Source organism: Oncorhynchus kisutch, linkage group LG8 (genome assembly GCF_002021735.2).
Source record: "Oncorhynchus kisutch isolate 150728-3 linkage group LG8, Okis_V2, whole genome shotgun sequence".
Lineage (NCBI taxonomy): Eukaryota > Metazoa > Chordata > Actinopteri > Salmoniformes > Salmonidae > Oncorhynchus > Oncorhynchus kisutch.
Window position 1 is genome coordinate 67,202,743 of NC_034181.2, and position 72,089 is coordinate 67,274,831.

The 72,089-nt window shown below is 43.6% G+C and overlaps 3 protein-coding genes across 8 annotated transcripts in view; all 3 read right to left on the reverse strand.

Moving 5' to 3' along the window:
- Positions 1-1,398: 1,398 nt before the first annotated feature.
- On the reverse strand, positions 1,399-5,179 carry polr2m (RNA polymerase II subunit M). Its single transcript, XM_031830935.1, is given in 5 exon segments — positions 1,399-2,101; positions 2,444-2,675; positions 2,801-2,964; positions 2,966-3,410; positions 4,845-5,179. Coding segments are annotated over 5 exon segments (1,107 nt in total). The 5' UTR covers positions 4,967-5,179; the 3' UTR covers positions 1,399-1,957.
- Positions 5,180-7,916: 2,737 nt separating this feature from the next.
- On the reverse strand, positions 7,917-36,886 carry LOC109894996 (myocardial zonula adherens protein-like). Of its 5 annotated transcripts, XM_031830936.1 has the most exons (15): positions 36,635-36,881; positions 36,327-36,509; positions 35,207-35,287; positions 19,840-19,926; positions 18,711-18,878; positions 18,409-18,501; positions 18,165-18,278; positions 17,450-17,602; positions 10,652-10,777; positions 10,022-10,150; positions 9,804-9,898; positions 9,607-9,712; positions 9,390-9,473; positions 8,998-9,104; positions 7,917-8,899 (listed from the first exon to the last, which is right to left on the reverse strand). In XM_031830936.1, exons 2-15 carry the CDS (start codon positions 36,390-36,392, stop codon positions 8,485-8,487), a joined length of 1,824 nt encoding a protein of 607 aa, XP_031686796.1. In that variant the 5' UTR covers positions 36,393-36,509; positions 36,635-36,881; the 3' UTR covers positions 7,917-8,484. The 5 variants fall into 5 exon arrangements, with proteins under 5 accessions (XP_031686796.1, XP_031686797.1, XP_020344242.1 ...); XM_031830937.1 differs by having other exon boundaries at positions 8,998-9,059; positions 36,327-36,886; XM_020488653.2 differs by having other exon boundaries at positions 18,711-18,875; positions 36,327-36,881.
- An 8,914-nt stretch (positions 36,887-45,800) lies between these two features.
- The window catches only part of LOC109895241 (cingulin-like protein 1), a 38,879-nt gene continuing 12,590 nt past the window's right edge, over positions 45,801-72,089 (reverse strand). The window contains exons 9-19 of one of the 2 annotated variants that reach the window (XM_031830940.1): positions 62,026-62,232; positions 59,451-59,555; positions 59,003-59,155; positions 58,694-58,864; positions 57,062-57,223; positions 51,320-51,409; positions 49,023-49,106; positions 48,640-48,764; positions 48,190-48,298; positions 47,941-48,104; positions 45,801-47,544 (exon numbers count right to left, since the gene is read on the reverse strand). In XM_031830940.1, the coding sequence (XP_031686800.1) occupies positions 47,403-47,544; positions 47,941-48,104; positions 48,190-48,298; positions 48,640-48,764; positions 49,023-49,106; positions 51,320-51,409; positions 57,062-57,223; positions 58,694-58,864; positions 59,003-59,155; positions 59,451-59,555; positions 62,026-62,232 (1,512 nt within the window). In that variant the 3' untranslated portion in view covers positions 45,801-47,402. Of the gene's footprint in view, positions 47,545-47,940; positions 48,105-48,189; positions 48,299-48,639; positions 48,765-49,022; positions 49,107-51,319; positions 51,410-57,061; positions 57,227-58,693; positions 58,865-59,002; positions 59,156-59,450; positions 59,556-62,025; positions 62,233-72,089 lie in introns of both variants that reach the window. The other variant, XM_031830939.1, reaches the window with a different exon arrangement.

The window sequence follows — 72,089 nt, forward strand, 5'->3', positions numbered from 1 at the left end:
CCCAGTAAGAGGAGGCAGAGCTGGTTGTAATTGGGAAGGGGAAGATAAACTACCATTACAAAGCTGCTGACTGCTGCATTATTTCATATCCTTTGTGCTTTGAGAAAAAAAAAAAAAACATAGAGGGGAGAGAATTGAACAAAATTGTATGACCTCAGACTTTGTAACATGGCAAACGTAAGATAATGCAATCATTTAACTGAGATTGAGCTTAATGCCAGTCTATACATCACTGTTCACTGTACGGCCGAGCTGGCTCTTTGAACAGGCAGTTTTAAAATCATATGCCATTTCCCCTTCCCAAGTCCAAATTATTCCAGCTCCCTAGAGATGTGTGATTTCGGACACACAGTTAGAGCAAATCACTTGCAGACTAGCTGAGCAGTTTATTAATCTGAGGTAAGAAGTGTGGGATTCACCACAACTATAAGCAACCTCCCAAACGAACAACTTAAAGGCTCTGGACATAGAACGCATGCTTGGTTCCAGCTCAGACATATCAATGTACTTGTGAGTGATAGTGCAGGCCAGAAACCATGGAGCAAAGCTGTAGGAAAAATGCAACCCCGTAATTGGTAACAGTCTCCACATTTATGTAAGCAAGGTAGGCTTAATTAATACCAGTACGAGGAAGATCCTCTCCTGAGCTCGCTGACATATTTATTATTGGACGTCGGAGCAGAGCTTTCTGGAGTCCATCAGACCTGTGTCTAAACACACAGCAGCCAGATGGTGCTTTTTTCTATAGCAGCTCCCACCAATGGCTCAGCAGCAATTACCAGGGGTTATCAAGGGGCATCAACCATGGAGCTCAGACAGACCAACATGAATTCTCCCTCATTTCCCCTGAGCTCGCCTCAATCACTTCTCTTTCTCCTCATTAAAATTCCTGAATCATAATAAAGTTAAAATGGTTCTGTATAACTACTAGGGAGGATTGGACTGTAGGTGATGGGAATGGATGTTTGGGAAGAGTTTTTAATGTTGCTGGCACTCCTTATCAGCATTAGTAAGAAAAAAGCTGAAAAATGGTATGTCAGTCTGCTGCCATCCCATCATACCCTGCCACTCCGGGAAGTAACATGAGCCAAATTCAAGCCAGATGCATTTCAGCCATTGGGCCAGATTCCATCAAGCTGCAATATTTCACTAGACCATATATTAATCTTCTAAAGCATGTCACAGATTTCTCCACTGATAACATCACAGGGTTTAAATGACAGCGGAGTCATAGCTCTCATCAAACTGTGGCAGGGTTAAGAAAACATTCTGCTGGAAAATGTCAGCACGCTGCTCCGTCTTAGACCGCAATTAACCACTACCATCTTTATTTTCAGAGCTCACAGAACTTAGGGCTATGATGATTTGTTCCCATTTCAAGAATATGATCAACCAAAATATGGTAAGAACAGATTTTTATTTTCAATCAGAAACACTTTAGAAAAAGATCATACAAAAAATATTTTCTTTATATTTCTCACATGCATACAGTCAATACTTTTGTCTTTTGGAAATGCAACCACCATGGGAGTCAACAATACCAGACAATACTGTAGCAGCCTCATCACACAACTGATCTTTTACTCTCTGACAACATGGTGAGATAGCATACCTAATGCTCCCTGCAAGAGGCTAACACATCACCCAACGGGAGGCCTAAGGTTCTGTGGCAGCTCTGATAAACTGGACAGGATGCTGACTGGGTGACAACTCAGTGAATTACTGATGGTGAACCAAGACCCACACAATTCACCTCCCTGGATAAACAAGACAGGGACACCCACTGTGCCTTCAAAACCACCCGATGCCCATGACCCTTTCCATCTCCTCAGGCAGGCCTCTCGTCTTTGAATTGCCAATCCCCTTCCTTCCATAGGCCCTGATGCAGGGCACAGAGACTGTTGTCTCAGAGGTCAGGGGTCACCTGAGTTTCCTTGCTGCGGCCCCCCCCCCCGGATTAGTCTTCCTCTGAGGAAAGCTGGGCTACGTCGTCATGAACCTCCCTGTAGGCGCCCAGTGGGCCCCCTTCCACAACATAGCTCCCAGTGCTGAACCTCAGCCCCTCAGACAGCTTCTGGGCTGCCAGCTTGGCCTGCAAATCCTGAGGGAAACACACAATACAGGAGAGATGCTGACATTGATAGGGTAATTAACCTGAAAAATGAGCAAGTGCTTAGCAGTAAGTATTAGGCTGCTATACTATACCATGAATGGAAGTAGCATAAGGAGTGTTCATCATTAGATGAGCACAGTGTTTTTGTGGTGATAATGGAATAGGAAGGTAGACGTTGCCTCAACACTTATAACACATTTAATTCCCTCATGTAATCTGATCGTACACCTGATCAGGAGTAACTGTTACCTTGAGCAGTGAGCATTTTGGTGTTGTTGGACAGACCTTAATGTTCCTCTGTTGTGTCAGACATTCCCAGGGGCCACTCACCTGGTGTTTCCTGGTCTGCTCGAGTAGCAGGTTAGCTGACTGCTCCAGTGTCAGCAGCTGGGCAGAGCTGTAGTGGAGCAGTGCCAGCCTGGCCGCAGTGATGTCGTCAATGTGCTTCCTGTCTTGCTCCCTCCTGGCCTCAACGGAGAGCACTGGTGATGGTAATAAGCCTCCAGGGGATTGGCTGGGTGACAGAGACCCTGACGGGCAGCCATCTGTGTTGTGGGCAAACCTGCAAACATTACAAGAGTTAATATAAGAGTTAGTTGGTGAGAATACAAGTGCATTGCCATAACTAAAGGCAGCATCACTGAACTATACAGTATTCTTAAATACTTTCATACAAAGTGGACATACAGATTAGGCTTATACTTCTGTCTCCTCATAGCCGGGTCCTTCTCAGTCCTCGCCAGGACTTCTATGTACTGTGGTATCTTCTGTGGCTGCCTTCCAAGGAAGGGGTTGCTAGTAGCAGGTCTGTTGAATGTGTCTTTAGGGGATCCACTCGAGCCAGTTGAGTGATCAGACAGTGACCCTCTGCAAGGCCTCCGCTAGGTCGCTCTCTTTTGTCCTGTCAGAGTCTAGAGAGGCCCCTGCATCAACACCAGCCTGGGCCACCTCCAAGGTTTCAGCAGCAGATACTTTGGACACACTGTCTTCTTGCAACGTGTCAACTATTTTGCTCTCCTGAACATTAGGTGACAGAGGTGAGACGTCCAATCCTTGGACATTTCCAGGAGCTGTGTCCCCAGCTTGTCTCCTATGTTTGGAAGTTTCTGGTTTATTCTGGCTACCACGTTGTCTTTGTATCAAAGTCTGCTGGTATTTAGACTGCAGCTCTGTCCTGACAGATGACAGCATATATTGCTTCATCTCCTCTTCTTCATTGTGGGCAAGAGCAAGGCATAATCTCTCTGCAAAGTCTGAGATCTTCTTCCCTTTGTCTGGAAGGGTCTGTATGAACCCCCTGTTGATAACAACATATCAAATCAGTCTGTCAACAAATCAAATCAAATCAAATGTATTTATATAGCCCTTCGTACATCAGCTGATATCTCAAAGTGCTGTACAGAAACCCAGCCTAAAACCCCAAACAGCAAGCAATGCAGGTGTAGAAGCACGAGAAATAACGAATAACTAACCACTGCTTTCAGCTCAACTTTAAGAAAATGTAGTTGGCAGTGATAGTAAAAACAAAGGAATGCCAGGTTCAGGGTAAAACGCATTTCCCTAGTTGAAGTAACATCAGCTAGCCTACATTGAGGCGGATAGCACAACCCCCCTTGGGTTGTGCCATGGCGGAGATCTTTGTGGGCTATACTCGGCCCTGTCTCAGGATGGTAAGTTGGTGGTTGAAGATATCCCTCTAGTGGTGTGGGGGCTGTGCTTTGGCAAAGTGGGTGGGGTTATATCCTTCCTGTTTGGCCCTGTCCGGGTGTCCTGTCCGGACAGTCCGGGGCCCTGTCCAGGTGTCCTCGGATGGGTCCACAGTGTCTCCTGACCCCTCCTGTCTCAGCCTCCAGTATTTATGCTGCAGTAGTTTATGTGTCGGGGGGCTAGGGTCAGTTTGTTATATCTGGAGTACTTCTCCTGTCCTATTCGGTGTCCTGTGTGAATCTAAGTGTGCGTTCTCTAATTCTCCCCTCTCTCTCGGAGGACCTGAGCCCTAGGACCATGCCCCAGGATTACCTGACATGATGACTCCTTGCTGTCCCCAGTCCACCTGGCCGTGCTGCTGCTCCAGTTTCAACTGTTCTGCCTTCTTATTATTCGAACATGCTGATCATTTATGAACATCTTGGCCATGTTCTGTTATAATCTCCACCCGGCACAGCCAGAAGAGGACTGGCCACCCCACATAAGCTCTCTCTAATTCTGTCTTTTTTTCTCTCTCTCGGAGGACCATGCCCCAGGACTACCTGACATGATGACTCCTTGCTGTCCCCAGTCCATCTGACCGTGCTGCTGCTCCAGTTTCAACTGTTCTGCCTTATTATTATACGACCATTTATGAACATTTGAACATCTTGGCCATGTTCTGTTATAATTTCCACCCGGCACAGCCAGAAGAGGACTGGCCACCCCACATAGCCTGGTTCCTCTCTAGGTTTCTTCCTAGGTTTTGGCCTTTCTAGGGAGTTTTTCCTAGCCACCGTGCTTCTACACCTGCATTGCTTGCTGTTTGGGGTTTTAGGCTGGGTTTCTGTACAGCACTTTGAGATATCAGCTGATGTACGAAGGGCTATAAAAATACATTTGATTTGATATACACACATGCGCCAAAACTGGCACCACTGTCTAGCCAACAGCTGGAAGTTTCTAGAAGAATGTAATGTTGTTGTAGCAGCTAATGAATCATTTGAGTTAGCTTCTGTCAGATGAATGATATGAAGTTACATACTTGTTAGATAATAATTTATCTTGGCGTGACAGTAATTCACCAAGTTCTTCTTTGCTCTTGGTTTTGAGAACCCCCACTTGCCCCTGGCGTTCTGATGGAGCTGCCCACGATGACGAGAACATTGTTAGCTAGCTAGTAGCTACTAGTCTAAAACCCGCCCAAATAAGTTTACCGAATAGCTCAAATTACCCTATAAAAACCTGACTTTGTTAGTCCATTAGCGTTACACTTAACGGGATTATGTTGTTCAATAAAATATACTTTCATCTTCAGCTGTCTGTTAGATTGAATTTGTATTTTGGTAGCTACGTAGCCGGCGCGCTTTCATTGTAACCGGAAGTAGTACGGAAGTACGTTACCTTCAATATTCTTCTTCTTTTCCTTTAGGATTTGGTTGGCGGATCGCGTCCAACTTTTAGGTGCATACCCCGCCACCTATTGTACTGGTGTGTGAGGCCATTCACGGCCTACCTACAATAAATTATTTATACGGTCATTCAAAATTGGGGAAAATTAAAATTGTCCTGTCAACTATTTGCCCTCTATAAAAATAGAAAAAACACACCACCCCATTCCACTTTTTAAACCTATCTAATCATATTACACTTCCTAACTTGACATTGTTGGGAAAAGACTACATCAAAACTCAGCAAGACAGACAAGTACCGACAATTATTATTATTTTTTTTTCACCTTTATTTAGCCAGGTAGGCAAGTTTAGAACAAGTTCTCATTTACAACTGCGACCTGGCCAAGAATAAAGCAAAGCAGTTTGACACATACAACAACACAGAGTTACACATGGAATAAACAAAACATACAGTCAATAATACAGTTGAAGAAAAACTATAGTGTGTGCAAATGAGGTAAGAAAAGGGAGGTAGGGCAATAAAGAGGTCATGGTGGCGAAGTAATTACAATATACCAATTAGACACTAGAGTGATTGATGTGCAAAAGATGAATGTGCAAGTAGAGATACAGGGGTGCAAAGGAGCAAGATAAATAAATAAATATAGTATGGGGATGAGGTAGTTGGATGGGCTATTTACAGATGGGCTATGTACAGGTGCATTGATCTGTGAGCTGCTCAGACAGCTGGTGCTTAAAGCTAGTGAGGGAGGCAAGAGTCTCCGGCTCAGTGATTTTTGCATTTCATTCTAGTCATTGGCAGCAGAGAACTGGAAGGAAAGGCGGCCAAAGTAGGAATTGGCTTTGGGGGTGAACAGTCAAATATACCTTCTGGAGCGCATGCTACGGGTGGGTGCTGCTATGGTGACCAGTGACCTGAGATAAGGCGGGGCTTTACCTAGCAGAGACTTGTAGATAACCTGTAACCAGTGGGTTTGGTGACGAGTATGAAGCGAGGGCCAGCCAACGAGAGCATACAGGTCGCAGTGGTGGGTAGTATATGGGGCTTTGGTGACAAAATGGATGGCAATGTGATAGACTGCATCCAATTTGCTGAGTAGTGTTGGCAGCTGTTTTGTAAATGACAACGCCAAAGTCGAGGATCTGTAGGATTGTTCGTTTTACAGGGTATGTTTGGCAGCATGAGTGAAGGATGCTTTGTTGCGAAATAGGAAGCCGATTCAAGATTTAATTTTGGATTGTAGATGCTTAATGTGAGTCAGGAAGGATAGTTTACAGTCTAACCAGACACCTAGGTATTTGTAGTTGTCCACATATTCTAAGTCAGAGCCGTCCAGAGTAGTGATGCTGGGCGGGCGGGCGGGCAGCGATCGGTTGAAGAGCATGCATTTGGTTTTACTTGCATTTAAGCGGAGTTGGAGGCCACGGAAGGAGAGTTGTATGGCATTGAAGCTCGTCTGGAGGTTAGTTAACACAGTGTCCAATGATCATACCATAGAAGTTGGTTACATTTTAGGAATCTATAGTAAGTTACTGCTCCACACAAGCCTTCGTTTGTGTTTGAATATTTTCTTGGAGCTAGTAGTATGGCATAAACTACGTGTTATTTACCTACATTCATGTATTTGCTTACCTTGCAGTAAAATACTTTCAAAGCTGCTTCATATCATATGGCATGTAAATAGAGATGAAACGCAGATAATTGATCAGATGGCGCCACCCAGCGTTGAGAAGTAAAGATTACACTGATGCGACCAATGACTTTATAAAACTTGGATTGCTGATGCTTGGCACTCCCCAATAGGAGCATTCCTCCATTTATTTTTTATTTTACCCTTATTTTACCAGGTAAATTGACTGAGAACACATTCACAGCAACAACCTGGGGAATAGTTACAGGGGGATGAATGAGCCAATTGTAAACGGGATGATTAGGTGACTGTGATGGTATTAGGGCCAGATTGGGAATTTAGCCAGGACACCAGGGGTAACACCCCTACAATAAGTGCCATGGAGAGTAAGGACAACCATTTAACATCCCAGCCAAAAGATTGCACCCTACACAGGGAAATGTCCCCAATCATTGTGATATTTAGACAGGGTGCCACCTACTTGCCCTACAACACCACTTCCAGCAGCATCTGGTGTTTCATCTTGAGACCAAGCAGGATCATTCGTACTAAGTTTCAGAAGCAAGCCAGCAGTGGGATGAAGGGTGGTATACAGCTGCTACTTAGGAATGCTTGGAATTCTACAATATTTAAATTAAATATCTCAAGGACAAAATTACATGTATTTAAGAATTTAGTTGTAGTGGGTAATCTAAAAATATTAGTAATCTAAAAATATATATACTTTAAGTCAAATGTTTTATATATTTTAACCTTTTATGTTTAGCCCACATAATATAATTTCAAAGTATGCATTACAGTGTCACTAATAGAATAATTATGGCAAAAACTAATGTAGACATTAATAAGTGCATTTCTATAGGTTCCAAAACTATTATTTTAAACGGTGGCAGAGTGGCAAGATTGAGTCATGTTGGCTTCAACACAGTGCCCCCTATAGTCATCTAGTGTATACATAAACCATTGTATGCTACATATAACCTACCTGAAAGCTTCACAAAATGAACAATCAGCCACTGGACAGTGAACATTTTCATGAATGATTATAAAAACACCACAATGGTAAAATGGCACATTTTCAAAACATACACTGATTTTATTAGTATGCACGGAATGAGTATCATTCAAGAAAGGCACATCATGATTATCATAACTTCTCATATACACAGTCCTGGCAGTGTAGACAAATTACTGATACCAGTGGCTCAGGGATGGCAATCATTAGAAATACAGTTCTTCAGTTTGTCAGATATAGTTAAATATTATCCAATAGATAAAAAACAACCGATTATCATCACCGTTGTGGAGTATCAATGATTAAGCTGTTAATAAAGGCACAAAGTATATATATTTTACATATTTTGTACATAATTTGACTAATATTGCATCTCATTTATACAGTGCAAACTAAAAAATGTCAGAAAAGATACAGTATAAATATAAACCTTCATACATGATAGTGAATTCAGAATTCCATAAACCACACAAGAACATTCACTGTAAACAAAACAAAACATAATTCTTCAAAAGGATACTTTCAAGTATTATTTACAGAACAGTAGACTATTTACACAATATGCAACATTGTCCCTTATGCAGTATACTGAATAGCCTTCATAAAAAATATTTCTTCATGTGATTACTCAATGTTAATCTTTGCTGTTATTTCTATAAGTTTCATGAAAGGTGTGTTGATTTTGGATGGGCTTGATCTTGCTCGAGAACAGGATGTGGCTGAAATGTCCACCTCTGGACTTGAGGCTGTATCTGTGATTTGAACTGAGGCAGACTCTTCTGTACTGGACTGATCAGGGCTTAGCGGGCCAGTCGAAGACAGCGTTGGACTGGTTAGTGTTCCAAAGGATCTTGAGTTGGTTGACAGATACCTACTGTACTCAGGAGGAGAGTACCTCAGTAAACTAGACTCCAGTCTGCTGGGTGGCGGTGGACCTGATCTGAATGTCCTAGACTGTCCTAGGTATTCTGTAGAAGAGGGACGGATTGGGGTTTGTCTGGGTTGGTTAGTTACAACCTCATACCCCTGTATTTCAGTTCTGTGGAAGTAAAATGAGAAAACAGAATGAGAAACTTAAAAGAGAAACCCAACTACAGGAAATGAAGCCACATGTATAGTAGAACCAGTGGTTCATACCTTGGGAGCAGATCACAGGCCACTCCTATCTCTCTGGTTTGCACAACTTCCCTTGGCACACTCTGTACAGACATAAAATACTTCAGCTTGTCTTCTAACTCATTATTCTAGGAAGAAGAAAAGAGGAAGGAACAAAGTCAGATCCATGCAAATGAGGCGGATGTGATGTAATCCAAGTGGACCAGACAGAGACAGATGATGTCACAAAAGGTGCAACACTGAATTTAGAGGTAGAGTAATGTCAAAGCACAACAAACAGATTGACAATCTGAAACATAGGAGAACGCTGGACATGAATGCACCCATAAAGTTAAAGTTTTGAAAACCACACCATACATTCATAATGGTTCGGGAAGTGGACAGTACATAGTGTGGTGGCAGTCCAGTCTCACCTCACACTCCACAATAGCAATTCTGTCCAGAAGCTCTGAGATGAACATGTCCTTCTGTGCCAATTTAGCTCGTAATGATTCAACCTTTACATTTTCAAGATGAAAAAAAGAAACAAACGTTGCATATCAGTATAACATTTGTCAGTGTACTCATGTTTCCATTGACAGTGAGACAGAAAGAGTGTGTGAGAGAGACAGACTTTTCTTAGTCATTCACCTCCTCTATCATGCCTTTGACCTTCCTCTGCTGACAGAACACCATGTCATTCAGGTGTTTGATTCTCTCACGGAGCTCCCCTGCCTCCTCTTCCAACTTTTGAGAACTGTAATAATGAATTATAGTGTTATTACTTCAGTATATCATTTCAATGGGATGGAACATGTAAAATGCCATTTTTGTTTTGGCATTTGTACCTCTTTGCTACAGTTGCATCTGTTTTGTATGTCACCTCCATCGAGCGTAGACGCTGTTCACATTCCTGCAGTTTATTCTGAAGATGGCCCCTTTCCTACAAAAAAGACATATTATAGTATTCTTGCCCAAAGGACTTGAAATATTACATCTACAGTAAATACTATAGATATAAAGATAATGTTGCATGCATTATTGCATGCGTTATTCTGGGTCTTACCTGTCCCATACAGTCCAGCAGGCGCTCCACCTCACTGATCCTCTGGTCCCTTTCAGCAATCTTGGCCTCTGCAATCTTAGCATTCTTCTCTTCCTCCTCTAATCGCCTAATATACTCGTCAATTTGGGCCTAGTTGAAATATATTGATGGTAAACAAAATGTATTAAAAGCTTTAAGGCAGAGAACATAAAATTTAATCTGGGCTCATTATCATATCAACACTTGGAAGTTAGACTACTCTACATTTAACAGTACCATAGTGAGTTACTTGTACCACTAGAGGGAGACTCATACCACTTGTATGAGCAGAGTGATACTGGAACCTTTTATACTGTTTACATCACAGGAGGTTGGTGGCACTTTCATTGGTGAGAACATGGTAATGGTGGGAGCAGAATCAATGGAATGGTATCAAACACATGGTTTCCCTTCCATTTGCTCCATTCCGGACATTATTATGAGCTGTTCTCCCCTCAGCAGCCTCCTGTGGTCTACATATACACGTTTCATGAACATGTAAGATGATGAAAACATCACCATCCTTACTTTTCACATGATTAATCAATCACCACCCTTTCTCTTCAGGCAGGGGCTTGGGTGAAGTGATATCAGAAAGAGACTCAGCAGTACCTGTAGCTTCTCTATCTCCTCTCTGTGTTTCCTCTGCTCCTCCTGAAGTCTCTCCTCATACTGTCTCTGTAGCCTCGCTGTCACCTCCTGCACTGCATGGCTGTTGGCCTCCTGAGACGATTCCACCTGGACAACACAAGCACACATCGGTCAATTTCATACAACAATGTGACGATTCAAAGACTTGCTAAAGACAATGTAGAAATGTCTATTGATTCTGTATTTTTCTAGTGAGTCCGGCATGAATGTTAATAGTTCAAATCTGGAGGACTGGTTCTTTGAGCTTGAACTGTCTGTCAATAACCTGTTATTCATCATCACATAGAATTGAAGTTGAGTGTTCAGCGGTCAGAGCAGACAAACTAGGTCAGAGAAGGCAATCAGTCAAAGGATCGGGGGAGTCACATCGAACGTTGAATGAAATAACCAGAGGGTGAAGTGTGTGAAATCAAGCAGAGCATTCTGAGACTGAAGTAGAGAGAGAAATGAATTGAACAGAGTAAGCCAGAGAGAGATATCAATCATATTGCAAGCAAAACATTTTAGCAGCCCCTCTTGACAGTGGAGAGAATTTTTTTATGTTTTAGTTAATTTCATGCAATTCTACACATTTTGCAATGGAGCGTACAGCAAATTTTGCAGTTTTAAAGCAAGTTTACTGCAATTCTTCACATTTTGTCGTAGGGCGGAGAGATTTTGTAATTTTACAACTAATTTCATGCAATTCTACTAATTTTTCCATAAAGTGGAGAGAAATATTTGCAGGTTTTAATATGATACTTGAGTGAGACTGACTAATTAAATCAATGGGGACCCCGGCTAGTAATTAAAAAATGATTACAATATGCCATATGTACTTAACTTTAGATTTAGGTGTTTATTAATTCTAAACAATATAACTTTGGGGAGTTTTCATACGCTTACAATTATGTTTTGATTCTTACTTGAACAGACGCTAAGATTATATTTGGTTTTGATCTTTGCAAAATAACTATTTTGGATGCAGCTGTTGTTAGCTGGAATGATTTATGGTGTAGCAAAAGCTAGCCAAATATATAGTCAAAAAGTGTTTTAAGTATAATGCAGTTGATTTGCGAGGATGACACAAACATTACATTAAGCAGTACATTCATACGAGCCTTACAATCCAATTATAATCCAAAAGTAGTGTGAAATGCACTCATTAGCAACATGTAAATATAGGCTTTTTTTGTTGGCTCCCTCTTGTTCTGCCATCAATTTGCACGCATCGTCCTCGTCCAGCAATGTTTGCAAACTCAGAAAGGGCTCTATCGCTCCGCATTGACATGATTGATTGACGGTAGGTGAGGGCGGAAGGTCCTGTATAAACACAAACTCACTTCCTTGACAACAGCTCTGCGCAAGAAGTGTGAATGCACTGACTGCTGCAGATGCCTTATCACCCAAAATTCTGCATGGCCAATGCAGACGGCCATGCAACGTTGTCATGGCTTTAACACGTCCTCTGGACTTTACACCAAAAGAAAGAGAAGAACGATAACTTTAAAATTGTGAATTTAATAGTTACATGCGCTGAAATGAAAGCAACTTTTGAAAATGAACACTTGGATTATGGTGATATGTCTGTCTGATATCGCAAATTGTTGATTTTTAATCCGAGGCTATTGACACACTTGTTGAATTATGCAACAGAACGTGACAACAACAGTCATTAATTAGGCAGTCTAGACAGCACAGGTAACTGCAGGTAGGCCTAGACAGAGCAAGTGTTTGGTGGTTGCAGCCCCGTTCCACCAATTTATGCAAGGGAATAATCAACCAGGGGCGATGTGTTATATGGAAAATAATCAAAGAAATGGAAGATGTGTTCCACCACTCTAGAACATTCCAGAGTTGCATTATTGTCCAGAGAATGCATAGAGACCCAAATTGATTATCCTTTTTATACCATGGCTATTGCCGCTAGAAATATGTTCAACATCCACTATAGCTAGCACGTTTACTAGATAGCTACAGTAGTTGCCTTGGTAATCAAACAAAACAGAGTTGTTCGTTTAGCCACAGATATAACAATGAGATAAATTATTCAAATCTTTGGTTTAGCTAACCAAACCATCACAACTAGCTCAAACATAGAACATGTAAGAATTAACTATAGCCATTGAATTTTACCAAGCTGATATACCATGCTTTATAGGAAAATAATACACGATCTAGAATGCCGTTCAAGCCAATCAGAAACGAGCATTCAACAATGCCACTTCTCAAGTGTTTTCAATTGTATTGTAGATAAATATGCTCCCTTTAAAAACGGATAATTAAAAATAGGTCTTGCCCTTGGTTCAGTCCAGAGCTATCTGAAGTCATACACAACATAGATGCTGCCTGGGCCAAAGCTAGATTCACAGACTCAGGCACAGACTGCCAGTCTTTCAGGGGGATTGAGAAATCTGTGTGTAAAATTTATGGGCAGGTGGGACGCTCCCACCTGGCCAACATCTGGTGAAGTTGCAGAGTGCCAAATTCAAAATACAGAAATAGTCAAATTAAACATTCATAAAAATACAAGTGTTATACATCGGTTTAAAGATTAACTTCTTGTTAATCCAGCCGCTGTGTCAGATTTCAAAAAGGCTTTACGGTGAAAGCATACCATGCGATTATCTGAGGACAGCACCCCTCTAACAAAAGCATACAAACATTTTCAAGCCAAGTAGAGGAGTCACGAAAGTCAAATATAACAATAAAATTAATCACTTGCCTTTGATGATCTTGATATGGTTGCAGTCACAAGAGTCCCTGTTACACAATAAATGTTTGTTTTGTTCGATAAAGTCCCTCTTTATGTCCCAAAAACTCAGTTTTGTTGGTGCGTTTTGTTCAGTAATCCACTGGCTCAAAGGCAGTCATAACATGCAGACGAATACATCCTAATAGTACCGGTAAAGTTCGTCAAAATATGTAAAACAATGTTTATAATTAATCCTCAAGTTGTCTATTGTCTAAATAATCAATAATATTTCAATTGGACAATAGCGTATTCAGTAGAAAGGAAAAACAAACGAGCTCTGCTTCATTCTGCACGCCACTTACAAAATGGTCTCATTCTTCCTAATTTTTCAGAATACAAGCCTGAAACAATGTCTAAAGACTGTTGACATCTAGTGGAAGCCATAGGAACTGCAATCTGGGTCCTAACCATTTAGATACTGTATAGGAATTCAATAGAAAAGTACCCATATCAAAAATATCTCACTTCCTGGATGGATTTTACTCATGTTTTTGCCTGCCATATCAGCTCTGTTTTACTCACAGACATTATTTAACAGTTTTGGAAACTTTAGAGTGTTTTCTATCCAATACTACCATGCATATGCATATACTAGCTTCTGGGCCTGAGTAACAGGCAGTTTACATTGGGCACCTCATTCATCCAAAATTCAAAATACTGCCCCCTACCCAAAAGAGGTTAAAAAAAGCTAAATCGTATTATTATGTTAATACACTATCTGAATGTACGGGGAACCCAGCTACATTTTGGAAAGCGGTTGTGTCTCCTCTTCTCCCCAAATACATTCATTTAGATTCTGGCCCTATTACTGCCAAAATTGATATCATTAATGAATTGAATCACCATTTTATTTCTACAGGCTAGATATTTAAATGTATTTCAAAGCCAGCTCTTGAAAATAGTAGTTTGGATGTTGATGGTGAAAATCTATTGAATGATATTGAAAATGCTGGTCAGGAGTTTTCTTTTCAAAGATTCACTGATAAAGAAGTCCTGGATGCTATGCTAACATTAGACAAAAATAAATCCACAGGGGCTGATCATTTGGACCCTGGTCTGCTTATGTGTGCAGATCCCTTCATTGCTGGCTCAGTAGCCCACATTTTTTATTTAACATTGTTATCAGGAAGTATTCCAGAAGCATGGAAATCCGCATATGTGCGGCCACTCCATTACGGTGGGGATACAAATGATCTTGACAACTATCGCCCCATTTCAAGACTACCTTGTTTAGCTAAGATTCTTGAATCCTTGATTAATGTACAACTTTGCTCCTCTTTATCTGATAATTGTATTCTTAATGTAAACCAATCAGGGTTTAGGCCTGGGCATAGTACTACCACAGCAGCCATGCTAGTTATTAATGATATTGTCAATGCCTTGGATGCTAAAAAGAGCTGTGCCTCCTTGTTTATTGACCTGTCAAAGACGTTCGACACTGTTGATCATTCTGTTTTGCAGAAGAAGTTATCAAAAATAGGCCTGGGATATACAGCCTGTTTATGGTTTCAAAGTTATCTTAGCGACAGAACTCAGGCCATATTAACAGATGCTCCAGATACTCAACTAGTCTAAAGAAGGACAGTTGAATTGCTTCTTTAATCAGGACAGAGTTTTCAGCTGTGCTAACATAATTGCAAAAGGGTTTTCTAAATGATAACTTGGATTAGCTAACACAACGTGCCATTGGAACACAGGATTGATGGTTGCTGATAATGGTCCTCTGTACGCCTATGTAGATATTGCATAAAAAAACAGCCGTTTCCAGCTACAATAGTCATTTACAACATTAACAATGTCTACATTGTATTTCTGACCAATTTAATGTTATTTTAATGGACAAAAAAAACGCTTTTCTTTAAAAACAAGGACATTTCTAAGTGACCCCAAACTTTTGAACGGTAGTGTATGTGTAACGATCGTCGTTGGAATGAGGTGAGGACTAAAGCACAGCGTGGTATGTGTTCATGATGATTTTTATTTAAACTCAGAACACTAAACAAAATAACAAAGAGAAAGAAACGAAACCGAAACAGTTCTGTAAGGTGACAAAACACACTAGACAGAAAATAACCACCTACAAAACACAATCGAAAACAGGTTACCTAAATATGGTTCTCAATCAGGGACAACGATTGACAGCTGCCTCTGATTGAGAACCATACCAGGCCAAACACAGAAATAGAAAATCATAGAAAAACTAACATAGACAACCCACCCAACTCACGCCCTCACCATACTAAAACAAAAGACAAAACAAAATAACTAAGGTCAGAACGTAACAGTACCCCCCCAAAGGTGCGGACTCCGGCCGCAAAACCTAAACCTATAGGGGAGGGTCTGGGTGGGTGTCTGTCCACGGTGGCGGCACTGGCGCGGAACGTGGACCCCACTCCACCATAGTCCTTCTCCGCCTCTCTACCCGCCTCCGTGGCCTCTTTAACGCAGCGACCCTCGCCGCCGACCTCGGACTGAGGACCCAAGCCACGGATCCCGAATGGATGGGAGATTCCGGCAGCACCGGACGGGCGGGAGATTCCGTCAGCACCGGACAGGCGGGAGACTCCGGCAGCTCCGGAGTGAAAGGGGATTCTGGCAGCTCCTGTCTGACTGACGGCTCTGGCAGCTCCTGTCTGACTGACGGCTCTGGCAGGTCCTGGCTGACTGACGGCTCTGGCAGCTCCTGGCTGACTGACGGCTCTGGCAGCTCAGGACAGACTGGCGGCTCTGGCAGCTCAGGACAGACTGGCGGCTCTGGCAGCCCAGGACAGACGGGAGACTCTGGCAGCCCAGGACAGACGGGAGACTCTGGCAGCTCAGGACAGACGGGAGACTCTGGCAGCTCAGGACAGACGGGAGACTCTGGCAGCTCAGGACAGATGGGAGACTCTGGCAGCTCAGGACGGACGGGAGACTCTGGCAGCTCAGGACAGACGGGAGACTCTGGCAGCTCAGGACAGACGGGAGACTCTGGCAGCTCAGGACAGACGGGAGACTCTGGTAGCGCTGGGCAGGAGGAAGGCTCTGGCAGCGCTGGACAGTCGGGAGGACCTGTAGGATGGAGACGGAGAGACAGCCTGGTGCGGGGGACTGCCAACGGGGGGCTGGTGCGTGGAGGTGGAAGGCGCACAGGAGGTCTCGAGCACCGAGCCTGCCCAACCTTACCTGGTTGAATGCTACCTGTAGCCAGGCCAGTGTGGTGAGGTGGAATAGCCTGCACTGGGCTGTGCTGGCAAACCGGGGACACCATGCGTAAGGCTGGTGCCATGTACCCCGGCCCGAGGAGACACACTGGAGACCAGATGCGCTGAGCACCTGGCTCGATGCCCAACCTAGCCCGGCCGATAGGAGGCGCTGCTATGTACCGCACCGGGCTATGCCTGCGCACCGGGGACACCGTGCGCCTCACGGCATAACACGGGGCCATTTTTTAGAAAATACCTGATACCATTACAAAATGTATGCATATATAAATATAACTGCAAATTTGACAAATTTAACAACTCAATTCCCACCAAGATCCCTGTATATTCATTATTTGTCCATTTTTTTAATAAATTTTTTATTTAACTGGGCAATTGTTTGCCTCCCTATGGGACTCCCAAACATGGCCAGATGTGATACAACCTGGAATCAAACCAGGGACTGTAGTGACGCCTCTTGCACTGAGATGCACTGCCTTAGACCGTGGCGCCACTCGGGAGCCAAATAGTGTGTTCCCTGACTGGAAATCGAACAAAGGCCGCGGCGGTGAGAGCACCGAATCCTAACCATTAGACTAGACCATCCATCTAATTGATTAAAAAAATTCAGAAAGTTTTGAGTATCTTCCTCCATTGTCCAACTTTTGCATTTATTGGAATTGTTTTTATAACCTTTTAACAATTGTGATGACTGTTGCTACTTCATGGAACTCGTTCAGGGTGAGGATGGTGTATCCTGTGCGCCATAAACAAAAAGCAAACACTTACCAGGCCTGTGCCACTGTGTGGTGCTGGTGTGCTGTGTTTACAGTAGTACTCTACCTTCAGTTTGAGTGTGAGGTTCTCAGCCTGGGCAAGTTCCAGCTGCCTCTCCCTCTCCTTCAGCCTCTCCTCAGCCTGTTGAAAGGAGTTTCTCAGACTCTTCATCTCATCCCGGGAGTCCACACGATTGTGACAGCTCTCTAGAAGAGATTTCTGCAAAGGAAGCTAGTTCTTTAATTCCTCAAACCAACCCTGGACATTATTGAATGCAGCAATCATGAGCAGAAGAGGTTGACTCATACACTGAAACTAAGATTAACAGCTAAGAGCTACTTTATAAAACAAACATGTATAATGAACCAGACAGGATATCTTTCACTCTCCACAGATCAGTAGAAGAAGGAAGTATAGTGCTGCACATCTCTGTTTGAGAGGATTAAGACTTTCCATGGGGGGGTTATGAGACATCCCACTGGGCAAAAACTGGTTCAATCAATGTTGTTTCCACATCATTTCAACCCCAAAATTCTATGTGATGATGTTGAATCAAAGTGGAAAACTGATTGGATTTGCAAAAAGCCATCAACTTAAGGTAATTTCATATTTTTTTAGCTAACTTTTAACTTAAATCCAATGACAGGGTGACATTTTTGGTTGATTTCACATTGAATTCACAAATGTAAATCAAAACTAGACATTGAACTGACGTCTGTGCCCAGTGGGATGGCCGTGACGAGACAGTAACAGGCCTGTTTGACAGTCGTTGATCCTGTACCTGGAGGTCAATGTTGGCAGATATAAGGGAGTTGTTCATCTGGTCGAAGCTGTCCATGGCTGCAGTCCGAACCTTCACCTCTTTCTCCAGAGTCTTCCTCTGGGAGTTGGCAGTCTGGAGAGACACATAGCACACCCAATTCTCAGATTTTGTATCCATTTTGTGTTTATAAGAAATTGAAAGAGAAAGGATTTCCAGCTGTTAGCTATCTTATTAGTCATGTGTGCCTCGTGTATTGTCTTACCCTGATGTCTTGTGATAGTTTCTGCATCGACTGTTGCATTCCTCCAACCTGGCCGTACATCCGCTCGCTGACCTTCTCCAGGGAATCTCGCACCTGTGCAGCACAGAGATAACACACGATTGAAGTAATCCATCCTTATTGCTTGATTAGCAAATCCATAATGTTGTCCATGTTACAGAATCCTGGTGTTAGCTCTTGGATACCCTGCAGGCCTGTCAGGTGTACTGTACTGTAGGCCTCTGCTCTGTTTACACTCCTTAACTTGGATCAGCTTCATCGTTATCTTCTCCATCTCCACTCACCTCCTTGATGTACCTCATCTCATCCCTCAGGTGATTGACAGACCACTCGCACGCCATCACTTCCTGCTGTCTGTCCGAGCCTGTCCTCTGCAACACACCGTACACCTTGGGCCCGTGCTGCCGCTGCAGCGACGTCTCTAGCTCCCCATTGGTCGCTGCTCTGAGCTGCTGAGGGAGACAGGATCAACCCGGTCAGGTTTCTATCTAGGCACACTTTCTACCAGCCTGTAGATGTGTGTGTGTGTTCGCCTCTATGTGAGTGTTTGTGCGCTTGCATACTTGCGCATGCCCAGGTATTTCAAGTATAGCTGCTGAGCACTTGAATCTGGAGGTTGGGAAGCAGGGATGGAAACAGGGTGCAGTGAGGGTGTCATGTTTCTGCAACCCAGTATATGAGCTCCCGCTGTCTCTCTGCTTTTGTTCCTCTCCAACAGGGCTCTCAAGGAGCACAGGTGCACACTGACACAGGTCCTTTGTAGCTCAGCAGTATCAGGAAGTGGCTCTAGCACCTTCATGTTATCTTACAGTAACATACAATAATGAGAGGAATCCACTGAGTGACACAGATACAGAATCTTATCAAAGTCTCATAATAAATAAGTCTTACTGTGTGAAGAAGCAATATGTTTCCATTGTTATGATCAGACAGGCAGCCAGCTCGCATTTATCCACCCTACATTATTCAACAATAGAGGAGCCAAAACAATGGCCTGTCCTACTATGCCACAGATTCCAATATAAACCATGAAAGGTGAATCTGTTTTCCTTTGACGATAAATCCAGGACACTCAAATTAGTATGATAGACCAGGTTGTGCACACAGGTCCATGTGACCTCTGTTTCAACCAGAGGCAGAGGGTTGTACCCAATACTACATATCGACATAATCAATGCTTGGAATTATCTGAGGATAGGTTATATCAAGTATAGTACAAAAGGTTCTAATGTTCTTGTTTATATACAGTGCATAGCTTGAATATTTGTGTTTCACACACCAATAGCAGAGTTGACCACAAATTCAGGAAGTTACTTCCCATATTCTCACCATAACATTCTGTAACTTTCCCTTTCAAAAGCCTCTATGTGGGAAACCATGATAGCTTTTTGTGTTGTGGTTGTGGTAGTTTACCTGTACAGGTGACTCACTGCCAGCTGGCCTCTCTCTCTGGATGAGTCTGTTCTTCTTCCATGTTCCATTGACAACCTTCTCCTCTTGCTGAGAAGACAAACAGAAACAAATGAACTGTGTGCTCACGATATCTGGAGATATTTCACAACTCATCAGACCAAAGAACAGATTTACACTGGTCTAATGTCCATTGCTCATGTTTCTTGGCCCAAGGAAGTCATTTATTCTTATTGGTGTCCTTTAGTAGTGGTTTCTTTGCCGCAATTTGACCATGAAGGCCTGATTCACACAGTCTCCTCTGAACAGTTGATGTTGACATGTGTCTGTTACTTGAACTCTGTGAAGCATTTATTTGGGCTGCAATCTGAAGTTCAGTTAACTCTAATGAACTTATCCTCTGCAGCAGAGGCAACTCTGGGTCTTCCTTTCCTTTGAGAGCCAATTTCATCATAGCTCTTGATTGTTTTTGCGACTGCACTTGAAGAAACCTTCAAAGTTCTTGAAATGTTCCGGATTGACTGACTTTCATGTCTTAAAGTAATGATGAACTTTCGGTTCTCTTTGCTTATTTTACCTGTTTTTGCCATAATATGGACTTGGTCTTTTACCAAATAGGGCTATCTTCTGTATACCACCCCTGTCACGTTCTGACCATCGTTCTTGTGTGTTTTCCTTGTTTTAGTGTTGGTCAGGACGTGAGCTGGGTGGGCATTCTATGTTGTGTGTCTGGTTTGTCTATTTCTATGTTTGGCCTGATATGGTTCTCAATCAGAGGCAGGTGTTAGTCATTGTCTCTGATTGGGAACCATATTTAGGTAGCCTGTTTTGTGTTGGGTTTTGTGGGTGGTTGTCTCCTGTGTCAGTGTTTGTACCACACGGGACTGTTTCGGGTTTTCATGTTTCTTGTTTTGTAGTTTATTCATGTATAGTTTCGTTATTAAAGAACCATGAATTATAACCACGCTGCATTTTGGTCCGCCTCTCTTTCACCAGAAGAAAACCGTTACAGAACCACCCACCTATCAAGGACCAAGCGGCGTGGTAAACAGAGGCAGCAGCAACAGCAGCAGCAGGAGAAGCGACAGGTGCAGCAGGGGCAACAGCAGCAGCAGGAGAAGCGACAGGTGCAGCAGGGGCAACAGCAGCAGTGGGAGAGGCTTCACTATTTGGAGAAATGGACTTGGGAGGAGATCCTTGACGGGAAAGGACCCTGGGCAGAGCCAGGGGAATACGCCCCAAAGCCGAGCTGGAGGCAGCGAAAGCAGAGAGGCGGCATTATGAGGAGCTAGCACGGCAGAGCGGCTGGAAGCCCGAGAGGCAGCCCCAAAAATTTATTGGGGGGAGGCACAGGGAGAGTGTGGCAGAGTCAGGAGCCAGACCTGAGCCAACTCCCCCTGTTTACCGTAAGGAGCCATGGATGTTATCGGAGCTATCGGCGAAGCTGAGGGCTGAGTCTGAGAGGGTCGAGGAATTATTGGACAGAATGGAGGAGAGTGAACGGATGGGAGATGAGGAGACACTCGAGGAGGTGTTAATAGAATTGGGGGAGAGTGAAGAGAGAGAGCAGTTGATTTGGCGTAGTATGCAAGGCATTCGCCCTGAGGTGTGTGTCCCCAGCCCGGTACCACCAGTGCCGGCACCCCGCACCAGGCTGTCTCTCCGTCCCATCAACACAGGTGCTCCCGCCTGTCCGGCACTACCAGAGTTTCCGCCCCTCAGTCCAGAGGAACCAGCGCTCCTCAGTCCAGAGGCGCCAGCGCCACTCTCAGTCCAGAGGCGCCGGAGCACCTCAGGCCAGAGGCGCCAGAGCTTCTCTGTCCAGCGCTGCCAGAGCCTTCCTCCTCTCCAGCGCAGCCGGAGTCTCCCGCCTGTCCGGCGCTGCCAGAGCTCCCGCCCCTCAGTCCAGAGGCGCCAGAGCCCCTCAATCCAGAGGCGCCAGAGCTCCTCAGTCCAGCGCTGCCAGAGCCTTCCTCTCCAGCGTTGCCGGAGCTTCCTGTCTGCCCAGCGCCATCAGAGTCGCCAGTCTGCCCAGCGCCATCAGAGTCGCTAGTCTGCCCAGCACCGCCTGAGCCACCCGTCTGCCCAGCGCCGCCAGTGCCGCCAGTCTGCCCAGCGCCACCAGTGCCGCCAGTCTGCAAGGAGCCACCAGTGCCGCCAGTCTGCAAGGAGCCGCCAGTGCCGCCAGTCTGCAAGGCGCCGCCAGTGCCGCCAGTCTGCCAGGAGCCGCCGGTGCTGCCAGTCAGCCAGGAGCCGCCGGTGCCGCCAGGATCCGCCAGTGCCGCCAGTCAGCCAGGAGCCGCCAGTGCCGCCAGTCTGCCAGGATCCGTCAGATCCGCCAGTCAGCCAGGATCTGCCATTCAGCCAGGATCCGCCAGTCAGCCAGGATCTGCCAGAACTGCCAGTCAGCCAGGATCTGCCAGAACTGCCAGTCAGCCAGGATCTGCCAGAACTGCCAGTCAGCCAGGATCTGCCAGAGCCGTCAGTCAGCCAGGATCCGCCAGTCTGCCAGGATCCGCCAGTCAGCCAGGATCTTCCAGATAACCACGCTGCGTTTTGGTCCGCATCTCTTTCACCAGAAGAAAACCGTTACAACCCCTACCTTGTCACAACACAACTTATTGGCTCAAACGCATTAAGAAGGAAAGAAATTCCACAAATGAACTTTTAAGAAGGCCCAACCGTTAATTGAAATGCAGGTGACTACCTCATGAAGCTGGTTGAGAGAATGCTAAGAGCGTGCAAAGCTGTCACCAAGGCAAATGGTGGCTACTTTGAAGAATCTCTTTTGATTTGTTTAACACTTTTTTGTGTTATTTCATAGTTTTGATGTCTTCACTATTATTCTACAATGTAGAAAATAGTACAAATAAAGAAAAACCCTGGAATGAGTGTGTGTCCAAACTTTTACTGGTACTGTATATTTTGGACAACAACTAAAAAGCTCTTGTTTCTTAGAAGAGAAAAGAGAAGCTTCCCTACTAAACAAATATTAGCTCAGAGGAACATCATCCAAGACCTCTGCTCTGCAGCCCATCCAGCCAGAGAGAGAAGGCGTCCTTCGCCCATCCAGCAGAGATAAGAGATGGGGAATAATGACGCCACTGTTGTTTCATGGCCTCCTGAGCTGGACGTTGCTTCACATTTCCACACCAGATAATCCACAGAGAGAGAGCAGGCTGACATTACGAGGGGCTCCAAATAGGCAATGTGAATTCCAACAGATGGGAGAGAAGAATGGCCGTCATTATGTTTTATGGCCGGTACTGTACACACCCTCTGAAAGAACTTCATATGTCAGCCTCTATTGCGTTTTAAATATTACAATATAGGTGTTTCAGCATTTGAAGCTGAATTGTAACAGAAACAGATTTTTCTTCCTCTATCCAGTCAGATAAGGGGCTGTGAAAACAGCTTTAATGTCCTGCCAAAGGAATGTGACCCTCACTGAACTGACAGTGTTATTTATTCATGGAAAACCAGATGAGAGAGGCCTAGTCTGAAGAACTCAAAATCAAAAGCAATGGGTAACCCTCTGTGGAAAGGGTTTTACATGGAACCCAAAAGGGTTCTACCTGGAACCAAAAGGATTCTACCTGGAACCAAAAAGGGTTCTTCAAAGGGTTCTCCTATTGAGACAGCCGAATAATCATTTTAGGTTCTAGATAGCACCTTTTCGTCTAAGAGTTTACTATTCACTACTTTAATTGACAATGTTACCTAAGCTTGACTGTGTATCAAAATTGCTTGCATAATGAAAGACTCTACTGTGCTATATACCGCTAATACTGCTTAGTGCCCTGAGCTTTATTTCATTTCTTCATTTCTTTCTATACAGTACATGTCATGTAGAAGTAAAACATTTTTCTAATGTGACCCATTTGATTGAATGGCCTTAACGTCGAAAACACCATCCTTTGACTCAAGCACATTGTGGCAGTGGGGGTCTTACGTTGCAGGCATGTAAACTTTCATTCTAGCACCTCTGTGCCACAGTTCCAGGCAGTTCACAAGGAGCAGATGCATTACACCACATCCAGGTCAGAGTCACTGATAAGCCTGTCTCCCACAGGGAGACAGGACACACCCCTTTTAATTTCATGGTAGATCACCACTTTCGTCATTGTCCTTTTCCCTTCGTCCTCTCCATCTCTATGTGGCACCACAGTCTTGTTGTCTCCTGCTACCCAGGTTTCACTTCCAAGTGTTTTTTTTCTTTCTTCACCTTTATTGAACCAGGTAGGCCAGCTGAGAACAAGTTCTCATTTCTAACTGCGATCTGACCTAGATAATGCAAAGCAGTGCGACACAAACAAGTTACACATGGGATAAGCAAACGTATAGTCAATAACAGAATAGAAAAGTGTATATACAGTGTGTGCAAATGTAGTAAGATGACGTGTCGTGACGTTGTATTAGTTAATATGACGACTGTTGCTCATCAAATGATTAAACGTTTCTAATTGCGTGATTAACTGAATCAAGCAATTACTAACTCATTAACCTGGGGCACCATGGGAAAATTAGTTTCATTGAGTTTCTATTTCCCAAATTAACTCAAAGAATATCAGAATATCGATTTTTAAAACAGCCGCTAATTAACCAGTTCGTACCACACCAATCTTAGTTGAATATTTATTTACTAGAAAGCTAAAATGATGGTAAAAGATACACATAGACAAAACATATTATAGGCTATTGATTAGAACTTAGTATAACGGGCCAACACACTATGGCGCGTGTTACCCAAAATGGGGATTTCAAAGAGAGAGAGAAAAAATTAAGTACACGAGAGAAATATACATTTGGGTGAATTTGTTAGCTATGCTATTCTAACCCTAGCCTTGCCCCAAACTGCCGCTCTTAGAATATAATTATGTAATTACGTGGGGAAGACCTCAGAGGATTCTCTGCGTGGACCGTTCAGGCTGCTCGATGACGCACTTCTCCGGCGCACCTTTCTGGTCATCCTCACGATGTCAGTGTCCTTTTGGCTTAGGAGTCTGTTCCCTCACCCTTGCTCTGGAAAGGGTCTTCTGAGGACAGACAACTCTGTAGCTCAGAGCTTACAGCATAGGGATGAAACCGTTTAGATAGCATCCATTCCCAGCGAATCGTGCTAGGGGGTCCGGCTTGAATTCACCCGCTTAGACACAGCTACTCATCCGTAGCTTCGGTAGAAAAATATTTCTTTGTCTTCAAACTTGTGTTGCGTTCTGGGTTCGTTTACTTTTTAGACCTTGGCTGCAGCTTGGGTCACGTAGTCTCCTCTGTAAATTCTTTACTCACAGGTTTTATACCCTTGGGTCAGAAGTGGGCGTAACCGCCTTTAGAGCAATTCTCTGGGCGTACCAAGTTAAGAGCAAGGTCTAGGTTTTTCTCAAATCCAATTTTAGACGACTAACTTCACATTTCATCTTTACCAAAACATTCCTTTTGATTTGGACATTTTCCACACAACGTACAATGTATAAACATCAAACATATACTAGGAAAACTCTTCACGTGACAATGTTTTCGTAATAACGTCATCTATTAACCGTTAAATAACAAAACAAAAATGACATACATTTTCATATTCCATCTATCGTCATGACCACCATTGTGGCTGACGGAAACCATTGTTCCAAAGTGCCTTTATTTGTTCTGAGGCTGGTTCTCCATAGTAACAGGACAAAGGAATTTGTCTGTGGCCTGAGATTTACCAGGGGCGTGAGGGGTCATAAAACCCCCACATCTTCAGACCCCTAGATCTCTCCTCCTCTGTTGGGGTTGAGAGATAATCTGTAGGGTTGTGGTCTCCTGTAACCTGACCTGATCAGGACAGTCATGACAGAGGTAAGGCAATAAATAGGCCATAGTGGCGAAATAATTACAATTGATAAATTAAACACTGGAGTGTTGGATGTGCAGAAGATGAATGTGCAAGTAGAGATACTGGGGTGCAAAGGAGCTAAACATAAATAACAATATGGGGATGAGGTAGTTGGGTAGGCTATTTACAGATGGCCTGTGTACAGGTGCAATGATCAGTAAGCTGCTCTGACAGCTGATGCTTAAAGTTATTGAGGGAGATATAAGCTTCGGTGATTTTTGCAATTCGTTCCAGTCATTGGCATCAGAGAACTAGAAGGAAAGGCGGCCAAAGGAGGAGTTGGCTTTGGGGATGACCAGTGAAATATACCTGCTGGCGCGCATGTTATGGGAGGGTGCTGCTATGGTGACCAGTGAGCTGAGATAAGGCGGGGCTTTGCCTAGCAAAGACTTATAGTGACTGGATGACTGGAGCCAGTGGGTTTGGCGACAAATATGAAGCGAGGGCCAGCCAACGAGAGCGTACAGGTCGCAGTGGTGGGTAGTATATGGGGCTTTGGTGACAAAACAGATGGCACTGTGATAGACTACATCCAATTTGCTGAGTAGAGTGTTGGAGGCTATTTTGTAAATGACATTGCCGAAGTCAAGGATCGGTAGAAGAGTCAGTTTTACGAGGGTATGTTTGGCAACATGAGTGAAGGATGTTTTGTTTTGTTTTGTTGCGAAATAGGAAGCCGATTCTAGATTTAATTTTGGATTGGAGATGCTTAATATGAGTCTGGAAGGAGAGTTTATAGTCTAACCAGACACCTAGGTATTTGTAGTTGTCCACATATTCTAAGTCATAACTGTCCAGATTAGTGATGCTAGACGGGCGAGCTGGTGTGGGCAGCGATCGGTTGAAGTGCATGCATTTGGTTTTACTTGCATTTAAGAGCAGTCGGAGGCCACAGAAGGAGTGTTGTAAAAAGCTTGTCTGGAAGCTCGTCTGGAAACACAATATCCAAAAAAGTGCCAGAAGTATACCGAATGGTGTTGTCTGCGTAGAGGTGGATCAGAGAATCACCAGCAGCAAGAGTGACATATTGATGTATACAGAGAAAAGAATCAGCCCGAGAATTGAACCCTGTGGCACCCCCATAGAGACTGCCAGAGGTCCAGACAACAGGCCCTACGATTTGACACACTGAACTCTATCTGAGAAGTAGTTGGTGAACAAGGTGAGGCAGTCATTTGAGAAACCAAGGCTGTTGAGTCTTCCGATAAGAATGCGGTGATTGAGAGAGTCGAAAGCCTTGGCCAGGTCGATGAAGACGTCTGCACAGTATTGTCTTTTATCGATGGCAGTTATCATTTAGGACCTTGAGCGTGGCTGAGGTGTACCCATGACCAGCTCGGAAACCAGATTGCATAGCGGAGAAGGTGTGGTGGGATTCGAAATGGTCGGTGATCTGTTTGTTAACTTGGCTGTCAAAGACTTTAGAAAGGCAGGGTAGGATAGATATAGGTCTGTAACAGTTTGGGTCTAGAGTGTCTCCCCTTTGAAGAGAGGGGTGACCGAGAAAGTTTTCCCATCTTTAGGGATCTCAGACAATACGAAAGAGAGGTTGAACAGGCTAGTTATTGGGGCAGCAACAATTGCAGCGGATCATTTTAGAAAGAGAGGGTCCAGATTGTCTAGCCCAGCTGATTTGTAGGGGTCCAGATTTTGCAGCTCTTTCAGAACATCAGCTATCTGGATTTGGGTGAAGGAGAAATGGCTTGGGCAAGTTGCTGTGTGGGGTGCAGAGCTGTTTACCGGGGTAGGGGTAGCCAGGTGGAAAGCATGTAGAAAAATGCTTATTGAAATTCTCGATTATCGTAGATTTATCGGTGGTGACAGTGTTTCCTAGCCTCAGTGCAGTGGGCAGCTGGGGGGAGGTGCTCTTATTCTTCATGGACTTTACAGTGTCCCAGAACTTTTTGGAGTTTGTGCTACAGGATGCAAACTTCTGTTTGAAAAAGCTAGCCTTGGCTTTCCTAACTGCCTGTGTATATTGGTTTCTAACTTCCCTGAAAAGTTGCATATCGCGGGGTCTTTCGACGCTAATGCAGTACGCCACAGGATGTTTTTGTGCTGGTCAAGGGCAGTCAAATCTCTAGTGAACCAAGGGCAATGTCTGTTCTTATTTCTGCATTTTTGAATGGGAAATGCTGAGTTAAGATGGTGAGGAAAGCACTTTTAAAGAATAACCAGGCATCCTCTACTGACGGAATGAGGTCAATATCCTTCCAGGATACCCGGACCAGGTGAATTAGAAAGGCCTGCTCGCTGAAGTGTTTTAGGGAGCGTTTGACAGTGATGAGGGGTGGACGTTTGACCGCGGACCCATTACGGCCTCAGGCAATGAGGCAGTGATTGCTGAAATCCTGGTTGAAGACAGCAGAGGTGTATTTAGAGGGCAGGTTGGTCAGGATGATATCTATGAGGGTGCTCGTGTTTACGGATTTAGGATTGTACCTGGTAGATTCCATGATAATTTATGTGAGATTGAGGGCATCTAGCTTAGATTGTAGGATGGCCGGGGTGTTAAGATTATCCCAGTTTAGGTCGCCTAACAGTACAAACTCTGAAGATAAATGGGGGTCAATTCATTCACATATGATGTCCAGGGCACAGCTGGGGGCTGAGGGGGGTCTATAACAAGTGGCAACAGTGAGAGGCTTATTTCTGGAAAGGTGGATTTTTAAAAGTAGAAGCTCGAACTGTTTGGGCACAGACCTGGATAGCATGACATTACTCTGTAGGCTATCTCTGCAGTAGATTGCAACTCAACCCCTTTGGCAGTTCTATCTTGGCAGAAAATGTTGTAGTTGGGATGGAAATTTCAGAATTTTTGGGGGCCTTCCTAAGCCAGGATTCAGACACGGCTAGGAGATCAGGGTTGGCGGAGTGTGCTAAAGCAGTAAATAAAACAAACTTAGGGAGGAGGCTTCTGATGTTAAAACATCTTAGGGATAGACCAATTTTTTTACATATTCACCTAAAATGACATACCCAAATCTAACTGCCTGTAGCTCAGACCCTAAAACAAGGATATGCATATTCTTGGTACCATTTGAAAGGAAACACTTTGAAGTTTGTGGAAATGTGAATTAAAGGTAGGAATACTACAGAAAGGTTCCACATCTAGCCATCACTCTGGTTGTAATTCCTATGGTGTCCACAAGATGGAAGCAGTGTATGTGATAACATGAAGTATGAGAAAACTACATGACATTTAGTGCGAAGTCACCCAGGTACATTTGGGCAAATTGTGAAGGAGACATTTACATTCACATTACATTTTACTGCAAGAATATTGTCAAATCTGTATACTTGGATTTAGCTTTTCCAGTATTAGTAGCCATATAATAAGTTCAACATTTTCAAAACACCCAGTTTTCATAGCTTGCTGTCACACAAGGTTAGCAGCTACATTTTGTGGCATATATGGGGCTCATTGGCCTGCTCATTGGCTATCAAGCAAGCTTTGTTTGACCCCGATTGGTGCTTATTTTACAAAGTTACAGTCGATCAAGTGAAGACTGCCCGCGTCATCGGCGTGCCATGAAGGCGTCGCTCTCTGACCAAATTTGGTGTCCTATAGGATATACACTACACCCCTAATGATATAGTGAAGTCTGGTTACGTTCTAGGATCTCTGAGGAATAAATACGAATGTGATTTGACTGGTTGAAACAACGTTTAGGGTTAGATTTTCACAGATTCCTTTCTTTGCAAATTGAGCTAGTGGAAATACAAAATCGATCGTGCATGCTATATGGACCTTTTTAGGATATGAAAAAGGATTATCTAACAAAAAGAAATGTCATGTTATCTCTGGGACCCTTTGGATGATAAATCAGAGCAAGATTTCAGAATGTAAGTACACATTTCACCTTCAGAGGTGAATGTATCAAACCAATCGTGGTGAAAAACGTGCTTGTTGTTAGGAGCTCTCCTCAAACAATAGCATGGTAATGCTTTTCTCAGTAATAGCTACTGTAAATTGGACAGTGCAGTTATATGAACAATAATTTAAGTTTTCGGCCAATATAAGACACTTACATGTATATGTACCGACATTTGTTGTTTCTCTAAATTCTTTGATCGTGATTTATAACTGTCCCTGTTGACGGGACGCCTATCCCTAAATAGCATGCATGAATCCAAGGCTTTTACGGTTACAGAAGTCAACAAATGATAGTGCCTGGGGGAATAGAAGTGTGCCTGGGTTAACCTCTACATGACCAGAGGAACGGAGTAGGATAAGGGTATGGCTAAAGGCTATAAGAACTGGTCATCTAGTGCGTTGTGGACAGAGAATAAAAAGGAGCAGATTTCTTGGCGTGGTAGAATAGATTCAAGGCAAAGGTATGGTAGGATGTGAGTACAGTGGAGGTAAACCTAGGCGTTGAGTGACGATGAGAGAGGTTTCGTCTCTGGAGGCACCAGTTAAGCCAGGTGAGGTCTCCACATGTGTTGGGGTGGGACAAAAGAGATGTCTAAGGCATTTTGAGGGGACTAACAAACCAAGAATATGTACACAATATGGGAGTGTTACCTATAGTTACCTATATTTTCAATTGCTCTGACGATTACATACAGCGAGTTCAACCATGAAAGAATCCAGTGTCAAGGACAGCCCACAGACTTTTACGATAGTCGCTCTCTATGTTGGATGCTGACCTTTAATATTGGATGTACACTACCGCTCAAAAGTTTGGGGTGTCCTTGTTTGTGAAAGAAAAGCACATCTTTTGTTCATTAAAATAACATCAAATTGATCAGAAATACAGTGTAGACATTGTTAATGTTGTATATGACTACTGTAGCTGTAAACAAAAAAAAGCAGATTTTTAATGGAATATCTACATAGGCGTACAGAGGCCCATTATCAGCAACCATCACTCCTGTGTTCCAATGGCACGTTGTGTTAGCTAATCCAAGTTTATCATTTTAAAAGGCAAATTGATCATTAGAAAACCCTTTTGCAATTATGTTGGCACAGCTGAAAACTGTTGTGCTAATTAAAGAAGCAATTAAACTGTCCTTCTTTAGACCAGTTGAGTATCTGGAGCATCAGTATTTGTGGGTTCAATTACAGGCTCAAAAAATGGCCAGTCTCAACGTCAACAGTTGTCACGCCCTGGCCATAGAGAGGCTTTTATTCTCTATTTTGGTTAGGTCAGGGTGTGACTAGGGTGGCATTCTATGTTCTTTTCAGCTCACGTCCTGACCAACACTAAAACAAGGAAAACACACAAGAACTATGGTCAGAACGTGACAGTACCCCCCCCCCCCCCCCCCCCAAGGTGCGGACTCTGACCGCACAACCTAAACCTATAGGGGAGGGTCTGGGTGGGCATCTGTCCGCGGTGGCGGCTCTGGCGCTGGACATGGACCCAACTCAATCATTGTCTTAGTCCACCTACTTAGCGTCCTTTGAGTGGCGACCGTCGCCGCCGACCTTGGCCTAGGAACCCTAACAAAGGGCCCCACTGGACTGAGGGGCAGCTCCGGACTGAGGGGCAGCTCGGGACTGAGGTAGCTCGGGACTGAGGGGTAGCTCAGGACTGAAGGGTAGCTCAGGCCTGAGGGGTAGCTCAGGACGGAGGGGTAGCTCAGGACGGAGAGGTAGCTCAGGACGGAGAGGTAGCTCAGGACTGAGAGGTAGCTCAGGACTGAGAGATAGCTCAGGCTGGTTGACGGCTCTGGCAGCTTCTGGCTGACTGACGGCTCTGGCAGATCCTGGCTGACTGGCGGCTCTGGAAGATCCTGGCTGACTGGCGGCTCTGGAAGATCCTGGCTGACTGGCGGCTCTGGAGGATCCTGGCTGACTGGCGGCCCTGGCGGATCCTGGCTGAATGCCGGCTCTGGAGGATCCTGGCTGAATGGCTGCTCTGGCGGATGCTGGCTGACTGGCGGCTCTGGCGGCTCCACGCTGACTGGCGACTCTGGCGGCTCCGGACAGACTGGAGACTCTGGCGGCTCCGGACAGACGGGAGACTCTGGCGGCTCCGGACAGACGGGAGACTCTAGCGGCTCCGGACAGACGGGAGACTCTAGCAGCTCCGGACAGACGGGAGACTCTAGCAGCTCCGGACAGACGGGAGACTCTAGCAGCTCCGGACAGACGGGAGACTCTTGCCATCCAACACATCATCCCATGTACAGGAATCCTGACATTTCTGCTGCTGCTGCTGCTGCTGCTGTTGCTTCTTCTGCTGCTTCTGTTGCTTCTCCTGCTGCTGCTTTTGCTGCTGCTGCTGCTTTTGCTGCTGCTGCTGCTGCGGTTGCTTCTTCTGCTGCTTCTGTTGCTTCTCCTGCTGCTGCTTTTGATGCTGCTGCCGCTTCCTCTGCTGCTTCTGTTGCTTCTTCTGCTGCTGCTTTTGCTGCTGCTGCTGTTGCTCCTGCTGCTTCTCCTGCTGCACATTGGGACGGCGACACTCCCCTGGCTTGGCCTAGGGTCCTCTCCCGTCGAGGATTTCCTCCCACGTCCAGGAGTCTTGTGTCTTCGGCCGCTGTTCCTGCTGCCCGTTACCACGCTGCTTGGTCCTGTTGTGGTGTCCCTCCTGTCTCAGCCTCCAGTATTTATGCTGCAGTAGTTTATGTGTCGGGGGGCTGGGGTCAGTTTGTTATATCTGGAGTACTTCTCCTGTCCTATTCGGTGTCCTGTGTGAATCTAAGTGTGCGTTCTCTAATTCTCTCCTTCTCTCTTTCTTTCTCTCTCTCGGAGGACCTGAGCCCTAGGACCATGCCCCAGGACTACCTGACATGATGACTCCTTGCTGTCCCCAGTCCACCTGGCCATGCTGCTGTTCCAGTTTCAACTGACCTGAGCCCTAGGACCATGCCCCAGGACTACCTGACATGATGACTCCTTGCTGTCCCCAGTCTACCTGGCCATGCTGCTGCTCCAGTTTCAACTTCCACCTGACTGTGCTGCTGCTCTAGTTTCAACTGTTCTGCCTTATTATTATTCGACCATGCTGGTCATTTATGAACATTGAACATCTTGACCATGTTCTGTTATAATCTCCACCCGGCACAGCCAGAAGAGGACTGGCCACCCCACATAGCCTGGTTCCTCTCTAGGTTTCTTCCTAGGTATTGGCCTTTCTAGGGAGTTTTTCCTAGCCACCGTGCTTCTACACCTGCATTGCTTGCTGTTTGGGGTTTTAGGCTGGGTTTCTGTACAGCACTTTGAGATATCAGCTGATGTACGAAGGGCTATATAAATAAATTTGATTTGATTTGATTTGATTTGTGGTGGGTGATTCTGTAAGGGTTTTCCTCCTCCTCTTCATCTGAGGAGGAGAAGCAAGAAGGATCGGAGGACCAATGCGCAGCGTGGTAAGTGTCCATGGTTCTTTAATAACAGAAACTCAACACGAACACACTACAAAACAATAAACGTGGCAAAACCTGAAAACAGTCCTATCTGGTGCAGAGAACACAGAGACAGGAAACAATCACCCACAAACCCTAACACAAAACAAGCTACCTAAATATGGTTCCCAATCAGAGACAATGAATAACATCTGCCTCTGATTGAGAACCATATCAGGCCATACATAGAAATGGATAAACTAGACACACAACATAGAATGCCCACCCAGCTCACGTCCTGACCAACACTAAAACAAGGAAAACACACAAAAACTATGGTCAGAACGTGACAGGTCCTCTGTACGCCTATGTAGATATTCCATTAAATATCAGCCTTCTCCAGCTGCAATAGTCATTTACAACATTAACAATGTCTACACTGTATTTCTGATCAATTCTATGTTATTTTAATGGAACACAAATGTGCTTTTCTTTCAAAAACAAGGACATTTCTAAGTGACCCCAAACTTTTGAACGGTAGTAGTGACGTCATCTGCTTACTGCTTTATTCACTCAAAGTACTGTACTGATGAATACTGAATTGGTATTACTGACTGAAACCCTGACAACAAGGGAAGAGTCATGTCAATTTCAGCTGCCTTCAACATGCCTGCTAAGTCAATAGATAAAGGGAAGCTAGAGGGGATGTGGTAGGAGGGGGGGCACTTTGATCATCCTTCTCTCCTCCTTTCCCACTGTGCGTCCTTACATACTAATCCTCTGTTTATGTTCTATCTGTAAGGCCTCTGAAGTTAATGGGCTGGGATAATTATTAATGTAATGTGCAATATGTCCTGGCTGCTCCGGAGCGCTGCTCTCGTTAGCGCTGGTTGGCTCGTTAAGTGGGCCTAGCTTCAGCACAGACTGATACCACATTGCAGACTGGAGTGCACAGCTGGCCGTGGCAGTGTGGCACGGCCCCCATACGACTGGCACAGATGTGTTGTGTCATCAGCAGGGCCCTGAGTATTTCCAGACCACATAACTAGACCAGGAAAAACTCTGGGCCCTAATTAACTAGGGCCCAACGTTGTTCTCCTCTGTGCTGCTCTCTTGTCAACCCTGACCTGGCTGTCGTCTTTTATCAGTAGTAATGCTGTAAACATGCACAGCCTCCTGAAGGGAAACACCATCAGATTACACCATTAGTCACACTTCTATCAGCTGAACTGTGATGACAAAGGGGTGGGGCAGGTTATAGAAACAGTGTACAAGGTACAAAGAACAGCATGGACCTATCTCTCTGCTTTCTGTCACTATCTCAGTCTCTGTGGAGGAGCGACCGAAACCATACTTCCCCTAACCTCAATGTGATTCCAAGCAGCACACTGAGTGCTGTCAAACACTTAGATGACAAACTAGCTGATGTAACTTTGCCAGACCACAGCTTCTCAACACAAACAGAGCAAAATGGCAAACCACCTCTTTATTTATTATGGCGTAGGCTACCCATGTGTATTAAGTAGGTACCGTGTAATTAAAAAGAGTTCCATGATTGTTTAGTGATTGTTTATTGGCTAAACATTTGTATAAGACGACCTATACAATTTTACAGTAAGATGTCATCATGTGCCGTGTACATTATATATGATATATGGCATCTGAAAATAGACAACAGCATGCGGTTCTGTGTAATTCTGTCGTCAGCTAGGCTTGTGCATGCTGAAGAGAGTTCTACTGTAGATGAAAAGGGACACGCACCTTCTAAATTTGTGCAGAGTGCTGTGAAAATCAGACACAGCTGTGTATGTATGTGTGTGTGGTGTACACACCCCTGTGTGGATACAATTGCATAACCAACAGCCCAGATAACATAACAGCAGTAAATCTCAGTGGTTCCACCTTTCTCAGTCTCTGTATTGTGTAGACAGTCCATGGAATGTTTCTTAAACTGGATAAAAGCTGGTTCCTAGTTCACAAACATTCCCACCTGATTTGTGTGTGTTTGAGGGATAGAGAGGGCCGTGAAATAAGAAAGGGAGTGAGGCAGAGCGCACTGACTACAGGTTGAGGAAGCGACGATTAAGGGAGGGGAGAGAAGGAAAAGATAAGATCCAGGATCCATAGGGTGGTGAAGATGAAGACGTGTGAGGCTGACTGGGTGTGTGAGGCTGACTCGGTGTGTGTTTTGGGACTCACTGTGTCTGAGGTTGGTTTCTTGGTCTCATTCTGTCCATTGTCTCCTGTATGAAGAGTAAGTCTGAGTTGCCGGATCCTCCTCTGGGGGAATCAAAAACAGACAGAAACACACACAGACATAAAAAGAAAATGTCAAGGTCACTCAGTTCAAGCTCATGCACCAGCAATCAATATCATAGTTGGATGAAAACTCAAATGTGTTGTGTTCCCCAGTGTCACTCTTTATGACATAAAAATGGATCGGTTCATATGTAATGTGATAAGCATGTGAGCACAACATTTGTGTTGTAATGAGCCTGATTGTTGTGTTACAATAAGCAGTGGAATGTTTCTGATGGGGTCCAAATACAACAGGTCACCATCAGTATTTATAATTATAGACTGTGAAACCACAAACAAAAATTATGCAAATGTAACTGCAATGAGGTAACAGCATCAAAATGCCTTATACCACTTCATGCTAGCACTATTTTGTTTACAACACATCCCTTTAGAATCAAGGTGCCCTAGGATCTGATTAGTCATACATACTGTAAGTCAATGGGAATAATTAACTTTCTTAAAAGGTGTTAATTGCTAAAGCAATCTCTTGGTTGAGAGTGAAACATGATGCTGTAATCATCATAAGGAGTAATCCAACTCCATGTTGGCTTTTATGTTTGCTATAAATCCTTTGGTGTCACTTCATTAGCTGTGAGAATGGCTTTTATTGGCAGTTTAAAGATGTGGTCTGCTAGGTGCTCTGGGCTGATCAAATAAACATGACAGCCCTGCCTCCCAGATACTCGGCTCTCATTACAAGCTCAAACAGATACACATATCCCTGAGCCACATGCAAAATTCCAACACACCGGCAAACACTCAAAAAGTGAGAATGATTAGTTGTGATGTAGACATGCTACGAAAACTAGCTTTGAGCAGCCAGACGTGAGGAAAACAGATTGAGAGAGAGAAAAGCGAACGGGGAATGGGGGGAGCGGAGACAAAAGCAAACAAACACCAGATAGTCTACAAACACACTGACTTACACAAACCAACACGCCATGCTACTCATCTGACAGGTGAATGAGTGATGTTTGGGTTCTATCCTGGGACAGAGTGGCCCCCTGGGGCTCCTTACCTCACTGGGCTGCTCTGGACTGTCCTCGGTGGTGGTGACCGATCCTGGTGAGCTGTAGCGTAGCATGTCTCCCCTGGCCTCTGTCTACTCCCCTGCTCTCTCTTTTCCTCTCTCCCTCCCTCTCTTCCTCTCACTCTCTTTCCAGACTACTGTACAAACTCTCACAGCCCGCAGCTCCAGCCCCTGGGAGAGAGACTAGAGAGTGAATGAACAAGACGGGAGGGGAAAGAAAGATCCACTCTGACAAGTTTCTCTCTTCAGTGTTATGTAGAATTAATTTTCCAGTTGATAAACAAGGCCTGGTATACCTGTTGAGTGCCAGTCAGTCAGTTAGGGGCTAGACTACAGCCCAGCTCCACACAGTCCCTACTGCTCTACTACTGTATAGAACTATGACACTGTCCCAGCCCAGACTGTAGACAGCACCTGACTCCACCTGGCTGACTGCCTCTCTCTCTCTTTCCCTGAGCCTCCCATCAGACCTGTCGGGCCACATTTCTCCCACTCTCTTGCTTTGCGCCGCCCACCTGGGTTGGGCTGTCACAAACATGGACAGGTAGAGCTCTATGGCACATTGGGGATGGGCCATCCATCAACAGAAGCCTCGTTTACACCTTGCCCCTACCTGTGGGTTTCGTGATCTGATCAATATGATCAAATCACTTTCTGATCAAGGTTTGTTGGTTCTACACATGGTTTTAAAATGTGGCTCTTATCCGTCCACTGTGTCCCCATTGTGACCAGATTTCCTGGGGTCTCCCTGTATGCAAATCACTCAAAGTATTGTCATATATTTAATTTCAGAATATGCCATTCTGTTCTTCAGAAGAAAAAAAGAAGGAAAAAAATGACGTTTCAAAATGTTGTTGAAGACCTGCCCTTAACAAATGAATAATTACTGATCTTTATGATGGTGTTTTTAATGGATTTTACCACTTGAATTGTGGTGTTTTAGTGGTTTTTCGTTTGTACTTATTGTATGCAGTTACATGAAATTGTTTTATTTGAAATACATTTCCTTTCATATTCTATTGTTACCTAAGACCTTCATAAACACAACCAACGATTATTTTTGCAATGGCATATATGAAATGTATTTATTAGACTGTTAGAATGTTTACGTCCAAAAGACTAATCGCTGGCTCGAATGGGGGTCCCTCGAGGCCAGGCTTTTCTAGTGGTAAATGGTTTGACCATCCAGATCTGTTTACACTTGATTGATATCCAGATACAATGGGTCCCTGACTACCTCCAAAGGTGGTCAGAAAGATCTGATCGCAATCAGATCACAATGCGTCCTTTAATCGTCTACACCTATCTTTAAAATGTGTGCACAATCAGAATGTGGACAAGATCAGGACAAAGAATGTATGTTAGCACCAGGTGTAAACTGGTAGCTAGGCAGGACTGCTTCTGGTACAGTAGCAGTATTGAGTGTATGCATTATAGACATTGAATGGTTTGTGGGAAATCATGTGTGAGTTGAATTACAGTAAGGTTGTATGGACAGATATCTGTTTGCTTATATTCAGGTTTCGATAGTGTTTTAAGGCTTGGGGTGAAATGTGTTGATGATATGGTAGGCTGCTCATTTAAAATGTGATAGTTGATATTTGATCATTATAGGAGGGGGTTTTGACAAAGAGTGATTGCTGATCCTTCCAGAGTTTGCATTGAATGTGAAAATATAGATAAATATACTACTGTACCTTCCTTGAGAAAAATGCATGAAGTAGTTGACACATTTCTCCATGTCAAAATGGGGGATCACATTCCTGGCATTGGTATGGTCACAACTCTATGTCCTCCCTCAGCAGAAACAGACACATAGAAACTAAACTAATGTTCAGGGTATTTTCTTTGGTCTCATAGTAAAACCAATTGCGTAACAGGTCATGTTGTACATAGGCATTGATAGGAGGCATAGAAAACTTCAACTGAAATATATCATGTGTTTCAACAAAAAAGCGCCAATATGTAAAGTAAGTAAATTGTCTGAATAATATGAGTGTTATTTCCACACTTTAAGGTTAACCATTAACCACCATGGTTTTGTTTACTTCTGAGTCAGCCAGCCCCCTTTCATGCTATACCGATCACTTCTTAAAGTAACACGGGGATGTATCAAACTCAGATGCCATATTTCACTATCCCATGAGTACTATATGTCAGGTAAGGTGTGTTGATTGTGATCTTAGTGTCTTGCTTCTGGGAGGCACTTGATTCAACAGTGTTACTCTTGTTTCCACCTGGCTGGTCTTTCAAGAATGACTAGATTCATACTGGAGCCGATCTGATAGTCGAGCTCAGACCTCAGCAGGCCTCCAGGGAGAAACAGTTCAAGCCCAGAATATTTAATTCCCTCATGACCTGGCATCCTCAGCATATCAAACTGCATACAATGACAACCACACGACCCTAAAGCTCCCAGACAACTCAGATACAGATGACAAGTTCATATCCTTTCAATAACAAGGCAACATGCAAAACATGTATGTATTCTACTGACTTGTTAATTCAGTGTTTGATGTCGGAAGGCTGGCTGTAGGTTGTCTGTTCCTTTCTGATGCTTTCTGTTTCTTTTGTAAGAGAGAGGCTCAGTGAATTGGGTTCTCCTATCAACCATTGGCTGCATTAAACCCTCAGAAGACTGTCACTACACTTCTATGAGGATACTTACTGACGTGGTGAAGTGGCTGTTGTTGTTGTAACCAACAACAAAAGCTGTTGTCTGTCCTGCATCACCACAGCCGTGGAATTTCATAGACTTTTGTTTTGGCAACTACCTCACGGAAGAGCCAATCGTCACCCACTGACAGACAGTCTTATATCACAGATTGTCTGTCCCAATTGTACAATTATTCTGTCTGTTGTTGGAGTTCTCTGGAGTGAGTGAAGAGCAAACTGGTTGTTTGACATTCGTAATGTTATCTGATCCCACTGGGCACACACTGGTTGAATCACTGCTGTTTCCACCTCATTTCAATTAACTTACATTGAACCAACTTGAAATATATGTTGAATTGATGTCTGTGCCAAGTGGGATGTTACTGTAAACCTTGAGGCATGATCTTGTGTTGGAAGCATTTTTTTTTTTGAAAGACTTAAAGTGTCCTTCATATTGTTGAAAATATGTCTGAAACAAGCAGTCATTGTGGGGTTCAGAGTGACTCTGTGATGATGAGGTGTAAACTAAAATGACTGAAGATGAGGAAGTTTTTACTATATTTCAGGTTCATCATATAGGGTAACACTGACTAACACCGCTAAAGAGAGATAGGGAAATCTGACTCATGAAGAACTGAGGCATCTTTAAGATTTAGTCATCTTTGTAGTGAATGGTGGTTTTGGGGTGTGAATGGGGGCCAGTGGTTGTGGAAGGCAGCCACCCTCTCTCTCCCTCTGGGTCTATTAAGGCTCCTGATAGTCAGGCTGGGTGATTAAAGCCATCTGCCAGGGGCCACAGCCCCCTATTGAGATTCATTAGCTACCTCATCATTAACGCTGTCACCCATAGAGATCATACATCAATCAGCATGCCTGCCCATTAACACTGTCTACAATTCATCTTCCAGCAGTGTTAGTCTCTCAATATGTATTCTGTAAAATGTTCTTTCTCTCCCATCATTAATAAGTAGTTGAGGTTTGTTATGAAGCTTCATCAGAGGTGTCATGCCCATAGGGGGCACAAGGGCACTTGCCCCCTCAGATTTGTCATCTTAAATAAAATAATATTTTTTTGTTTTGTTGAATTAATTACTAAACTTAAGAGGGGGCACACTGACTGGACCAGGCAAGGTGTACCCCACCCCCGTAGTAAGTGGTTCCTTCCAAGGTGCACCACAGAGAAAAGATATACAAAGCAGGATGCTAGATACTCTACCAGGATTTCCCAAACTCAGTCCTGCTTTTAGCTGCAGGTGATGGGCAGGACTCACAGTCAAAAGTTTGGACACACCTACTCATTCAAGAGTTTTTCTTTATTTTGACTATTTTCTACATTGTACATAATAGTGAAGACATCAAAACTATGAAATAACACATATGGAGTCATGTAGTAACCAAAAAAGTGTTTTTGTAGATAAAAATAGATTTTAGATTCTTCAAAGTAGCCACCCTTCGCCTTGATGACAGCTTTGCACACGCACACGCTTGGCATTCTCTCAACCATCTTCCTGAGGAATGCTTTTCCAACATTCTTGAAGGAGTTCCCACATATGTTGAGAACTTGTTGGTTGCTTTTCCTTCACTCTGCGGTCCAAGTCATCCCAAACCATCTCAATTGGGTTGAGGTCAGGTGATTGTGGAGGCCAGGTCATCTGATGCAGCACTCCATCACTCTCCTTCTTGGTCAAATAGCCCTTACACAGCCTGGAGGTATGTTTTGGGTCATTGTCCTCTTGAAAAACAAATGATAGTCCCATAATGTGCTAACCAGATGGGATGGCCTTTCGCTGCAGAATGCTGTGGTAGCCATGCTGGTTAAGTGTGCCTTGAATTTTAAATAAATCACAGACAGTTCATTAAACAGTTTAAAATCACATTACATAAGTTCATAAATAGTTTCATCTTTACTCATTCTTTTATACAACAATTAGATGCAAGCCTCATAACTAAGACTCTTGTATAAACAGAGTTATGGTAATGTGGCTGTATTGTCTCTCATGAGTTTCACAAACATTAAACGAAATGGACCGGTCGTAGCTGGATTCTTCCCCGACCGTGTACACCTTCTCCAAAACATGTACATTGTTCAGTTCTCAAGTTCTATGCTGGAGAAGAGGTTCCTTTGTTCTCCTGTTGCCAAGATCCTTTTTATGTCTCTATTTTGGTTTGGTCAGGGAGTGAGTTGGGGTGGGCATTCTATGTTTATGTTTCTATGATTTTCTATTTCTATGTTTTGGCCGGGTATGGTTCTCATTCAGGGACAGCTGTCTATCGTTGTCTCTGATTGGGAACCATACTTAGGTACCTTTTTTCCCACCTGTGTTTGTGGGAAGTTAACTTTGTTTGATGGCACATAGCCTTAAGCTTCACGGTTTGTTTTGTATTGTTCATTGTTTTGTCGGCGTCATTTAGAATAAAAGAGAAAATGTACGCTCACAACGCCCACCATGGTCCAGTTCTTTTAATGGCCGTGACACCTGTGAAACCTTCTCTCTCTCTATACTGTCTGGCCATGAGGAAGAGAGTCTCCTACAGGAATTTAAGACCTGAGATAACAGCAGCCTGGCAGCGAGAGAGAGGGGGGGAGGCACGGTATACCCAAAGAGGGCCACGTCATGAATTGCTGCAAAGAAACCACTACTAAAGGACACCAATAATAAGAAGAGACTTGCTTGGGCCAAGAAACACGAGCAATGGACATTAGACCGGTGGAAATCTGTCCTTTTGTCTGATGAGTCCAAATTTGAGATTCTTGCATTCCAGGTGAAGCTGGTTGAGAGAATGCCAAGAGTATGCGAAGCTATTATCGAGGCAAAGGGTCTTTACTTTGAAGAATCTCAAATATAAAATATATTTTGATTTGTTTAACACTTTTTTTGGATACTACATGATTCCATATGTGTTATTTCATTGTTTTGACATCTTCACTGTTATTCTACAATGTAGAGAATAGTAAAACTAAAGAAAAACCCTGGAATGAGTAGGTGTGTCCAAACTTCTGACTGGTACTGTATGTCTGTAAATGAGTTTGATTCAGCTATGAAGCCTATTGATTATTTTTTGATGAATAAATAAAACTAACGTTTTTTTTGTTTCTGTAATACTAGCCACCTGGCCATTTGATAACGTTGGCTTTAGCTAGCCAGCTAGATAGGTTCCCAATCTCCCATCCTCATTATTCCTTACCAAGCCATTTCAGGCTATCAGTCAAGTTAGAGTAGCTTGTCTAACTATCTTAGCTGGCATGCCTGCTGGCAAGATTGTTTGACTTTAGAAGAGACAAAAATGTATTTAATTATTGGGTTATGATACTACATCCCAGTGGCAGTTGTACTAAACTCCTAAGGCATCAAAGTTCTTAAAGAATCAATGTGGATTATTGGTTCAAATGTCAAGATTGCAGAGAAACACTGTTTCAGATGTTTGAAAAATGCAACATTTACTGATATTTGGACTTCCCTCCCTCCATCCTCATGTACTTCTTGCCCCTTCTAAAATAATGGGTTGATGACTCCCCTGTTCATCATCACCATGTCATGCTTCTTTCCCATCTCACCAACAGGCAAGCATGCATTTTACCAGCTTAGAGAAGAATATCAAGAGGACTTGAGAACACAATTTACAGCAGACAAAACAAAGCCAACATTCCAGATGTCTTTGAAAATCTTTCTCGTACCTTCTAACGTGTGCCTTTAGCATTTCTACAGCTAGAGGGCAGCAGAGTACCATGTACCGTTTTGAGAAAGTTCTCAATAGTTGGTCGGACTACTTATTTTCATTGTTCAATATTAGCTTAAAGAACAAGATATTCTTCAATCTCAACTAAAACATTCTAAAAGTTATACAATTGAGACCTGAGGTAAAAAAAAAAATTGTGTCTGAGGCCATGGTCCACTACTTCCAACTTTACAGAAAATCACTACAGCCACCAACCATGACAGCTTAATATTTTGCAATTGTAAAGTTACTACCTCATGACCATTTCCCGCTCCCCACTCTCATCTTTCACCAGTTACTGCATGAGTTCACCCAAGCACGGGACAAGAATTTCAAGAATGGTCATTCTTTAAAGCCCTCACAAAAGCCCCACCCCGAGCAGTGCACTCCCAGTGTGTGTGTATGCTGCTTGGACTGACAGAGGGGCCAGAGATGATCCCCACGCATTTAAAAGGTTGATTTGTTTGTTCTCCACAGAATGGCGACAAATGCAGGTCACGACCTGGGAACAATGACCTGCCAGTCTTGCTGAGAGGATAAGAAAGCCTTGTCTCTACTCCCTTTCTTCTGCTGTAGTCAACTGTAAAATACCTTTAAAAATAATGTAGTCATATCTCCTAATGAAGCCTGGATTGCACCTTCCCACATATGGTGTCATCATGTCCTTTCCCCCTGAGACCTTGGAGGACCTGTCCTGCGGTGCTTTGGTGTCAGGTGCTGGACACAGGATCAATAGGCTTCAGCAGGAAAATACTGGCCCACTCATCCCCCATTAAATATGGGGGGCTGATATTGACACAGCTGCTTTGGCCAGACAATAAAATAACAAGTAGAATGAATGAGGTCACACTGAGAGGATCATAAAGCATTCACGCACCACTGAGGTCAATCCTTTCAACTTCCTCATACAACTAAACACTCTCCAAAGTTGCTTATTTTGTGTACCTAAATAGATTAGAAGAGACAGATGTGATCAGCAGTATGATTTACAGAGACAATAATCAAATCAAATCAAATCAAATTTATTTATATAGCCCTTCGTACATCAGCTGATATCTCAAAGTGCTGTACCGAAACCCAGCCTAAAACCCCAAACAGCAAGCAATGCAGGTGTAGAAGCACGGTGGCTAGGAAAAACTCCCTAGAAAGGCCAATACCTAGGAAGAAACCTAGAGAGGAACCAGGCTATGTGGGGTGGCCAGTCCTCTTCTGGCTGTGCCGGGTGGAGATTATAACAGAACATGGCCAAGATGTTCAAATGTTCATAAATGACCAGCATGGTCGAATAATAATAAGGCAGAACAGTTGAAACTGGAGCAGCAGCACAGTCAGGTGGAAGTTGAAACTGGAGCAGCAGCATGGCCAGGTGGACTGGGGACAGCAAGGAGTCATCATGTCAGGTAGTCCTGGGGCATGGTCCTAGGGCTCAGGTCAGTTGAAACTGGAACAGCAGCATGGCCAGGTGGACTGGGGACAGCAAGGAGTCATCATGTTAGGTAGTCCTGGGGCATGGTCCTAGGGCTCAGGTCCTCCGAGAGAGAGAAAGAAAGAGAGAAGGAGAGAATTAGAGAACGCACACTTAGATTCACACAGGACACCGAATAGGACAGGAGAAGTACTCCAGATATAACAAACTGACCCCAGCCCCCCGACACATAAACTACTGCAGCATAAATACTGGAGGCTGAGACAGGAAGGGTCAGGAGACACTGTGGCCCCATCTGAGGACACCCCCGGACAGGGCCAAACAGGAAGGATATAACCCCACCCACTTTGCCAAAGCACAGCCCCCACACCACTAGAGGGATATCTTCAACCACCAACTTACCATCCTGAGACAAGGCTGAGTATAGCCCACAAAGATCTCCGCCACGGCACAACCCAAGGGGGGGGGGCGCCAACCCAGACAGGATGACCACAACAGTGAATCAACCCACTCAGGTGACGCACCCCCTCCAGGGACGGCATGAGAGAGCCCCAGCAAGCCAGTGACTCAGCCCCTGTAATAGGGTTAGAGGCAGAGAATCCCAGTGGAAAGAGGGGAACCGGCCAGGCAGAGACAGCAAGGGCGGTTCGTTGCTCCAGAGCCTTTCCGTTCACCTTCCCACTCCTGGGCCAGACTACACTCAATCATATGACCCACTGAAGAGATGAGTCTTCAGTAAAGACTTAAAGGTTGAGACCGAGTTTGCGTCTCTGACATGGGTAGGCAGACCGTTCCATAAAAATGGAGCTCTATAGGAGAAAGCCCTGCCTCCAGCTGTTTGCTTAGAAATTCTAGGGACAATTAGGAGGCCTGCGTCTTGTGACCGTAGCATACGTGTAGGTATGTACGGCAGGACCAAATCAGAGAGATAGGTAGGAGCAAGCCCATGTAATGCTTTGTAGGTTAGCAGTAAAACCTTGAAATCAGCCCTTGCTTTGACAGGAAGCCAGTGTAGAGAGGCTAGCACTGGAGTAATATGATCAAATTTTTTGGTTCTAGTCAGGATTCTAGCAGCCGTATTTAGCACTAACTGAAGTTTATTTAGTGCTTTATCCGTGTAACCGGAAAATAGAGCATTGCAGTAGTCTAACCTAGAAGTGACAAAAGCATGGATAAATTTTTCTGCATCATTTTTGGACAGAAAGTTTCTGATTTTTGCAATGTTACGTAGATGGAAAAAAGCTGTCCTTCAAAAGAGAGATCAGGGTCCAGAGTAACGCCGAGGTCCTTCACAGTTTTATTTGAGACGACTGTACAACCATTAAGATTAATTGTCAGATTCAACAGAAGATCTCTTTGTTTCTTGGGACCTAGAACAAGCATCTCTGTTTTGTCCGAGTTTAATAGTAGAAAGTTTGCAGCCATCCACTTCCTTATGTCTGAAACACATGCTTCTAGCGAGGGCAATTTTGGGGCTTCACCATGTTTCATTGAAATGTACAGCTGTGTGTCATCCGCATAGCAGTGAAAGTTTACATTATGTTTTCGAATAACATCCCCAAGAGGTAAAATATATAGTGAAAACAATAGTGGTCCTAAAACGGAACCTTGAGGAACACCGAAATTTACAGTTGATTTGTCAGAGGACAAACAAAATAAGCATGTGAGATTAACTAAGGATAACTTTATTTCATTTTAGCAGGGTTTTTAGTCTCAGCAAAGTACAGATGTGTACATACAGAGAGGTAGCATTTCTTCTCAACCCCCCCACTCCAAAACGCCTGGAGGAGGCACACAGCCAAAGTCCTCTTCTTCATTCCATATGGCAAGAGCCTTGGACACCTTCAGAAATAATCCCTCGGACAGTGCAAATCATCACAGTGTAGCTAAACAGATCGATTGTCAATACAGCTCACCTGTAGAAAGTCCCTCATCATATAAACTTGCATAACAGAGGACAGTCCCCTCCAACAGATAATAGATAGGCACAACATATGCTTATAACAGGTACTGACTGTATGGTCATATAGCATATTAATATGCTCCCACAGGTGCACATAGCAAATACAAAGGTAGGCAACACAAAAATAAATGTTAGTTTTACATTAGATTGACTCGTATGTCCAATATTAACACTGTTTAGTTCTTGGAGGATATACCATAAACATAAATAGCTTCTTCTCACATTGTAACATGTTTCTGGTAAAAGTCATATTTCTATGAAATACAGAGATGAATCACTTTTAAACAAAAGTAAGGAATGTGTTTGTTACTATAATGCAAAAAAATGGATTATTGACGATTTAAACAATAATCTCAGGAGTAACAGAGCAGTCCCAGTAGTTAGTGGAAAAGCCCAACTAAAAATACACAGTAGAACGTTGATTTGAGAACGGTGATCTAACCAGTCTTTATAAAAGTTCTACTGTATCTTATTTTAATAAAGGCAGGGTTGAATACTGCAATAAGTCAGGAGTCATAAACCTGAAAACAGAAGTGATAAAACAGAGATGTGTTCTGTAGACCACACTAACATTATGGATGGATTACTATTCCTTATTCAGGTTTAAAATATATACAAAAAAGCATCTGTATAAAGAAGAATCCCTCATACAAATTTCCCTAAAAACATATTGCCCTTCATTCAGCCATTTCTTCATATATTCAAAAGTAAATAAATAGCTAATATTTCACTCAAATCAATTTAAGGCCTTACACTCTGCCTGACTTCATTACAAAATTGAATTGATATTCTAATGCACAATACAAAAATGAATGTTTCAAATGAAATTTGTTGCTATCAGACTTGATAAGCGGCTTAACATATTTGATTAAAGATATAAAATCTAGTGTGGGATTAATACATTGATACATTTCAATAAGGCACAAGAGGTTACAGAATGCTGTCCTTTAGATTGCATTACAAGGTGAATAATTGGATTCCCTTTACATCTCTTTGCTGGATCATTCATAAGATGTAAGAAGACACATGCAATGATTATCTACAAACGTAGAAATTGTGCTGATAATTCAACTATTGCTAAATTATAATCAATAATTTACAAGACATTGCAATTAATCAATAACTATTATCTAGCCATTTCCTCTCAATCTATGTACTGTGAAAGGAAAAGAAAACACACATCACTATGCTATTTGACCGGTTTTCCAAAAGCACGTCGTGACCTGAAAGTGGTCTCTCTGAATAGGAGTCAGTCCACTTGGTCCTTCTGTAGTTTTAGTAACATTCTCTTTATTGTGTTGGTTCACAAAGAGAATGTTGACAGGATGTTGTCTTGGCTAGAGGAGCGTTTATAGCCAGATGAAGAGCGGAAGTAGGTCTCTCCGTCCGTGCTGATGTCATCCTCATCATCATCGTCGTCCAGTGGAGCAGAGTTGGTCTTACGCCTTCAGGGAGGGGAAACTAGTGTTATTCTGGGTGGAGGGCTGGGTGAGGTAGTTTACGCAGTATGAAAGAGTTACAGTTTGAGAGAAAGTGGGCTAAAGCCTACACACATTGCATTTTACTATGTTCGTGTTAGACTACATTGCTCAGGAAGGAGTGATTAATACCCTAGGACAGTGGTAGGGAATGTGTTCAGATCAATTATAGTGGGTTCACATAATGTGTGTGCAACTGTGAAACTTCATAAACATGTGCTTTACACTGTGGAATTTCTTGGTGCCTGCTGTTAGCTTCAGCTGGCTAGAGCTGCATTATAATTAACTAGGTAAACAAATGCCAAAGCAGAATGAGCATGTTCTTAGCGTCTTCTGTTAGCCGTGTGTATTTAGCATTTTTACCTCATCTCGCTACGCAGGGATTTGAGCTGGCTCTGGAGCTGCTCGTTGGCCTCCTGCTGTTCATCCAGGTCTCTCTGCAGCTTCTTCTTGCCGTGTTCCAGCCGGTCAATCTCCTCCTCCGCCTCGTCCATCTGCCTCTTCAGGGCCTTCAGACGCAGGTTCAGCTGCAAGAGGAACACCGAGGGTTAAAACAGCTTTTTGTGTGTGTGTGTGTGTGTGTGTGTATATATGTGTATGTTGCATCCTGACCTGGTCCTTCTGATCCTGCAGTGAGTGGTGCTCTTCATCAACTTGCATCATCATCTCCTTCACCTTCCTCTCCAGCCTCCGGTTCGCCAGCTGCAGGTTGGCACGGTCCCTAGAAAACACAGCATCATGGGTAAGACTACCGATCTGCTACATGTCACATACTGTAGCAGTACATAAAACACTCTGGAAACCACAAGGTAATTGGCCATATGCCACATACTGCATGCATCTACACATAGTATGCAGTATAACCTAAAGAATGTAAAACTAAACTAACCAACCCAAAGAACCAAGGTTAAGTGCAATGTGACCTAATTAGAGCCAGACAGCTTCTGTAATGAGTCTGTAGGCAGCACTGGTCCCTATAGCAGGACCTCTCTTCTCCCTCCAACCCCTACCCCAATCCCACCTCTCCCTAGGAACCCAAACCAACCCCAACCCTAACCATACCGCTCCTCTCCCTCCAGCCTCTCCTCCAGCTCCTGGATCCGGCTCTCCAGCTGGCTCACCAGGCCCTCCTTGTTAGACTTCTGGGAGCCCTCCTGATGGGCTATTCTACTCTTCAGGTCCTTGTTCTGTTAGAAACGGTGTGAGAAACAACTTTAATACACAGTCTTAGTTCTACTTTATTAGGTAATGTTTTGGTCAACAAGAACATTTTCAGAGCAGGAGTATAGAGATGGAGACAGAGAAGGACAGATAGAAGACAGAGATGGATTAGATGAGTGCATGTTTTGGTATGTTTTGGTAAGGGACTTTTCACAGATAGACTGCTGTTGTTTCCCCCCAGACAGGAAGGGAAGAAGGAGCGGGAAGAACAGGGCCGTGTGTACCTGTCTCTCCAGAGTCATCTTGTCACATTCCAGGTCCTGTCTGCCTGCCCTCTCCTGCAGTAGTTCATTCCTCATCTGCTCCACCTGTCAATCAGAGCGGAGACCTTCATCTCAATAGTTACACAACCTGAGAACACAATTATTAGGAGAGGCTGCTCATGTGTCGGTAGGAAGAACCCTTCCTGTATGTGTAGGTGTGCAGTTGTTGTAGTGTCTTACTCAAGGTGGAAGGAGCCTTCCTGTAGCTAATTGGGGGTTTGGATATTCTTATTTCGGTTGCATTCCCCTGAACTGATCTCACATCAGCTCTCAGTAATCTACATTCAGATAGAGTGATAAATCAGTCATATTTAGATTAACCTATCATAGCTAGTGCTGGGAATGCACTGAAGCCTCTCAATTCCTCAGGGAGTTGAACTTCTTCCAAAAGCCAGACAGAGAAAAATGCAAATGTTAGCTTTTAAGCTTGACTATTTCTGTGAAAGATTAGAAACTGAGAATAATAAACAACCTTTGGCTCAAACTTACAAACTCAAACTGTCAAACTACTTCATTGTCTCAGAGAGAAAGAGAGAATGAGAGAGTGAGAGAGAGCGGGAGAGACAGACAGACTAGTTCAAGAGAAGGGAATACAGATGTGGATGGAAAAAACTAATCAACAATTGTTTTTGCGAGGGAAGCTTAGTATGGGTGATATTTTATGCCAATTAGTGTGTGAAGGTGGGCTGCTCTGATGAACGATGGGCCACATAACTGGTGTGCCCAGTTCAGTGCTTGAGGGAGCTGATTCAGCAGACTGGAACATACAGCAGAAACTAATCTGCTTTGTGAGAGACGGCGGGAGGAGAGAGGAGAGATTACTCTCATTTAGACAGGAGAAGAGCACCTGGTGCCAGGAGAGACGCAGGTGTTCTTCCTGCCGCCCCTGCCCCCTCCCTCACTCCAAGCCATCATGGCCATGCAGACCCCACCCTCTCCGTCCCCCTCTCCCCCTGACCACCACCACATCCTCCTATCCTAACCTCATCCACTTCACTAGGACTGTACACCACTCCACTGTTGCCTTGGCAACCTTGGCCCAGTGTTGCGGTAATGCCACTTTGTCTAGTGCTACTCTTTTCTCTGTGCCAGGAGTTTCTTGCCTTTAAGGAAATGTAAGTACTTGTTCACTCCTTTTAGGCCTCTCATACTTTTGTTCAGGTCTTTACATTTTCACCCATTTCAATATTGGAGGACTGTGCAGACTTAGCCCTTTAATCTTACCATAGTGGCACAATGAACCTGACTGTAAAATAACTAGTCCTATCTTTGATAGACATGAAGAATGCATCATGATTGCATTGGCAGTATGTAAATCAATGAGAGCACAGTGAATTGCAGAGGTATTGCAACAGGCTAGATCCTTGGAGGTAAATGCACTTAGCATGTGTTGAAAAATACAAATACATCCTAGAAGAAAAAGCTTGTCCTGTACATGAATTGTATCTGGAATAATGTCACTTCCTCATTAAAAAGCACCGGTCCAACAGTCTCCTGATCTGAGTTAGCAACGCTTTCTGACAACAACTCTTTCTCCAGGAAGCATGTACTCTTATCTCAATCTGAGTTTATAATGGCAACATCAGCAGGTTTATCAGAGGGGAAGGAAAGCTGCAGTGTTTAGGTCTGACTCCCTCAGGATGTGAGAACTATGATCAGCCACAAGAAATGTATTTGTCCCTGAGACGCAGTCACAGCTAAGTGAACTCCATTGCCGTAAACTTGATACATTTGGCAGTGTGCATATTTTGGCTGAGGTGGTGCATTAAAAGGGGTATTTTGTGACTGATGCATGAAAATTGGATTGGCGCTTTTACACCGAGCAGGCAGCCTGCCAAACTGAACGATTATGCAAGATCCTCTTACATGGCAATAACCCCTCTGCTCTCTCCAGAACACAAATTAACTGGGATAGTGGGATTTTTGGGTGGCTGTTCCACACACACACGCAATGAAGAATGGCTCGGTGTGTAGGTCTGTGTGTGTGGGTATTTGAGCTGTCGATGGCGGGAAGGGATGGCAGACAAGCACAAAGAACTGATACGGGGTGTAAGCTTAGATGTCACATTATGCCAAGCTGCTCTGGAATGACTGTACTTGAAATGCTTTCTGTCTTTTGCAGATGATAATGAAGTTCATGAAGTTTAGGAGTGTGACTCCCGGTCACAATAGAGTCAGAGACAAAATGGTGAACCATGGTTAATGAATGTTAGAATGCCCCACTGACTGGAGGTCAGTTAGAGTGGTCAGGGACTCACCTGTTCTCTGCCTCGGTCTATCCTGACAATCAGCAGGTCTCCACTTTGCTTTTCCTCATCCAGATCCAGCTCCAGCTGATTGATCCTGTCCTGCAGTACACAGCATCAACATTGACATGGTAATACCAATGACATTATTATTTGACCTTGCTGTAAACATGGGGTTGCTTTTCTGAATGGATTTCCTTCTGCCGTGTTTGCCATCACACCACTGTCAACACCAGAGGCCTGCAGTACACATGACTTGTGTCTATAACAAACTCAGGAAAGATCCCAGCTAGCACATTTGGTTCCTTGGAAGTTGTGGGATTGTATGTTTTTGATTTCACATTGGTTATGGGAAGCTATACATTTCCTGACCGATAAAACTGAATGTTTTATTTAAACGTTTTGAGAACAGAAGTAACAATGTTGCCTTTTCTGGGAACGTGCATTTTTTGGGTTGTAGGGAGGTTCTGAGAATGTTTTATTCTGGTTCCTTGAATTTTTTCCTGGGAGGTTTTATTAACGGTCTGAGAACAGAATTTATAGGTTATTTGGAGGTTTTTAAATAATTTCATAACAATGTTCACTGAATCATTTAATAAGACTTTTAATAACATCTTATTTTGCTTTAACTCTTTAGCACAGATAGGACACATAGAAATTAAATTTCCTTAGACGTTAATCATGCAAACACATTTATTTTTTATTGTGACACGGCATCAGTGAGATTCAAACCTATAAATTGTTGCATCCCCAGTTAAAGGAAGGAGGTTCTTTTTAGTTATTGCAAAGAGAAACTCGACAGTATAAAGCATTAACATCATGGAAACGGTTTATTTCCAACATGACAACAGATACAACATAGCCAGTTGAGTGAGGGCCTACCAATTAAGCTATGCGCATTCTGCAGTTGAGCGGTCACAGCCTTAACTATGGTAGACAGATTTTGAATTAATTTTCCATAATAGTTAAGTAACAAAAGAAAAGACCTGAGCTATGTTTGTAGGAATGGGAGCCTAATAGCTTCAGTTGTCTGTTTCATGGGGTGCATCCCCTCTGCATCTATCACATGACCTAGATAGGCTACGCTGTTCTGGAAGAAATAACATCTCTTTTAACCTTCAGATTTCAGTCTTTTTAGCACTTCTTCAAGATTTCTCATGTGCTCTACCGTGTTACGCCCTGTGATAAGTATATCATCAAGATAGTAGATTACCCCATTTATACCTTGTAGGATCAGATCCATTATTTTCTGAAAAATAGCTCGAGCACAGGCAACACCATAAGGAAGCCTGTTGACCTTAAACAACCACGTATGCATATTCATGGTGAGATAGTGCTTAGAGCTCTCCTCTAGTTGTACTGGCTGGTATGGCTGTGACAAATCAGGCTTTGTGAACTTCTCACCCCGTCAGCTTGGTGAACGAGTCCTGCGTTTTTGGTAACGGATACTGATCTACTTCCAGCCACGGATTGATAGTTACCTGTATTGACTGTTTTCGGTATACACACAATTGGAGCAGCCCATTCACTGTAGTTAACTAGAGTAAGGACCCCTTCTGACTCCAATTTGACAAGCTGTTTTTCAACAGCTTCTCTAAGTGCAGAGATTTTCCCTCTTAGAACTTGTGACTCTTTACTGTACGTTTTTAAACACAAAGTTTGCAGGTGTTATGTTCCCCAGTTTCCGTGTTGTTGTGTGTTTGTACAGTTGAAGTTAGAAGTTTACATACACTTAGGTTGGAGTCATTAAAACTAGTTTTTCAACAACTCCACAAATTTCTTGTTAACACACTATAGTTTTGGCAAGTCGGTTAGGACATCTACTTGTGCATGACACAAGTAATTTTTCCAACAATTGTTAACAGACAGATTATTTCACTTATAATTCACTGTATCACAATTCCAGTGGGTCAGAAGTTTACATGCACTAAATTGACTGTGCCTTTAAACAGCTTGTAAAATTCCATAAAATGATGCCATGGCTTTAGAAGCTTCTGATAGGCTAATTGACATAATTTGAGTCAATTGGAGCTGTACCTGTGGATGTATTTCAAGGCCTACCTTCAAACTCAGTGCCTCTTTGCTTGACATCATGGGAAAATCAAATGAAAACAGCCAAGACCTGTTGTGGGGGTGCTTTGCTGCACGAGGGACTGGTTCACTTCACAAAATAGATGGCCTCATGAGAAAGGAAAATGATGTGGATATATTGAAGCAAAATCTCAAGACATCAGTCAGGAAGTTAGAGCTTAGTCGAAAATGGGTCTTCCAAATGGACAATAACCACAAGCATACTTCCAAAGTTGTGTCAAAATGGCACAAAAAAGGACAACAAAGTCAAGCTATTGGAGTGGCCATCACAAAGCCCTGACCTCAATCCTATAGAACATTTGTGGGCAGAACTGAAAAGGCGTGTGTGAGCAAGGAGGATTACAAACCTGACTCAGTTACACCTGTTCTGTCAGGAGGAATGGGACAAAATTCACCCAACTTATTGTGGGAAGCTTGTGGAAAGATACCTGAAACGTTTGACAAAAGGTAAACAATGTAAAGGCAATGCTACCAAATACTAATTACCTGTATGTAAACTTCTGACCCACTGGGAATGTGATGAAAGAAATAAAAGCTGAAATAACTTTCTACTATTCTGACTTTTCACATTCTTAAATAAAGTGATGATCCTAACTGACCTAAAACAGGGAATTTTTACTAGGATTAAATGTCAGGAATTGTGAAAAACTGAGTTAAAATGTATTTGGCTAAGGTGTATGTAAACTTCCGACTTCAACTGTATGTGTTTGTACGTGTGCATTTCAGGATGGCTTCCTGGATTCCAAAGCAGCTGATTGGTCGGCTCATCACTAATTGGAGCTCTGACCCCGCCCTCTCGTCAGGGGAAACAGCTGACTGCAATTACTGACTCCTTCTGCAGCTTTAAAAGCCAGTGTTCCTTGTGTTAGGAGAGAGATGTCATGTGTTAGGAGAGAGATGTCATGTGTTAGGAGAGAGATGTCATGTGTTAGGAGAGAGATGTCATGTGTTAGGAGAGAGATGTCATGTGTTAGGAGAGAGATGTCATGTGTTAGGAGAGAGATGTCTGGTGTTAGGAGAGAGATGTCTGGTGTTAGGAGAGAGATGTCTGGTGTTAGGAGAGAGATGTCTGGTGTTAGGAGAGAGATGTCTGGTGTTAGGAGAGAGATGTCTGGTAAATTTGTTGAAAGTGGTTTTGAGCTGTTCCTGTAGAGGTATGTGTATACCATAGTACCTAGTTTTTGGTTTATTGAAATTGTTCAGTAAGTTTGAATTATTCTGTTCATTTGTTCCCAGGGGGGGAAGGGGAAGGCACCTTGGTAGTTTTTAGGCAAGAGGCCTGCAGGCATACATATACCCGTAGTATTTACTCTCTCTGCACACTAGGTAAGACTTGGGCGGACCACCCCGCTGTATTTTGGTTAGTGCGCCAGGTGGTGCTAAGAATAGGTAACCAGTGGGTAGGCAGGTAAGGTAGGAGAGAGAACTTGAACTTTTCTTTGATTCATCCAGACCCTTTTCCCCACCTTACCGTGTGAAGGAAGAATAAATTATTTGTAAATGTTAATATTCTCTGCCTCTGTCCTCCTTACCCGCACCTACAATCACGTCCCTTTTTTCCCCACTCCACGGGGAGTTGAGTTGTAGCTGGGTGTTGCGTTCCCTGAGGTGTCTAACAGCAGGGCTCAATTTCACCTTCTTGAACCTGCGGTTATACAACCTCTATCACAGAAACTGCTGCACCTGTATCAACTTCCATTTTGGGTCTCACATCTGCCTTTACATATACAGTACAGTTTAGTAATGTCTTTACCTGTATTTAATGCAAACAGTTCAATTCCTTTTACGTTACCCAACTCAGTCAGTGGCAAACAGCCGATGTCCCTTTATCAGATGTCTGGCTCATGTGAGATGTAATGCTCATCTCTGTTGCAATGACGTTCTTGCCTCTCTCTCGCTGGTGTTCGTTGCCCTGGTGCTGATCATCGTTGCGCCTCTAGTCTTCCTGCAGTCGAAGTAAGGAGGCCTCTCTCTCCGTAGCATCCAGGTGCTTGTTCCATTTCGTTTGCTTCATCATTATTATTTTTTCACTTGACACTCCCGACAGGCCCTGGCTGTGTGTTCTTCTTGCACTCCCAACAGGCCCTGGCTGTGTGTTCTTCTTGCACTCCCAACAGGCCCTGGCTATGTGTTCTTCTTGCACTCCCAACAGGGCCTGGCTATGTGTTCTTCTTGCACTCCCAACAGGCCCTGGCTATGTGTTCTTCTTGCACTCCCAACAGGCCCTGGCTATGTGTTCTTCTTGCACTCCCGACAGGCCCTGGCTATGTGTTCTTCTTGCACTCCCAACAGGCCCTGGCTATGTGTTCTTCTTGCAGCGGCACTCATTTGGCTTGTGCCCTTTTCCCGCGGTAACATGGTTTACCTGTTTTTCTTCACGACTACATTTTGCTTTAAAAGTATTTTGTGAGAACTGCTGTGCACTCTTTAATTCCAAAGTATTTTGTGTGATCTACGTTTAGTAAACGGTTTCTCAGCTCTGCACTTTAAACACTGCACACATTTATCACGTAATGACTCAAACTGACCAAATTTACATGTGGCTAATGCTTTTCTTAAACTAGCCAAGTACTCACTAATAGGCTCTCCCTTGAGTTGACTCCTTGACTGAAACTTTCATCTTTCAGTAATTAAATTTGTCCTCGGTACGTGGTGAATTTTTCAACAGTGTGACCGACAATAATTTTTTTTCACTTGGTTTCTGTGGAGCACAAGTCCATTAACAAATTGTGAGACTTTCTGCCAACAATAACAAAAATGGCTTTTGACTTATCCTCGTACTTCAAATCTTATCCTCGAACAAATCTGTTCGACACTTTCCTCAGTGAAAATCCTCGGCCTTGCCGAACATCATCGGTGCTAGCTTTTCTACACAGACTGTCTCGACGGAGCTTGCACTTTCTTGCTCGCTCTTGTTCTCCTTCAGACAAACTCGTACCGTGTCGCCAATCTGTTGCATCCCCGGTTAAAGGAAGCAGATTATTTGTAGTTATTGCAAAGAGAAACTTGACCGTATAAAACATTAACATCATGAAGACGGTTTATTTCTAACATGACAGCGGATACAACATAGCCGGTTCCATCTGCACCCGCTCAAAGGTTGCACACTTGAATACCCTGGCCAACAACCAATGAGGGCCTGCCAATTAAACTAGGCGCATCCAATCAGATCCATATTTCCAATATCACACACTGAACACGTGCACACCATTTTAACCAGATGTGCATAATAACATGCTCCTTATCTCTCAAACTACAATCTTATGTTCTCTAACCATGTTTTAACTTTTAGGAAACATTCTGTTCAAGTAATGAAATATCAAGAAAATGTTATTTTGTCAAATTCCTTAAATATGCCAGGAATGTTCTAAAACCAAGTAACTATCTTGCACCATTCCCAGAAAGTTTTGTATGAAGGTTGTATGCAAATTAACCATAGGACAACGCTGCTCTCACCAAGCTCTAAGAAACATATGGTTCTCAGAACGTTATGTGCTAGCTGGGAACTGTTCCTTTCTCAGGACTGGAGTACAAACAGACTAAATGGAAGGACTAGCATACACTGACTGAAGACTCAAAGATAACCAATTAATACAGCCCAAAAAGTCTCCATGAACACATGTATAGTTTAGAGACAATGTGAAATGAATAATTAAGATTTACCTCCATGAGTTTGACCTGTCGGATTTTGTCATCCTTGGAGTGGGCTTTGGTCTCTGCCTCCACCTCCAGGTCATAGACTTTCTGCTCCAGGGCCTTCTCCTTGAGCACCGAATCATCCCTCTCCCTCTTACACTGCCTCAGGTCTTCCTCCACATGGCTCAGCTGCTGGACACACACCACACATACTTTTAAAACAGAATGGAAATGGAAAACAAGTTTTGTGAATGCCTCCTACTCATTTACCAGTACACCACAGCGAACAATAAACCACACGTATGTGTCATACTGTTACAGTAACATCCATACCTGTCATGCATGCTTTAGCAAGGCAATTTCAGCAGTGGCCACAAGATGCCATCTGTTCCTATAACAATAGTGACTTAAGAGAAACTTTCACAAACACTAGCCTGGTGAGTGAAGAAAATGAAAGAAGAAAATACATTTGTCTTTAACAGGTCTCAATGTGCATGCTTATAAGATGGATGTCGGGGGTTGGAACAGACTGGAGATCTGAAGCAGATGAAACAGTGACCTCATCACCAGGCTTTAGCGGAGTGTGTCAGTCAGGAGGAGGATGTGGGGTCAGTCATTCCTGCTCTCACAACAATGACACTACATCCCCCTCTTCCTGTAGACCAGCTGGACAAAGATACATCAGCCTATCCCATCTGTGCATATACATTACACTGGGTAGACTACAACACAAAGATGAACCATTAGCAGCAAGTCCTCTCTCTTCTGTAAAACGGACACGTTTCTATGGAAAAAGTAAGCATGTTATGGCTCACAATTCCAATGGTGTTGGACTGAGTCTGGCCACCTGTCTTTAACCTACTGTAGGAAATAGGTTTTCTTTAATGACATTCTGCAGGGGTTAGTAACTCAGACACACAATGAGGGAGGACATTATTAGATCAAATAAACAATGCTTATCCCATATTCAACAAAAACATTCCAAAAATTCCAAAGTGTTTAGTAGGTCAAACCATACCCAATGAGCAGTGGCCCTGGGTTATAACAACATTATGTGGTGCAGATCACAGCTACTAAGGAGTTATAGCTAGATTGTGAAAATGAACCACAGTAATTGGAAAAATATTAGCTGTAGAATTCCTAAATGAGGCAAAATGCCATGAAGAACTTAACAGAGGCTCAATTCAAAGTCCATAAGCCTACCTAGCTACAACTCCCTTAATGTATGAGAACAATGGATGTAATGTAAGATAGTCACAGCTAATAATTTGATATTGTTCAATTAAAAGAGGTTCATAAATTCATCCTAGTGTCTGAAGTTCTAGATTGCTAAAACATTCTGATGCTTCACCAATAGAAAAACAATGACTCAGATTTATTTTACCACCCTCCACAGCTCCACCTCTTCATGCTAAACCACAGATATCTATGAAAATATACATTATCTAACCTCTTTAACCCTGTAATACCACCAGGCCACCAGGCATCTACAGCTGTGACCTTCTGGTCCAGTTCAGGGCAAAGGGGAAGTATAAGAGGGGAGAGGACACATTCCAAAGCCATGACCTCACTGTACAGACCCAGAGTGGGGGTTTACAACACACTGAGTCAGGACAATGGGTCATCCTCCATTGTCATGGGGAGCACTGACCAACCCACCTCCTCCTGTAGGGACTTAGCAGCCAGACGGGACTTGTCCAGCTCCACACCCCGTTCCCTCAGCTGTCTCTGAAGCTCAGCCAGCTCTCGACGGTTCTTCTCCTTGTACACGTCTATCTGCTCCTGCAGCTCCTGGGTGGACGACTGAGAGGCCTCCACGATCTCACTCATCTACAGGGAGAGACAGAGAAGGTATAGTTAGCCTTGCTAACAAACAGACATGCATGCACACATTGACACATGCATGTGGTGTGATATTTGATTGACTAAAACAAGGATGCCCCGAAGGCCTTTAGTTGGTCCACTCACCTCCCTCTGTAGTTTCTCCACTGTGCGGTCTAGCAGACTCCTCTCGTCCTCTATCTCATTCTTAGTGTTCTTGAACTGTTCTTTTTGACTCCTCTCCTCCTTCAGCCTCTCCTCCAGCTCTCTGTGGTCATGGTTCAGCTTGGTCAAGTTCCTCTGTAACAGAAAGAGTTTAGAAAGATGGGTCAGGATGGTAAGGAGGACCAGCACTTATGCTTTATTATTCTCACCAGTAAATTCTCCCGAGCTTGTGGTCAAAGCCTGGTCAATCTTACCTGTACGTCCTCTAACCATGTGGTCAAAGCCTGGTCAATCTTAGCTGTACATCCTCTAACCATGTGGTCAAAGCCTGGTCAATCTTACCTGTACATCCTCTAACCATGTGGTCAAAGCCTGGTCAATCTTAGCTGTACATCCTCTAACCGTGTGGTCAAAGCCTGGTCAATCTTACCTGTACATCCTCTAACCGTGTGGTCAGAGCACGGTTGGCACGTGACATCTCCTCCTCCTGCTCCTTGATTTCTTCCAAAGACTCTTCCAGCTGCCTCTTCTCTATCTGTGAGTTTACACATACACATTAACATACACCAGCATAAGACAATAGGTAACAGATCTGATCTTCAATGTGAAAAGTTTTATTACTGTCAATCTGATTGACACTCCTGTGCAGTTTACAGTGGCTCTTCTTTATATAACTAGCAGCTCATGTTACACCGAGGATCTGTCTTTTTCAGCCATCTATTTCATGTGTTTGAGGGATGCAAAATACACTTGTAACTTAAATCTTGCTGAATTGATTGCTTTCATTTTACTCCAGCGACTGTTTCATACTTTGCTTGTGCCTGTCATTTTTATTTGTTAACATTACGACTGCGGAAATGCTTGTAATGACCTGTCAAACACACCCTGGTAACGGCTGAAATGGGGTCAATGGAATACAATGTCTTTCAGTTGAATCTATAATTATGCTAAAGCTTCATCAGGGATTTAATGCACCGCCTCGACACTTACATCACAAGAAAGAGAAGAAAGAAAGAATTGAATACAGTTGAAATGTTTACAAATTACATGCACTGAAATGATTATGGTGATATTATGTCTGATCTCATAAACAATGTAAAGTATCTTTAGATATGTTTAATCTAGAGCAAAGTGTGTTGATTTTTAATCCAAGGATATCCTGCTATTGATACACTTGTTTAATTATGCAAGAGAACTTGACAACAACAGTAATTAATGAGGCAGTCTAGACAGCGCATCAGAGTGAGGGTAGGGTAGACAGAGAAAGAATTTGGTAGTTGAAGCCCTGTTATGTTAATGTATCCATATATGCAAATACACCCTGTGTGTTTATGCAAATGAGGCACATAAAATATATATATATATATATATATATATGTACAGTTGAAGTCGGAAGTTTACATACACCTTAGCCAAATACATTTAAACTCTGTTTTTCACAATTCCTGTCATTTAATCCTAGTAAAAATCCCCTGTTTTAGGTCAGCTAGGATCACCACTTTATTTTAAGAATGTGAAATGTCAGAACAATAGTAGAGATAATAATTTATTTCAGCTTTTATTTCTTTCATCACATTCCCAGTGGGTCAGAAGTTTACATACACTCAATTAGTATTTGGTAGGATTGCCTTTAAATGGTTTAACTTGGGTCAAATGTTTCAGGTAGCCTTCCACAAGCTTCCCACAATAAGTTGGATGAATTCTGTCCCATTCCTCCTGACAGAGCTGGTGTAACTGAGTCAGGTTTGTAGGCCTCCTTGCTTGCACACGCTTTTTCAGTTCTGCCCACAAATGTTCTATAGGATTGAGGTCAGGGCTTTGTGATGGCCATTCCAATAGCTTGACTTTGTTGTCCTTAAGCCATTTTGACACAACTTTGGAAGTATGCTTGGGGTCATTTTCCATTTGGAAGACCCATTCGTGATCAAACTTTAACTTCCTGGCTGATGTCTTGAGATGTTGCTTCAATATATCCACATCATTTTCCTTTCTCATGAGGCCATCTATTTTATGAAGTGCAACAGTCCTACCTGCAGCAAAGCACCTCCACAACATGATGCTGCCACACCCGTGCTTCATGGTTGGGATGGTGTTCTTCGGCTTGCAAGACTCCCCCTTTTTCCTCCAAACATAACGATAGTCATTATGGCCAAACAGTTCTATTTTTGTTTCATCAGACCAGAAGATATTTCTCCAAAAAGTACGATCTTTGTCCCCATGTGCAGTTGCAAACTGTAATCTGGCTTTTTTATGGTGGTTTTGGAGCAGTGGCTTCTTCCTTGCTGAGCGGCCTTTCAGGTTATGTTTCCTCCAGCATCTTCACAAGGTCCTTTGCTGTTGTTCTGGGATTGATTTGCACTTTCGCACCAAAGTACGTTCATCTCTAGGAGACAGAACGCGTCTCCTTCCTGAGCGGTATGACGGCTGTGTTGTCCCATGGGGTTTATACTTGTGTACTATTGTTTGTACAGATGAACATTTCACCTTCAGGCATTTGGAAATTGCTGCCAAGGATGAACCTTATAGGTGGAATAATCTGTCTGTAAACAATTGTTGGAAAAATTACTTGTGTCATGCACAAAGTAGATGTCCTAACCGACTTGCCAAAACTATAGTTTGTTAACAAGAAATTTGTGGAGTGGTTGAAAAATGAGTTTTAATGACTAAAACCTAAATGTATGTAAACTTCCGACTTCAACTGTATATATCTACAAAAACTGATACAATAAGATAATGTATAAACAGTACGAGTGGATTTATGTTTTTCTTTCTTTATTTGACAATAAATTGAATACCTAAATTCCCACCAAAATCCCTTTGTCCATGCCAGTAAATGTTTAATGCTCTGTAATTCATGTGATGGATTATACATATTCTAAAAGTTTGGAGTATCTTCATCCACTGTCCAACAGTTGCAATTATGCAAATGGTTTAAAAAACATTTGAACAATTTCTATGACCGTTGCTACAGTAGTTACAGTACATTAGGTTTCTCTGTTCCTCACCTCAAGCCGGCCGACTCTGTCCCCCAGCTTGCTCTCCTGTAGCTTGGCATCATCAATGATACGGTTGAGTTTGGCCACTTCGTTCTCTAGCTCCTGTGCCCGCTTTCTCAGCTTCTCGGCCTCCTGGATAAGACGTCCCGCCTGGCCCTCCACTGCCCCCTTGGCTGCCTCCACTTCAGCCTTCTCCTTGCCCACTGCAGCACTGCTCTGGAGAGCAGACAGAAGGGTCAGTACAAAGTAAATACAGGGTAGAAAGATGCAACGTTGCACAGAAAAGGACACAATACTGTCTTGACAACTGGTTAAAAACAAAAGTCTATTTACAAGGCAACTCAAATTCCTTCACAGCTCCTTCATGACAAGCTCAAGGGGATTTAAGAGGTGGATGCATGACAATAACTCTAAGCCTCCATTCACCTCCCATTGAACTGCCTCTACTGCTGTAGCTTGGCCCACACAAAGACAGCATGTCACCCGCAAAAGGCTGCGGAGATTGAGGTGAATGGTCCAGTCCAGTAAATCCGTCCACTTCATTCTGAGTCCCCTGAGCATGACCAACATCAATGTCTCATTGGCTTTATCTGCCAGAGTTGTACAGTTGTGGGGCTGCTGCTTAAGCCTCATGGCTCTCGCTTGTTCACCGCTTGTCACTAAACAGGACCAAATTCCATAATTAGATGACCCACTGTTGGTGGCAGCCTGTCTTTGTATGAACTTGGCTGCTGTGGCAGGACAGTGTGAAAGGAGGTCCCTGTGTGCTTTGCCTCTGCCCAATTTTATCAATGGAGAGCCTGCCCTGGCTAGCCTGTCTGGGTTGCTGCTGTCCTAAGGGAGAGCAGTCAATGCACTCGGGGAAACCTGAATTCTGTCTTCATGTAACCTCTTAGCTGACAACAACACACAGCACTCTATCTAGGCCCGCATTAAGTTTTGCATAGAAAAACAGATAGCAGGTTTTGCTGTGATGAGGCTGTCAGAGAGGGATTTACTTTACATCCTGAAAGTGACCGTTTAAGAAGATATAGTAGCAGCCAGGCTCCCAAATATTTGTTCAAAAACAAGAATATCTGGAAATGAGGCAATGCTTGACAGAATGCCAGATGACAGGTTTGACAGTTTCTTGTTCTGTTTACTAAAGTGAGGAATACCCGTGCTGCACTGGTCCACAGAAACAACCAGGGAACTGACGTTCATATGGGGTTGACTACTGATACAAAGGGCCAGGAGTTTTCCCTAACCAGGAAAAACTAGAAGCTCTAGATAAGTTATACCCAAGGCCTAGAGTTTTTCCTGGTTGGATCACATGGCTCCTGGCCATTCTCATTACAGTACTAGGCCTATATTTAATAGACTAAATATGATTATGTAAACACGTTTTATATTTAAGCAATAAGGCACGAGGGAGTTTGGTATATGGCCAATATACCACGGCTAAGGGCTGTTCTTAAGCACGAGGCAATGCAGAGTGCCTGGATACAGCCCCTAGTTATGGTTTATTGGCAATATTTTTTATATATTTTTATTTTACCTTTATTTAACTAGGCAAGTCAGTTAAGAATAAATTCTTATTTTCATATATATATATATCATATATCACAAACCCCTGAGGTTCCTTATTGATATTGTAACGACGTGCGCTGAGAGTTGGGAAGCAAGTTCAGGGAGTGAATAAATAATAAATAAATGAAAATATAATACAAAACAAGAAACACGAACAACTCACAGACATGAAACAGAAACAATGACACCTGGGGAAGGAACCAAAGGGAGTGACATATACAGTGCCTTGCGAAAGTATTCGGCCCCCTTGAACTTTGCGACCTTTTGCCACATTTCAGGCTTCAAACATAAAGATATAAAACTGTATTTTTTTGTGAAGAATCAACAACAAGTGGGACACAATCATGAAGTGGAACGACATTTATTGGATATTTCAAACTTTTTTAACAAATCAAAAACTGAAAAATTGGGCGTGCAAAATTATTCAGCCCCCTTAAGTTAATACTTTGTAGCGCCACCTTTTGCTGCGATTACAGCTGTAAGTCGCTTGGGGTATGTCTCTATCAGTTTTGCACATCGAGAGACTGAAATTTTTTCCCATTCCTCCTTGCAAAACAGCTCGAGCTCAGTGAGGTTGGATGGAGAGCATTTGTGAACAGCAGTTTTCAGTTCTTTACACAGATTCTCGATTGGATTCAGGTCTGGACTTTGACTTGGCCTTTCTAACACCTGGATATGTTTATTTTTGAACCATTCCATTGTAGATTTTGCTTTATGTTTTGGATCATTGTCTTGTTGGAAGACAAATCTCCGTCCCAGTCTCAGGTCTTTTGCAGACTCCATCAGGTTTTCTTCCAGAATGGTCCTGTATTTGGCTCCATCCACTTCATGATTGTGTCCCACTTGTTGTTGATTCTTCACAAAAAAATACAGTTTTATATCTTTATGTTTGAAGCCTGAAATGTGGCAAAAGGTCGCAAAGTTCAAGGGGGCCGAATATTTTCGCAAGGCACTGTATAGAGAAGGTAATCAGGGAGGTGATGGGGTCTGGTTACCAACGTAATTAGAACAGTAAAAATACATGTTTTGTCATACCCGTGGTTTACGGTCTGATATACCACGGCTTACAGCCAATCAGCATTCAGGGCTCAAACCATCCAGTTTATAATGTAGGTTTAGTAGTTTTCGCCCCATTCATGTTATACAGTATGCAGGCAGGGAGGGACTTAGCAGGTTCATTATGAGGAGGAATGTCTGCTCCCAGGGGGATTAGAGGCAAATGGTGCAGATTAACACACTGTGGTTCAATTCCCCTTAGCCTCGCCTGGACAAGCAGGCAGGCAGACAGGCACCTCTCACTGGACAGGTCCAAGAAAAGCCTATGCCTACACACACTGCACACACCTGACGCACATACCCGTCACATACTCCGCTCACACCGGAAGCACGCACACAGATGCATCTGTTTCACACACACACACACACACACACACACACACACACACACACACACACACACACACACACACACACACACACACACACACACACACACACACACAAACACACTGTGCTCCAGGTGAGCACCAACGCTGACTCACCCAGTGGAGAGTGAAAAAACATTCACTAACGAAACAGCATGATAAATAGCAGACAGCTAATGTCATAAAACTACTTCAATTACAAGTCCTGTGATTATCAGTCATAGGTTTTGTTAGATACAGATGTCTTACTAAATGGGTGTCTTAAAAGGAATCTGACTTAGTGCTTGGGAATGTGTTTGAATCCCCTCTTCTGTCATTAGAACCACTGTACTATGGTCCCTTAGTGACTCATTATCTGTCCACAGAGCTGAAGGGGGGGCCGAATACTTTCGCAAGGCACAGAGCTGAGTCCAAAGTCCGACCACCTCGCCCCCTCAATCATCCCCTCACCACTGGGTGAGTTGGAGGACCCTCATTGGTCACTGAGGCTTGGTGTTCCAGTGTTTGAGCGGAGGGTGGTAGGCGAGGGGTTAAGGTCACCCAGTGGAGGGGAGAGCATAGAAGACAGATCATTAACCACCCCACCTCCAGGACCCACTGAGGTCTGTTGGGCCTGTTCCCCTCCCCGACACCCTTATCCCTGCATGGGTCAGCTGGGGCACAAGTACAGACTGACTGACTGATATGCAGGTGTCACTGGAATTACCTACATCCCAGACCAGGATATTCTCACACAAAAAAAGTGCTTAAAACGTGTAAATGAAGGCAGTGTTATATTTTTCAAAACATTTTTTTATTTTTTACCTTTATTTTACTAGGCAAGTCAGTTAAGAACAAATTCTTATTTTCAATGATGGCCTAGGAACAGTGGGTTAACTGCCTGTTCAGGGGCAGAACGACAGATTTGTACCTTGTCAGCTCGGGGATTCAAACTTGCACCCTTTCGGTTACTAGTCTCCCCAGGGTAGCCACATTGGGCATATCCCAAACATCTTTCACCTGTCTAGGACTGTACAGAATCCAAGGACAGCAGGGGGTAGAAGCTTGTGAAAAACCTCACTGTTTTACATGTCACTTCGCCTACTTAGCTAGAATATGTGAAGATTGTAGTATCATCTCTGTATTCAAACTAATCAACTGGGGCTGTGGGTAGAGGGCAGGTTGAGGGGGAGGGGAGCATACAGAAAATGTAGACTCATTGAGTTCTCAGTTTTTTTTCTCATATAAACATCCCCTCACCCCCTCTTTCACTGTCCCATTTCCCATCCTGGGTTCTTTGAGAGTCCATCTGGGCACTACCACTCAGAGGGTGAGGGGGAGAAAGACCCATGGGTGGTGGAAATTCACAGGGTGCCCTGGTGATCATTGTTCCTTGTGTTTGCCATTTTTTACTCGCTCAGACTTTTACAAAGCCTTAAAATTAACAATTGGAGAGTTTAATTTCAAGGGCTCTCTTGTGTACTCTTAAACTGTGTGTCTATAGTCAGGCATTAACTACCATTGTGCGGCCAGTAAAAAGAGTGGCACTAACAATGCAGTGAAGTATGCATGGCCCAGTGTGCGAGCTCTGAGCTTTTACAGGGTGCTTTCAGGTTGCTGGGAACACACACAAACCCCTGCTGAATCTGCTTTGGAGCCCAGGGAACAAGCAATGGAGGGGTAATCCCACATCCAGCAGAGCCCCACTCTATTCACATTTATAGGCACATACATATCCCTTTTTAAAATGACAAGAGTGTTAATCCATTCTAGATCAAACGTCAAGAGTCAGTGTGCAGCAGGTAGGACGGAGTCAGGCGCAGGACACAGAACTCAGTAACAACGTACTTTACTTGGAAAATCACAATCACAAATATTCCAGCTCGACACAACAGAGCGACTACTTAACAAAGAACAAACACATACCAAACCATGTGGGAACCAGAGGGTTAAATAGGGAATAAATTATAACGTAATGGAAACCAGGTGTGTTAAATCTAGACAAAACAAATGGAAAAAGAAACGTAGATCGGTGGCGGCTAGAAAGCCGGTGACGTCGACCGCCGAACGCCGCCCGAACAAGGAGAGGCACCAACTTCGGCGGAAGTTGTGACTTCCACAACGCATCAAAATAGTATAATCTGACTTTTAACTGAATCAACATTTTAATCTTTCAACAAATCCTGAAAATAAAGATTGTGGTGTACTCATGCCCTTGTCAGTGAGTAGCATACCCTCTGATTGGTTATCACAGACAAACTGGTGTCATCTATACTACAGAGATTAAAGTAAAAGTCCTGGCACACCCCTAAACACATTTTATGTGTTTACTAGCACATGCATTCATAACACTGAACTCAACCTTTTATATGAGTGCACTGTTGTGGGCATACAGCATTCACAAGGTTTTAGAAATAATACCTATTTCAGACAGTAACAATCACAGTGCAAGATTGCAGTATATCAAAAATAAGTAACTATAATGGAGCACAGTGTTCTGCTCCCTCTGCTCTACCATGGCCTTGGGAAAGGTACAAAGCAACACTTCTTTGATTGAGCTGACACATTGTCAAGTTGCTATAATGTCCCAGCAGCACCCCTGACAGAAAGGCTTTAGTTAGGAGCCAAAGGGCAGAGTGTTCCCCCTACATAATCCAGGACCTAGGCCAGGATGCAGAGAAACACAGGATATCCCTCTACCCCAGCTATAACAACACACGGGTGGTGACATCGTTCAAACAGACACATACTGGCCACAACCACAAGTGAATAAAATCAACGCTCAACACCACATCCTTTATAATTATTTACTTCAGTCTACCTTAGTTAGAGGGTACTGTGAGACAAGGTTGATGTGGCCTCATAGTTTTATGGTCCTGTTTTCAAATGACTTCCATTCATGTGTTCTCCCTGAGGGAAAAGTAAATATGGGATAAGAGGGGAAGTCGAGATAGGCAATCGGGACTAAATAGAAGCACAAAGATGACCAAGGTCCTTCCAGGAACGGGTCATATCCTGTGTGATATCAAGTTAATGGTATTCAACACCATGTATTCTGTCTTCAAGGAAAGTGAATAGCATCACAGGTCACTCAAGCTTTTCTCCGGCAATGAATAAGCCTTAGTTTGTTTCACCAGCAAGAAGGTATGCATTACAATAGAGACGCTCTCCAACAAAAGGCACATAGACTAGTGTCTGCCTAGTAAAGACAGGTTTGTGATGGCTTGGGAGAAAAGCTTGCAGTGGAAATTAAAACTTGCTGCTTGAGGAGCACTGGCATCTCTCCAGTCACCATAAGATGCCAGCAATCAAATCTTGTCTTGTCCTTCGGGACATGGAAACAGAAACCTTTTTAAATGGAGTCTCTATTGCCGGGCCAAATGATAGGATTTCAGGGGTGTTTGGCTTTAATAGAGAATTAAATAGGCCAGTGCAGTGAGAAGGCAGTCACAGTAGAGCTTTGAGGGACACTGGCCCTTTGTGTCAAAAAAATGGAACCAGAGAATTAACATTTACTGTCACAAAACTCCAAGCCTCCCCAGAATGTGGCATTATTACAGTTTAGCACTTCGCCAGAAGGCCAGTGGCTTCAAAAGAAAGGAGTGGGATGACACAATGTCAAATTCCACACACAGTACTCTATTCTGATCTTAAATGGTTGATATGAGGCCAACCCAGAGTGATTATAATATCAAAAGACCCTTCAGAAACTCATTATAGTAGGACAAAACACTGACATTGAGCATAGTACTTCTTTTAACTCTTGGACGAAAGCCAGACCTTGGGGAATCATGCTGCCTGGTCGGGCTGGAGGAAAATCACAGGCAAATGACTGGGCTTTGAATGTCAGAGCTGAGGTCAGATCCTACTGGAGGGAGAGTGACCAGTGCCACTTGCAACCTGAGCAGACTACGCCACAGGAGAGTAAGTCCATGTTAAATACTTTGCCTGTACCTGCCAGTACTCCCTACTCTGTTGGATGTTGAAAAGCAATGTACCAACACAAAACAACCTATTGAGTGGAGAAACCACATATTTCCTAAGTCTCAGTGTGAGTGAGTTAGCTTTCTACCTCTGGTCTTAAAGCTGAGGTACATCACAGTCTTGAGCACACTGACCCTCTACTCCACACTCCTGGGGGTATTTGTTGGAATCCCCAAAGCCTTGCATGCATTTTGGCAAAGTAGGCTCCCTCCCCACCAGCTCAGCTCTGCAAGGCAGTGACGCAGCAGAGGAACAATAGGCCCATGAATTCAGGCTACAGCCTCACAGCAGAGCGCTATCATCAACTGAGGAAACACACTGCCTCCTGTGGGACTCTTTACCTTCAAACAGCCCTGAGGAGGTGCTCACCAGGCCACATGGCTTCAATGATTACACACAAAAAGAAGTCAGTCACAGAGAAAATAAAGACAGGCAGGAATCACTCAAGTGGAGGGCTAGAAGCTGGGGGATGGAGCTGCCAGTGTGTCAGGGGATGTATGAGATAGGGCTATAAGGGCTGAGGCTTGGGACTGTGGCTAATTCATTTAGGAATGACTGTATGGTTAGGGTGGAGGGAGGGAGAGGATCAAGGCTGAGGGATGAGAGTGGGCTGGAGCCGGGAATGGGGTTTGAGCCTGGAAATGGAACTAGGGGCTAGGGCTGGTACTAGAAGCTGGGGCTGGTACTAGAGGCTGGGGCTAGTACTAGGGGCTAGGGCTGGTACTAGAGGCTGGGGATGGTACTAGAGGCTGGGGCTGGTACTAGAGGCTGGGGCTGGTACTAGAGGCTGGTGCTAGTACTAGGGGCTAGGGCTGGTACTAGAGGCTGGGGATGGTACTAGAGGCTGGGGCTGGTACTAGGGGCTAGGGCTGGTACTAGAGGCTGGGGCTGATACTTGAAGCTGGGGCTGGTACTAGGGGCTAGGGCTGGTACTAGGGGCTAGGGATGGTACTAGAGGCTGGGGTTGGGACTACGGTTGGGGCTGTCTGGGGTTGTGGCCCTCTGAGAGAGTGTTGAGAATCAGGAATGTCTCTGAGAGGGGGTATAACAGCAGCCCCTTGAAGAGGCATGGTCACGTCGCACCCCTCCCGACCCCACCCACTGGTCAGAGCTGGAGCATTGTAACAGAATATGCAGGAGGGAAGGGGTCTGCTGGGTGCACATTCTCTAACCAGCCAGAAACATTCTCTGACACACCCTTCTCGCTGCTCACTGTACCTTATCAGTTCACATTTTCACATTCCCTCAAGTCTCACTGTTGTGAAAAACCTGACTTACACAGAACTGATCTACAATAAGTAACTTACAGTAAGTAGACTACAGTCTGATTATAGATTCTCTATGAATACTGTTGTTTGACCTCTATAGGTTCTACCTCTATAGATTAACATCTAAAGAATGGACCATGCTACAACTCAATAAAAATACAATTGAACCTAAAATGCAATGACACAAAACAAACACACATATTTTCAAGGAAATGTCCACTCCATAACTCATCTGACCCACTTTATTCAGCATATCCCAACCATATCCCAAACCCCTGCTGCTATTATTGTGTGAAACAAACTCATCATTCATCTACTGAGGTCCACAATTACCCCTGCCCTTTCAATGGATGAACAGAGAGAGAGAGGAGGAACAATGAGGAAAAATGCACAACTCATGAACTACAGCTCATTAGATTAGTGACGGCTTGCCACTGCAATTAACGGGCAACGGGAACAATTTAGTGCTCCAGTTTCCAGCATTATTCTCTGCATGGGGCAGCACTATCAATGCACATTTCATGGCCGAAGGAGAGAGGAGCAGCGTTTCGGTGGGAGACAGGACAGATGAATGCCAGACCGTGCACACTTTATGCTAAGTAATTCAGCAGGCTGTGCGGTTGCTCACATGCAGACATTTTTATTACTTTCAATCCTGCCAATGCCTGGTGGATAAAAGTACAGTAGACTGAAATTGACATAAATAGTTTTTGTGTGTGACAACCTAACAATGGATTGGTATTTTAAGGGAAAGGCCCAAATTACTGAAGATAAACTCAAACTGATAGCAGCCAAACTGTCTGAATACTGAGTAACAATAAAGTCAGACATCTTGTCATTTATTTATAAAGCACTGGTGGTGAATTCTTGATGACAAACTCTTCCCCTCAAGCAAGAACAACAATATTTCAGAAGGGGCTGGCTACTGTGTCGGCAGGAGGAAGTGGGGGCAAGGAGAGGACTTCGAGGCCCTGACACAAACAGGAAGCATGTGAGCCAGGCAACACCTAGTCAACACAATGCTCCTCTAGCCTTGTCGGTGGTTCTCTTATGCCTCTCTCCTCCATTAGCCCTATTTATGCTCTTACCTCACTGTCCTCTCTACCACTTCCCTACCCTGTCTTCTCTTTACTAGTTCATTTGCCTCTCCCCATCCCCTCTCCCAGGTCTTTTAAAGGCTTTGTTTGGTCCTATTTTTCTTCCTGTTGAGCCACCCAGTAAAATCTGTTTACAGCAAAATCACACCTCAACATCATGAAATACTTCCTAAAGCTTCTTAATGACACTATATGTCATCTAGGGTAAACAGAGTCCAATAAGTTCCCATGAAAAGTGATGACAAGTTGGTTTAACTGGATTGGATAGCTGAGTCTTTTTTAAATCTTGGTTGGTTCAGCTGAACTACAGAGAAGGGAGTGTTTTTTCCCAGCACAGTTGAACCGTTTTCAGACTTGTTTTTCAGCCTTCAGCTGGGGTTGTTATTACAGTGTGTGCAGTGAAATGCAGTTAGGCAAGTGCAAGAAGAGAGAGGAGTAGAGCAGTTCATGTATAGAACTATGACATTCTCTAACACTGGCACCATGCAGTCAATGATTCACTAACTCCTAGAGGACTTTCCAGACATTCATTCAAGTATGCATACTGTATGTAACATTTTAATCTCAATAAACACAATGGCCTGATTTCCTTATAATAACACATAATGAGGGTTTCATTTCCTCAATAAATAAACAATGGAACACTAAAGTTATACAAATTCAATGGCCTTTGGATAGCAATCATTATTTACTTGTTCCAAACCAATGAAATATCTTAACAGCTGGTAGACAATGATGGGGGCGTAATCTTA

Excerpts from the sequence above, each read along its gene's own strand:
- LOC109894996 (XM_031830936.1), bottom strand. The coding sequence starts at position 36,392 with ATGCTACGCTACAGCTCACCAGGATCGGTCACCACCACCGAGGACAGT. Across the intron at positions 18,502-18,710 it reads AGATGAGGTACATCAAGGAG|GTGCGAGATTCCCTGGAGAA; the intron begins GTGAGTGGAGAT and ends TGTGCTGCACAG. Across the intron at positions 9,899-10,021 it reads TGCTGGACTGTATGGGACAG|GAAAGGGGCCATCTTCAGAA; the intron begins GTAAGACCCAGA and ends TCTTTTTTGTAG.